Here is a 72,089-nt window from a genome sequence, read left to right as displayed (position 1 = left end):
TCGTATCCTAACTGTGAAATCTCGTGTGAGGAATCTACGACTGCTGCCCCAGCGACTCTCCGACTATCATTAACACAATAACACTTAGTCAAGAACTGATAATCCTCCTTATGGTAAATTGACCATCTTACCCTTGGTCAAAGTTAACATTTTAGTCAAGGTTAACATTCCGGGTTGACTAAACTCGTCGAGTTCTATAAATCAGAACCTTGAAATTGTGAACCAACTCGTCGAGTCACCCATCGACTCGCCGAGTTCCCTAGCTACTCATAATCGCGATTTATCAAATCAACTCATCGAGTCATCCTCAGACTCGTCGAGTTCTACCATAATCAGAATCGGGACATAACGACTCAACTCATCGAGTCCCTCTTTGGACTAGCCAAGGTCCTCAGTCTGTTTGGGTCATCTCAAAGGATTAAGCCACTACTCTTCAGATCTAAGCTCAATAGTTCGTCTAAATACTGGAAATGCCCTTTTAGGGGTAAAGTTTCCAACTTTACCTGCTGATAGTCCTTCTTGATGGGTTTACCTAAAACCCTAGTTCTCTAGGACATATATATTGGTCCAAAAGCCATAATACTTCAAATTAAAGCATACTAACATAGATCTAGGTCTTAAACATCAATTGAACACATAAAGCTCCTAACTTTCCTTCCAAGCATGGTTTTTTGGGCTAATAAGGAAAAATAACTCCTTAGAGCTTGCATGGGGGTTCTAATGGCATAACATTTTCATCTTTATGCCTTAACAACCCTTAATGATTCCAGATCTGAAGGGATCCTTATTTGGGACGTCCATATCACAAGGGTCAAGCTTCTTGGACCTAAAACCCAATAAAGTGAAAATAAGACGATCTAAGAAACTACTAGACAAGTTAAAGGCTTGATTACTAGAAAATGATGAGGATGGAAAGAAGTCTCTGGATCTACTATCTTCTGCTTGAATCCTCTAGCTCCTTCTTCTTTCACAAGCTTCAAGAACACACAATAATCACTCAAAAATAGCTCACAAGCTCACACAAAGCTCTAGGGTTTCGTGGATTAGAGGTTTGGAACATGGAGGCTGGAAATGAGGCCAGAAAGTGGGGATTAAGATGCTTAAATAGGGTGGAAACCCCAGAAATTAGGGTTTCACTATGGCAGACCTACTCGTCGAGTTGAGGGCTGTCAACTCGTCGAGTAAATTGTTTAAAACCCCACGACCAATCTCGTTTCTACTTTACGAGTTTGGGGCTTCCAACTCATCGAATAGCTCTACAAAAATGAATAAATTATAATTAAATATGTAACATGAATCAGACGTTAAATATTAATTAAATAGTGATTAACTCTAAACTTTATTTTTTAATTAATAAATATGTTTTATTTATGAAATATTTTATCCTCTTATATTTTTTTTCTTTTGTTTTTAAGTATATACAATATTTCTAAAGTAAATAATATCTAACAATAAAATTAAATAAATTAAATATGTAACAATAATATGGAAAGTTTTAAAAAAAAATAAAAAAAAAAGTATTATGTTGTAAACAAAACCAAAAAAAATCTAAATGATGTAAATGTTTTATAATCATTACAACTTTTTAAAACTTTTTAATTATAAGTTTATAAAATTTTAAGTTTTTAATACAACGTTTTAAAGTAGTATTTAATAAAAATATTTTTTTAAAAACATTTGTATTAAAACTTATCAAAATATATAAATATGAGGAAAGCTTAAAACATTGTATTAATAAAACTCATAGGAAAAAATATCATAAAAACGTTGTAAATAAAAAATCTTAAAAATTTTATAAATAAGACCAAAATATAATTATCTCAACTAAAGAAACTTGAGTATATATCATATGAATTCATTTTACTTAAGTATATTCACGAATATATAATTCTATAATATAATATTTTTAATGCATCTTATCAAATATCCTAACGTGAAAATGGGGCAAATACTAGAGGTTCAAACCTTGTAATCAACGTTGACAATGTGCCGGCTATATCTTAATATCTCCGCTTGTAAGTTTTATTTAAGAGTAAGTTATACTTTTGGTCCTCATGGTATGTATTTTTCTATGGGTTTTGTCCTGATTTATTAATTTCAACACCTTTTCCTTATGTTTGACATATTCATCGTTTTGATCTTTATCCCCGTTAACATCAATGCCCTTCTATTAGATATGTATGAAATACCTAAAATGCCTGTCTTTTTATGATTTTATTATTTTATTTTTTTATTATAATTATTAGATGGGCCCCACACATCCACAAGATCCATGCAATATAGATTATTCTTCGAAGATGGTGATAAGGGAAAGAGAACAATAATTATTTTCATTTGCAGATGGTAAATAGAGTGAAGTAGGAGAGAGAATCGTTGTCGCATATGATGAAGAATGTTTCGCTACAGCTTGATATGGAAGAGACAATAACAAAAAAAAAAGAGTTAGCGACCATAAGATCAGGAATGAGGATGGATGTAATGAACAACTAACAATCATAATATAAAAAAATAACAAAATTGGGATTAATCTCGTCATTTTACATGGATTTGATGAAATGTGATCAACAATAACTACAATCGGAACCAAAATATACAAGACGTTCTATCTGACTACCAATACCCGCAATAGGAACCAAAATATACAAGATATACTAATTACGAGGATGAGTGGTGTCAAATTTCCAAAACTATATACCTATAAAAAAAAAATTGTATTGGAACCTAAAGCAGATTTGTTCTAAGCTTAAAAGATACAAATTATTAAATTTTCAACTACACAAGATCTAGAAAAATATTAAAACATAAACCAAATTTAAAATACATTCTGTCCATCATTTAAATGAGACTAGATTCTAGAAATGGTCATCCTGGTCGGTTGAATATTACATTTTTAGTCAAAGTCATTAGCTTGTATTAATCTTTTCCATGTAGTTTTCAATTTCTACCAAAATTTTCCAACACTTTAAGTCTAACGTACCATCAACAAGGCTTTTCTTTTAAATTTTCATTTTCAGAATAAAATATAATATCATATTGTATTCTCAAAAATAGTAAAAGATCATTTTTGTTTAAACATGATGAAACATAGCTTTTTCAAAACAGAGTAATAATGTAAAATCAGCGCAAGTCTAATTCATAAAAAAAACAACGATACACATGCAGTATAATCAAATTAGATCCTGTTGACAACAGAACAATCCTAAAATATTTAATCTATAACTATAAGAAAAAAACTTAGTAATTTCCTAAAACTATCACAAACATCATGCAACATCCGTTTCCAATGGTACATAAATTCTTTTAAATGTTTAAAATAATAATAATAATAATAATAATGATAATAATAATAATAATAATAATAATAATAATAATAATAATAATAATAATAATAATAATAATAATAATGATAATGATACCTAGAGGGTTATCCATGCTTCATATCAAGGTTGTCAAGATCGGGATCCTACCTAGGATCGATTTTGGATTTGCAAGATCGGGATCGTAAGATCGGGATCGAGATCTTAAGATCCCACAAAATAGAATATAATTTTAATTTATAATATTTAATCATGAAAACTATTTCAAACATTTAATTTTTCGTTCAAAAGTTATAAAAACTTCAAAATATTAGTCATAAATCACAATAAAAAATGATAAATGGTAGATTGGTAAAGGATAAAAGGCAAAAAGTGGTAAAAAAATTTCATTTGAAAAAAAAAAGGAAGGTAGGATCGGATCGGATCTCGATCCTACGATCCTACCTACGATCTTACGATCTTACCTGCGATCCTACCCCAAATACGATCCTTTTACGATCCGGATCGTTTTTCATACCTAGGATCGTAGGATCGTACGATCCTACGATCAGGATCGCGATTTTAACAACTATGCTTCATATGAGGTTGAGCTATTAACACTGTTGACAAAAAAACGAAATACAAAGAAACACAAGTCATTATGAATGCTTTTGCAATGCAACCTGAACATGAACTTACCTTCAAAAGTGCACAAATGGCTTATTATAAGTTGGAAATTGTGTTGCCATTGATAGCACATATATCTAGAAAAGAAAAATATAATAGGAAGAAAAGTTTTATACTAACCAAAATAGAGAGTGAAACAGTAGTTGCTTTGGTAAAATATATCCGTTTACTATCAAACTTGTAACATCTTAATTTTCAAATCCAAAATTTTCATTTTAGATATAACAATTCATAAAACAATTTATAGAAAAACATCACCAAGTTATTTTATTTCATAAAAACCCTAAATCACATGTCTCAGCCATATCATAAAATAGTAACAATGTCAAAGTATAATCCTAAGAATCTCATAATGCGGAAATCATATGTGTGTGATGCGTTGCTACCGTGTCAGCTCCTTCCATTTCGATGAAGAGGTACCGAAAAACAAAACTAAAAACTGTAAGCACAAAGCTTAATGAGTTCCCCCATCATACCACATACCATAATATAAACATATTACCAAACATATTTTAGTGTCCGACCTACCCTGTTGAGCATACCAGGGTGCTCAACCTACCCCTGCTAGGCATATCGGGGTGCCTAACCTACCCCTATCAGACATACCGGAGTGTCCGACCTACCCCTCCAGTATCTCAACTGGTTACAGGGACTATTTTCGTAACATACACGTTTAGTTATTGTGTTATGTAATTTTAAAAATGAATAATATTATGAAATATTATGTGATTTTGAGCGTCGAGTTCTAACATATAGTTTTTATTAGAAATGAAGTAAAACTATGTTTTAGAATCATTCGGAAAATATTAGAAGTCTTACGAGATTCCAATCTAATGTCAAATATTGAAATATAACGAAAATATAAAAATTGAAATAAGTAAAATTTTATTATTGAAAGTTGTAGATAATTTTGTTAGAAACATTTAGGCGAAAACCTTATTGAAATCTGAGTTATAACGAAGAAGTTATGACTATTTAAAGTTTCGCGATAGAATCGGCACGATGTCGTATGCCGTAAAAAGTGAGTTTTAGATAAATTACTTTTTAGCCCTTATGATCTAAATGAAAGTTGTAGTATTCGTGAAACTGAGAATTTTCATAAAAAGAACGTCCAAATATGACTGCGTATGAGGAAGTTCATGATTTTTCTAAATTTCAGAATAACAGTAGACAACTAAAAACTCGAAATAAAGATCGAGTGTTTTTTAGCTGACGCAACCTAAACGAGAATCGAATGTCTTATCAATAGTAGTACAACGGTAAAATGACAGACGAAAACGGACATCGGATGAAGAAGTTATGAATTTTTAACGGACGTTTCCTATCTCAGCCCGTTAAAAATATAATATAAAAAATGACTTCAAAATTAGTCGACAAAGTCTAAACGAACGTTGTAGAGTATAATCTCACCTACGCGTGGATATAAAGAACATAAAAAACGGAGCTCGTACGCAAAAGATATGAATTTTTAATGTTTTTAAATAAAAATAAATGAAAATTCGAGCCTTATCCGTGGAGGTACGCCTCGCGTAGAGGCTTACGCCCAACGTTCGCATGGCAGGACCTCAGTTTGACCACGTATCCGATCTTCACATGATAGCCACATAGCAGACACGTCCGAGCTATGTGCCCTCCCTTCCGAGAATCGGACACGTAGCCTCGTACGCCACGCGCACAGCAAGACTACGCCCCATGTAGTGAGCTTCTTCGGACCCTATAAAAGGGATGCGAGGCTGCCCATATTTTGGTTGCCATTTTTCAATCTCCTTCACTCTAAATACCCTCTCTAGCCACCTTTGACCCCCCAAAGCCCCGGGATCATCCGCGACACCCGAAGCAAGTCTCGACACTCCGATGTTCCCAAGAAAATCATATTTTCTAGCCGAAACTCTGCCCGAGTAAGGCCGATTTTCAACTAAAATTCCCAATATCATTACAGAAAGTTATATTTAGAGCCGAAGTGCTGCCCAAATTATCATTTAATCTTCGGTTATTTCACGGTGAGTTCAATATAAGGACAATTGTATGTTATGTGTTATATGTTCAATGTGCTTTCCTATGTTATTATGATAATGAGTTATACCTTAGACCACGAAGTGTATGACATAAGCATCACTTGGGTATAGGTATATAGCCTTTGGCCATGAAGTGTATGACATAAGCATCACTTTGGCATTAATAGAATGCTAAAATAGGGTTGAAAACCTATGTATTTTAGCAAAATGATATTTTGAAATTATATTTTCTGCGCCACTTGGGCTGAAATATTATTGATGTATATCAAGTATTGAAATTTTTATGTCTTATTGATTACAAATCTTTGAATCAGATTATTTATTGATATGGAAAGCCTGTCATATGATACTTATTTGTCTTTCTTGTTCTTTGTCCCTTTTTGCTTCTGTCATATTGATATGTATATGAGATAATGTTATATTGTAATTGTTATTGAATTCACTAAGCGTCACCTTCTTATCCCTCTCAATGTTTAAACTATTGCAGGTGATAATCATCCAGTATAGTAATGTATTTGTAGAAGATGTAGAATATATAATATTATAGCTTTTGTACTGTATTCCTAGTGAAGTATGTAAAATATATAAAACTTTGTAAAAATCTTAATAGTCGGTTTGTATCCAGTCTATGTAAATAAACTATCAATGCAAAATATTGTTTTATGAATATGCATGTAGCATGTTTTAGAGTAACTATGTCTTTAGTATGAAAGTTTTGGGTCTGTCAATATTTCACCCCTACTAATACCACATAAAAACATAACATAATCAGAATTCGAGGCATACCGGGATGCCTAACCCACCCATTGGCCCTATCGACCGGATATAGAGACTATTCCCCATACTACCACTATCACATAAAATCATATCATACTAGCACATAAACATAACAGGTAATGGTAAACCATAAAATAGTCTATGGTCATCATTTATACTCCGCTAGATGACTGGATCATCAATAACATCTATAACAGGGCCTCTCATTATTTTATTTGGCGACATAGCAAGTATTACATCTACCCATGTTTTACCCAACACGTTTTGTAGATATAAAATACATATACAGTTTAGATCATTTAAAACATGTATAAAATCGTTCATCCAGCATAGATAGCAAGTATACAGATAATATGCACACACAGCACGTAATTTTTATAATATATATATATATATATATATATATATGTGCGTGTGTGTGTGTGTGTATGTGTGTGTGTAAGATGAAAGTACCTATGCACTCACCTAATAAGGTGGTGATTCTGAATTCAGACAACACTTCGTTACTTCTTAAAACAATTTCCTTCGACAAAAACCTAGTATCATTACCACTAGGGTTTAGTTTAATATTCACCAAGACTAATTAATAGTCTAACTATTATTAATATTACATAAGTGTTAAACAATACTTATATAACCCATAATAATAGCACAAATACTTATTATAAGTTCCGAATAACGTTACTATATTAAAACATAAGCTATACTAAAGATAGGGTAGATATAGCTCACTTACAGCGGGTTTCCTTGGAAACCGGGATTTGCTAGAGCAGCGTTTCCGAGCCGAAAGGCTCTTCTTCTCGGGGCCGTCGGGCACTCCAGGGCTTCCGCCTCGTGCTTAGGGGGTTCCTTAGGCTTGTCGGGGGGTTTCGGGGCTTAGAGAGAGAGAGAGAGTATAGAGAGAGGAATGAAGGGTTAAGGTGTGAGGAATGAAGGAGAGGAGCGTATCTATTTATAGGAGGCTGAAGAGGCTCCCACATCGTGGCCATTTAATGCCTACGTCGTGGCCAGCTGGGTACAGCCAGGCACAGCCTAGTGCTGACACGTGGCATCCTACACAGGGTGGAAATCAGCTGATTTTCAAAAATTCATAACTTTCACATACGAACTCCGTTTTCAACGCTCTTTATATTCACACGTAGGTATAAACAAGATCTACAACTTTCATTCTGACTCCGTCGGCTAACTCTCGACCAATCTTAAATTTAATAGTAGGAGGAGTTTAGGCTGTTAAATGACCGCGAAGAATTTGTAACTCCTTCACACAGACTCCGTTTTCATCTAACTTTTTACGTTGAGTTCCTATTAATGAGATCTTCAACTCCCATTTAGTTTGCATAAGCTGAAAACTGCTCGAGCTAAAATTTGAGTTTCGGGTCGTGCACTTCTAGGCCAAATCTTAGAAAAATCATAAGTTATTCATACGAAGTCAGATTTGGGCGTTCCTTTTATGGACACTCTCATGTTAACATATTCTACGACTTTCATTTAGATCACTAAGGCTAAAAGTCTATCTATCATAAATTTACTATTTTCGTCTTCCCGGTGCCGTGCCGGTTCCATTGCGAAACTTCGACGGGTTATAACTTCTTCGTTATAACTCGGATTTCGGCGTTCTTTATATCCCCAAAATCCTTGTTTTGACCACTACAACTTTATGTAAAGTTATCGGGCTTATCTCACATTTTAATTTTGACTCTTATTTTTATTCTCTATTAATTATACATTTATAATTAAGTATAATACATATAAATTCACACAATTCACATAATACTCAAATATTTCATCTTTATTACTTCCAAAAGAGTTACAATAGTTGACCTATACTATTACAACGCCCAAAAATGCTTAGCCCTGAAACCCGAGCGTTACAATTCTCTCCCCCTTAGGATGATTCCGTCCCGAAATAATGCATCAGCAAACAGATATGGATAGCGACTCATCATGTCACTCTTTGTTTCCCAAGTGAGATTCGACCCATTCGAATGTTTCCATCGGACTAGCACTATGTCGACCATCTTGCGTCGTAACTTCTTAGTCTTACAGTCAACATTTTCCTCAGGCTCTTCGATTAGCCTCTTATTCTCATCCATTCTTAACTCTGAGTTTGGAATTATGTCGGGAACTTCTCCCGTGAACTTCCTCAAATAACACACATGGAAGTTGTGACGAATGCCATCTAGTTCTTCGGGCAATTCCAGCTTGTAAGCTTGGTTCCCAATCTTCTGAAGAACTTTAAACGGTCCAATAAACCTTGGACTCAAATTTCCTCATTTCCCGAATCGTATAAGTCCCTTCCATGGTGAGACTTTAAGAAAAACCGAATCTCCAACTTTGAAGGTCATCAGTCGTCTTTTCTTGTCAGCATAGCTCTTCCGACGATTTTGAGCTGCTAACATTATTTCCCTAATCACCTTTAACTTTTTAGCAGTCTCATGGACTATCTCGGGGCCCATAAACTGCTTTTGTCCAGTCTCAAGCCAACAAGATGGCGTACGACACGTCTGTCCATACAAGGCTTGATAAGGTGCCATCTTGATGCTCGAGTGAAAACTGTTGTTGTAGGAAAACTCTACCAAAGGTAACTGCTCATCCCAATTACCTTGGAACTCAAGGGTACATGCTCTCAGCATATCTTCCAATGTCTGGATCGTTCTTTTGCTCTGACCATCAGTCTGCGGATGGTAAGCAGTAATCAAAAATAACTTTGTACCCAACTCCTCTTGTAGACTCCTCCAAAACCTCGATGTGAAACGACTATCACGACTTGATACAATCCTTAGAGTAACATCATGAAGTCTTACTACTTCCTTCACGTAAGCATTTGCGAGTTTATCCATAGACCACCGCTCGTTGGTTGCTATGAAGTGTGCACTCTTAGTGAACCGATCTACGACCACCCAAATCATGTCGTGACCGCTCTTCGTCTTGGGCAGTTTTGTTAAAAAATCCATGGTGATGTCCTCCCATTTACCCATGGGTACAGGTAAAGGTTCCAAACTCCCATACGGTTTCTGATGTTGTACCTTAACTCTTGCACAAGTCACACACTCGGACACATACTTTGCAACATTGAACTTCATCATCGGCCACCAGTAGTAGGGTTTTAGGTCCCTATACATTTTTGTACTACTGGGATGAATCGAGTACATGGTATTGAGAGCTTTTTCTATCAGAACATCTCTTATTCCTCCTGTTTTAGGTACCCAAATTCGATCTTGGAATACCTTTAGTCCTTGACTGTTTGTACCGAACACATACATTTTTCCCAAACGTTCCTCCTTTCGGTCATTCTTCTCTGTAGCTTCTTCTTGAGCTTTCTTGAGGCTTTACACAATTGTCGAGACAACTTCAATTCTCACCGCTCTTGGCCTCTTCCTTTCATGGTTGACTTTCCGAATGAGAGCATCAACAACAATATTTGCTTTACAGGGGTGGTAAAGTATCTCACAGTCGTAGTCTTTAAGCAATTCCAGCCAACATCATTGCCTCATATTCAACTCCTTATGATTAAAGAGATATTGGAGACTCTTATGATCAGTGAAGAGTTTGCACTTGGTGCCATAGAGGTAATGCCTCCATATCTTTAGAGCGAAAACCACCGCTGCCAACTCCAAATCGTGAGTGGGGTAGTTCTTTTCGTGCTCCTTCAATTGTCGAGATGCATATGCTATCACCTTTTCTCTTTGGGTTAGAACACAACCCAACCCGACTCCAGATGCATCACTATAGACCACGAAGTCTTTAGCTCCATCGGTTAGAGAAAGTATTGGTACTTCACATAAATTCTTCTTTAATTTCTCGAACGCTTTCTCATGCTTCTCATTCAAAGTGTATGTAGCTCCTTTATGGGTTAAAGCTATCAATGGAGAGGCTATAGAAGAAAATCCTGGGATAAATCATCGGTAATATCCAACTAAATCCAGAAAGCTCCGAATCTCCGTGGTACTTTTTGGACGTTCCCACTTCATCACAACATCGATCTTTGTTGGGTCAACCATTATCCCTTCTTGGTTAACCACACAACCCAAGAATTGGGCTTCTTGGATCCAAAAATCACACTTGGAGAACTTTTCGTAAAGTTTCTCCTTCTTCAGCACTTCCAAAACTTCTCATAGATGCTGGCCATGCTCCTCCTAGATTTTCGAGTAGATGAGAATGTCATTTATGAATACTATCACGGATTTGTCAAGTAATGGTTTACAAACCTTGTTCATCAAATCCATGAACACTGCTAGAGCATTGGTTAGTCCAAATGACATAACCAAGAACTCGTAGTGTCCATATCTAGTTCTGAATGCAGTCTTCTCAATATCCCGCTCTCTCACCTTCAGCTGATGATATCATGGCCTAAGATCGATCCTAGAGAAATAGCTTGAACCTTGTGACTGATCGAATAGGTCATCAATCCTTGGCAATGGATACTTGTTCTTCACTATTGCCTTGTTCAACTCTCTGTAGTCTGTGCACAACCTCATGCTTCCGTCTTTCTTCTTCACGAATAACACCGGAGCTCCCTAGAGTAATGAACTTGGTCTAATGAAACCGTTGTCCAATAATTCCTGAAGTTGCTTCATAAGCTCCTTCATCTCTATGACAACCTGATATTTCGACTCTATGTAATGACCTAAAAAGTCAAGTATTGTAACCACTTTTGAATTAATGAAATTAACTTCGAAAATAAAATGTACAAAAGTCTCTATTGGGTTACCTACTATGCTAGATATTGTCTGAAGGTTTACAAAAATACTAAGACCACAAAAATCCGAGTTATAACGAAGAAGTTATGACCATTCTAAGATTTCCGACAAAACCAGCAACACCGATTAACGAAAAACACGAAGTTTCAATACAATAGTTTTTAGCTTTAAGTATCTAAATGAAAGTTGTAGATATCATTAAACCGTGAGCATAAAAAGAACATCCAAATCTGACTTCGTATGAAGAACTTATGATTTTTCCAAGATCCGGATATAGCAGTAGACAGCTAAAAACTCGAAATAGAGATCGGGAGACTTTTGACCGAAAAAACCTAAATGGGAATCGAAGGTCAAAGTAGCACAATGGTAAAAAATCTGACGAATATGGTCATCGGATGAAGGAGTTATGGAATTTAAACAGACTTTTCCAGGTCCGGCCTGTTAAAATTAAATAATTAAAAATAAAATCAAAATTAGCCGACGAAGTCTAAACGAGAGTTGTAGAGTATATTCTCGCCTAGGCGTGCATATAAAGAACGTCGAAAACGGAGCTCGTACACGAAAGTTACGGATTTTACAAGTTCGAGACCCGAAATCTGAGGCTGCTAGGCTTGCCACGACGTGGCACATTTGGTTGCGACATGGCAACATGAGTGATGGTGTCTTGTCAAATGGAAGAGTATAAGATTGCTCCCCACGATGTGGCCACCCTTTTCCACGATGTGGCACCCAAAATCTACCCCTATAAATAGAACTCTTGGGGTGTCGGGTTTAGGTGCTCCATTCTTCTATCTCTCGATCTGAAACTCTACGGTTCAGCTCCCGAAGCCCCGGTTTTAATACTCAAGTTCCGCAGGAAGGTTCTACACTCCCAAGACTCCCAAGATTCCCGAGAATCGCGAGAAAATCAACTCTTCCAAGTTGAAGTTATGCTCGATTATCATCTCGCTTTCTCCCATCAATCAAGTGAGTTCATACCCCTATAAACTACATTTTCAAATGGTTTATCAAGGCTTTTTATACACTTTTAAGAGGGGGGGGGGGGGGGGGGGAATACAAGTAAAAACACGATTATTATCGTGTCTAACATAAAGTTTCACTATATACTATTTTCATCAAGTAAATCATATGTGATTCATAACTACTACATGGGAACTTTCATATGCAATATATATTCTCGATATCATCTTGTCTTTTGGAAATAAAACATGTTTATATACATATACACAAATCAAAATGAATATCTTCAAAGACCCCTCCAAAGGATCCTCCTTCAGCTTCATTATCAGATAAAGGTTGCGAAGGTTGAGGATTTTCTGGTGATTGTGATGGAAAAAGTGTTGTAAATGGATTTTGAAGAGGATGATCAAAAATGGATGAGGTAGTGGATAGAATTGTGGATGGAATTGAAACGATTGGTAAGGAAATGGGTAAAGTGATTGGAATTGTGGTCTCAACACTCAAGATAGGTGCCCCCGTATCAGATACGTTGACAACCATATCAGAAATAGGTACCTCCTCAGAAACTGATTTGGTAGTGACTATTTCGAGTGATTCGGTGAGTGGTATTGAGGTAGAAATTTGCGAAGTTGGGATAATAGGTAAGGAAACATTTACCAGAGACGGAACTGGTGGAGTTTCTGGGACTATCTATTCATCAGATGATTCATTTCGAATCACCAATTTCCTTCTTTTTGTGAGAGTATGTTGCATGTTTCTCGCAACATATTCAGCTCTTTGCCTTTTCTTTCCTGGTGAAACCGGAGCTGGAATACCGCGAATAGTAACTCCTTTACTGCTCACCTCAGCCTTGCGAATTTTCTTCAATACCCCAGATTTGGAAGGTATTATTTCTTGCTTTGATTTAGATTAGGTTTCTTCAATCTGAACATCTTCATTTTGAGCTTGTTGTGAAGATGAACCTTTCGCAATCTTCTTTGTGAACTTCTTCTTCTTTAACGGAGTAGCAACTTCTAGTAATACTCCAGTCTGCACAGATTGATTAACTATTCGTAAATATCTCACCAAGACCTTGTGAGTTTGAGATACTTTGCGAAGCATCGCATCTGGAATGCGATCCACATGAGTAAAAATAGCCTCATCATCTTCTACAACCTTTGGAAACTAATATAAAGAAAATTCAGCAACTTCAACATCCTCCAGTACTTGAATCCCTTCTTTTTCATAGACTTTCTCCAGAATTAAGCTCCAATATCTTGCACACGAAATCCCTTTTTCAGAATTTGTGTTTTTGAGACTCTGAACAAATTCCTTCCATAACTGGGTTGCATAATCAACATTGATGTCATAGTATAAACCCATAACCATGGCATATACTTCCATTCATCCTCTATCCAGTCCAAGTGTTCATCATGTTAGACATCTGAGAAAAATACCAAATAAGAAATTCCACATGCACGGCAACCCAGACTTTCGAAAGTCACTGATCTTCTCAAGCTGTGGTTGATGACCCATCTCATTGAACATGTGAATGACTTGAGAGTTAACAGGTTTGAAAATGGAGGATTGTTTGGAATCTGCAAGAATTCAACAAACATCTTCTTGGAAAGTTTTACCTGTTTGTTGTTGATCAAGTTGGATGTTATCACATCAGTTGTATTGTTGTGTGATGCCGTTGAAACTGCCAACGATAACCATGTCATCGGAACGGAGAAGGAGCTGAACATGGCAGTGGACAAAGGTGATCGTTTCAGAGCAACGATAAGCATCTTCAAGTCTTCAGGATAAGAAGATACTTTTGGATCAACTTGATAATTCGTGCTTTGGATTTTCATCAGAGATTGAGAAAGAACTTCATCAGTGTCGGATTGAGTGGTTGCCATTGTTAGGGTTTGAAAGAGAGAGGGTTTGATCAAGATTGAAACTTTGGAGGTTTGTGAGAGTTCTGTTTGTGTAACCGTATATAGTGTTCTTGATCCCCCTTTTATAGGTTACCCAAATTTATTTGACATTAAAGCGGGATGCATTTAATGTTATCCGACGTGGCACCTTGAAAATCGGATCATGATGACAAAAGATAACCACGCTTCAAAAAGTAACTGTCACTTCTCCTTAAAAACCGGATAGAATACCAACCATCTTGAGTACACAGCCTGTCAAGTTTCCCGTCATAGATTTCGAACCGTTAAAACCCTTCACATGGAGGTAGGGCTCTTTCACTTTTGGGATATAAAGTGAAGTCATATGCCATATTTGCGAAATCATCAGTCTGAGTTGGTTTTACTCAGAACCTCAAGGATTTCGTGTGTGCATTGTGTCAACAGAATAAGATGAGAAAGTAAAATAAAAAATTTGGAATTCTATGATGTCAAAAATTAAATTTGACATAAATGCAGTTAAACCCCAGGCAAAGGTTGCTTCGTTAATCATCAAGGGAGATAATCAACAGCTTGTGTAGTTTCCCGTGAATTACAATCGAATACTTATAGAGAAGTATTGAAGGGTTTCTTTTAAAAAACATTTGGGATTGGTTTCAAATTTCATTACATATCAGCCTTAACATAAGGTGAGAAATTGTAAATGAAATTACTTGTTTGACCAGTGTAGTCAGTGACAAGTTGGCTTTTGAAAATATTTATCATGACTAGGATTTGCGAATAAAGCTCACACTGAAATCATACTAAAAAAAAAATTTGTTCTGGATCATGTTGGGTAACAAATATTGTTGGTTGCCAATATTTGATGAAGACCACACAAGTCCACCTGTCTCTCCGAAGGTATCCCAGGCAACTCCTCTGGAAATATGTCTGAGTACTCTTGCACCACTAGTACGTCACTCACAGTCGCCTTATCCGCCTCCTGGGTATCCATAACGTAGGTGACATACCCTACACAACCCTTCTGAAGGTAACGCCTACCTCTCGTTTCTGAACACATAGCTGGTCTATGTTGCGATCTCTCGCCCTAAATCACCAGCTCTTCTCCACTTGGGGTCCTGACACGTACCAACTGTTGTGCATAGTTAATAACTGCCCCATTAGGGCTCAACCAGTCCATGCCTATGATAACCTTGTTTCCGCGCAACGGAATGGGAACCAAATCCGCTAGGTAGCGCTCCTCATACAGCCTCAAAACACAATCCATGAAAACCTCTGATACTCGTACTGATCAGTCGTCAACAATCTCGACCTCTAAAGGGAAATCCAACATGCCCGAAGACTCGGGAAACCTCTTGCTAAGTGCAAGAGAGACAAATGATCGGGTGGCCCCCAAATCGAGTAACACCTAGGTTGGGATACCATTCACATGGAAAGATCCTAAACAATACATAAAGCATATACATAAATTTCATAACTGACATGTAATAAAAGTTAGGGAGAAGAAAACATACCCGTCACCACATCCAGTGTGGCACGCGCCTCCTCAGCGGTCAGATGGAGGGCTCGGCTCCTTACCACTAGAGCATCTGCCTTTCCCTGTTGGCCATCTGTGATCCACATAGTCGTCGGAGCTGGCGCTGCCAGTAGCACTGCTCATACCAGTTTCAGGAAGTCTGCCTTTTATGGACCTTTTGATTGCAATGGAAGTAAATCAGGTTTGATATGTGAAAGGTGGGGGTAGGGGTAGTACAATCCTTTCCAAAGTTCCCAGTCTTTCTGCACTTATAGCAGCCCGATGACCCTAGTCTACAAACCCCCTCATATGGCTTGCTGCACTTCCCACAACAGCTACGACCCTGATGGCCCTTCAACCTTGAGTCGAATCCCTTGGTTTCCTTTCCTGAAACCCCATTAACCTGTCCAGTCTTTTCCTTCCTCTTCCTGAGGTGCTCTATATCAATCTCCCCCTCCCTTTCCCTTGCAATCATGCCATCCAATGTCAGCCATGCCGAGTAGCTGACATGTTTCTGAATGTCATCCCTCAACACGTTGTAGTAGCGGGTCTTCCGCATCTCCTCATTCCCTGTGTATTGAGGCACCAATAAGGCCATATCCCAGAACTTGGCGGTAATCTATGCCACCAAATCAGTTGTCTTCCTCATATCCAAAAACTCCCTGGCCAACTGATGAAGCTCTACAGCCGTCGCAAACTCAGCCCTGAACCTGGCCACAAAATCCGACCAAGTCATGGTCTCAATGGTTGGGGATCCCAGTGAAACACCAACTGACTCCCACCAATCTCTAGCTCGATCTCTCTAACAAACTGCAACATACCAGACCTTCGACCCCTTAGGACAGAAGCTCGTCAACTTAGAAGACTCCATGTCTGCAATCCACCTCCTGCAACAAGGGGGTCCTTCACCTCGTGGATGTCTAGCACACTACATCCCCTGAAGTCCTTGAAGGAGAGTGTGTGTCCCTACCTGGCCAGATGCCATGTCGCTCCTGAACGCCCTTAGGCGATCCTCTGACATCTCAATAATCCCTTCCCTTATAGACCCGAAAATCACCGAGGTCACCTCAAGGATGTCTCTCAAGATCTCAGACGCGATGAACTCGTGTAGTCCGTCATCAACTGGCTCGGAACCTGCCTCCAACCTAAACTTGATCCCGTTCTAGAACCTGAACCTCCTGCTCTGTGTCCTGTCACCACCATTCTAAAACAAAGCATATAATTGTTAGGTTCATACATACCTCGAGAGGTCTCACACACTCTACAAGTTCGCTGTTTCTATCTTGACCCTCATTGACTCGGGTATGGATCCTCTGATTTTAGTAGTACGGGACCATACTACGTTTCACATCTATCCATACTTTCCTTAAGGATTTCTTCGACTTCACCAAGTCCCTTCTACTACTGCTACACTCAGTACTAATCTGATCTTAGGCTGACCCTAGGGTAACTCTCCAACCCACTCTCTGCCATCAGCTGCATAAGAAGTCCCTGTCATCTCTCCCTAACTAGCTCACGAATACCATTACATATTACTAAGACTAGATAATTCTTCGAATGAGAGGTCTCTCCCTACAACGGTTAGACTCAAATGAGAGCTGCAAAATAGGGTTATACCTAACCCTCTGAAATTATTTAGTCCCCATAATATGTAACTTAGCATATTCATTTACTAGTTAGTTAAAGATAACTAGAACTCCTAATAGCACAAATCAAGCAGCATTTGGGCATCGAGTAACCCAAACCAAGCATATCCTATCCAGGCTATCATATCACTAACTACTCAGTAACATCATGCAGCTCAATAAGCACATACAACAAGCATATTAGGAATCTTCCTAAATCCTTAGCCCTATTCTAGCATGCAATTCTCATACAAATATAGTAGGCATAAAAGGCATCCATCCTAGCTCCTTATCCCTATTCTAGCATGCAATCCTCATAATCATATCATAACATAACATAAATGTATGGGTATCTTGGGGAAAACATACTTGAGCTCAGCCGATTGCACGTATCACACACCTTCTTCTTTTGAAAGTTCTTCTCTAATTTTTCAAATTCTTTTTATATAAATGATTTTATTTTGAAAATTTTCATACCAAGTCCTCAGTTTAAGTCCAGTCGCACCGAGAGTGTGCCCGAATCCCTCAAACCAAGGCTTTGATACCAACTTGTAACATCCCAATTTTCATGACCAAAAATTTCATTTTAGATATAACAATTCATAAAAAATTTATAGAAAAACATCACCAAGTTATTTCATTTCATAAAAACCCTACATCACATGTCTCAACCATATCATAAAATAGTAACAATGTTAGAGTACAATCCCAAGAATCTCATAATGCAGAAATCATGTGTGTGTGTGATGAGCTGCTACCGTGCTGGCTCCTTCCCCTTCGATGAAGAGGTACCTGAAAAAAAAAACTAAAAACTGTAACCACAAAGCTTAGTAAGTTCCCCCATCATAACACATGCCATAATATAAACATATTGACAGGCATATCTGGGTGTCCGACCTATCCTGCTGCACATACCGGGGTTCTCAACCTACCCCTGCTAGGCCTACCAGGGTGCCTAACCTACAAAGACAATCATCCACAATCACTCCCACTAGTGCCCACTTCTACTGGTAGGTAACTTACCTCAATATCGTGTAGTAGCTGAACTATCCTTGGTGCTGGGATCAACTCCTCTCAAATTCCTACACATCAAAATTTTCCTTAATTACCCTTTCATACTTATAACACTTTCAAGGGTCAACTCATGTCAAAGTCAGACTTAAGGTCAACACCCTGGTCAAAGTCAACTTTTGGTCAAAGTCAACCTCTGGTTGAGTCAACTCGCCGAGTTGGTCAACCAACTCGTCGAGTTCCATAATCCACACAAATCTGGAACTTCGATCCTTCTCATCGAGTCTTTCAAGAACTCGTCAAGTTCCCTCCTACATACAGAATTGGGACCTCTTGCTCATGACTTGCCGAGTCCATCTATGAACTCGCCGAGTCCTGCTTTATATTAGTTGGGACGTTTAGCCCTTGACTTGACAAGTTCATCCTTGAACTCATTGAGTTCTTTAATCTTCAAGTCCATAATCACGTCCATCTTGCTGAGTCCTCTTCTAGACTCAACCAGATTACTCAGAAACAAAAAAGGTTGGGGAACTATGACTCGACTCGCCAAGTCATATGAACGACTCGTCGAGTCCCCTAATTTCCAAGTCTATTCAATCGATTTCAGTCGGGCCTTTTGCATCTAAAGCATAGATCTGACCTCCTAGGGTCAATATAACACGTAAAGTTACAAACTTTACGTGCATGCATGGACGTTATGAGGCTAAAACACCAAAACTAAGCCACAAAGGAGTTCTAATGCATGGGATAGGGCCATAGCTCAATAAAGGTGGCAACTTTAAGCTTCCTGAGCTCAAAAGTTCCCAGATGTGAAGTCATTACTCTAATATGCACTCAAATCCTGAGAGTGACTTAAAAATGGCTAAAAAATGACAACATGTAAGCCCTAAAGAAAATCTAAGTGATGGAAAGCCATGTTATAAGCTTTATACCTCAAATAAGCTGGAAATGTAACCCAAGCTCTGGATCTACTGCCCTCCCCTTGAATCTCCAAGCCTTTCCTTCCATCTCCAAGCTTCAAATCACTAAAATGGCACAAAATAGCTCAAGAACACTCACAAGCTTATTAGGGTTTTGTGAATAAGGTCTGAGGGTGATGGAGGCTGGAGTAGAGGCCATACAATGTGTTTAAATAGGGTGCAAACCCTCAAATTTAGGGTTTCATTCAGACAACTTTACTCATCGATTCGGCGCTTCTGACTCGTCGAGTAGACTCGTCCACCCGCTTCCACGATCCGTTCCTACTCGACGATTTTGGGGCCTCCAACTCATTGAGTCCTAGTATAAAATGCATACTTCTAATTTAAAATATGTACCAGGAACCGGGCGTTACAGAACTCGTTAATTTTTTCCATCCACTTTTTAATCTGAAATCATATAATATCAACTGTCAAATACAATAAATAGCAACATAATTTCATTCATTTTTTTATTATAGCAGTCTATTCTTGTTTGAGTTATATAAGAACAAAAACAAAAACTATGACTTAAAACACACATTATTTATACTTTATAACCATGACATCCTAAAGTGTAGTCCTTCTCTTTATATTTTTTTGTACACTATAATTAGATTATAAAACTAAAGTATAGCCAAACCATTCCTCAAACCAATCAAATGGAATTGATACATCCTTTTACTTCTATTTTTTGAGCAATAAACATTTTTAGAATCGCTTATATTTTGTACAAATATTCTCCTTTGAGAAATATATTCTTTTTAGAACTTATTAGACTATAAAACTGTATTATAATCAAACCATTCCTCAAACCAATCCAATGAAACTGATACATCCTTTTACTTCCACTTGTGGAGCAATAAACGTTTTGAGAATCGCTTATACTTTGTACAAATATTCTTATTTGAGAATTATATTATTATTGACATCAAAATTACCTAGCATTCAAAAGTAAATTTGTAAGGTCTCATATTTCACACAAAATGCCTTCAAGTAAATAATAATTGAAATGGTTATAACAAAGTGAGTCTTAATCCGATCAACATTGATAAAATTGTCCAGTAAGTAAAATTATGTTAAAACTACCACATATGACATTTTTGTGTATAACTTCTTATTCTATATAATTCAATTTGTATGCAATATGAACACATACAGATACAACACAAGAAACATTTTTATATGTTAAAACTATTTCAATTTTTATTGTCTTTGGTCGAAGAATCTAATTACTCTTTAATCAAGAAGTGGAATATAAAGTTTATTCACATGGGATGAAGATAGATTATTCTAATATAATGAAATGAAATAAGAGCAGTTTAGCTAGATTCAGACTTACAACAGGACATTTTCACAAATAGATGATGGAAATACCATAAACAGGTAGAAATCATAACAACCAATAAATGACCAAGAGTATAATATGCTACATGTTTTTCATTTTCATTTTGCACCTTTCTTGTATACAAATCATAAGCACCAAAAAGCTCGCAACATACCACTAATTTGATAAAACACCAGGTATGATATGAAAAACCCGTAAGACGTCATTCATCCATTTCCAATTCAAACACCTAATGTCATGAAACTAATGTTAGTAACCTAGTATATGCTAACAAATCCATGTAAATACATAATAAAAAGTAATAACTAAATAAAGCAGTGAAGATATATAGAAACATCCAATTTTTGATATGTCATAAAAAACATTAATCCTTTTGAAAAACAAATAGAAACATCCAATTTTTGATACGTCATAAAAAACATTAATCCTTTTGAAAAACAAATTGGGAAGATATTCTTAGTCTTTTCCACATTTAGCTATTTGTCTTCACCTATGCATACTCTTTTATTTCCTGTACCACAACAACTCCACCACCTTAAATGGATGCTGCCATTTTTCAAGATGATGTATCAGCCGCAGTGGCAGCCGCCGTGGCGCAAATCAGCACGAATAATGCAAGTGGGACGGGAGGTGGTATAGGTAATACTAACCAGGGAAGTAGCCAGGGGCAACCAAGGGAATGCTCATACAAATACTTCACCAATTGTAAACCAAAATCCTTCGATGACACTAGAGGTGTCATTGAGTTAACAAGGTGGTTCGAGAAAATGGAGTTGGTGCTTGAAGTTTCTGCATGCCCAAAGGGAAGCAAAGTCAAATTTGCAGCCTACACTTTCGCTGACAGAGTTTTATCCTGGTGGAACGGCTATGTTAAATCGTTGACTCTCCCAGTGGCCAACGCCATGAGCTGGGAATAGTTGAAAGTTCTAATGTTAGCAGAATATTACCCAAGGGGCGAGGTACAAAATTTAGAGAAAGAGTTCTGGAACCTTACAACGAAGGACTTTGACATTGCAGCCTACACTGCAAGATTTAGGGACCAGGCTGTATTATGTCCCAGGATGGTCACCTGGGAAAGTAAGAAAGTAGAACAATACATCTGGGGATTGTCTCCTCAAATTCAAGGGAATGTGATAGCTACAAACCCATCTAGTTTTGACCGTGCCAAGCGCCTAGCACGAACACTAGTGGATCATTGAGTTCGCCAGGGCTTTATGACAACTACTCCCGAGCCAAAAAAAGGATGTGACAATAAAAGGAAGTTGTGGAACAAAAAGAGGGGCCAGCCGACACAAGATCCCACAAAGAAATAATAAACTGCGGCTATTTACGCTACTATTATCCCTAACACTCCAACACCCACCAAACCATGTGCTGGAACTCTCCCAAAGTCTAACAAGTGCAAGTTCAATCACACTTGAGTCTGATGAGAAATATACTACAACAATTTCAAAAAGAAGGGGCATACAGTCGGATTTTGTAGGACACCGACACAACAAAACACCCAATCCCCTAATGCCGGAGTAAGCCAGGCTTGCTATGGATGTGGTGAAACTGGGCATTTCAATAGAGACCACCCAAAAGCGAGGAATGTCGGAAGTGTGGGAAGAGTTTTAACGATGGGGCATGAGGAGGCGGTGAATGATCCTACTATGGTTATCGGTATGCTCCTCTTCAATAACTCATGCGCATATATACTTTTCAATAGTGGTGCAGAGAAAAGTTTTGTGAGCCACAAGTTTAAACACTTACTTAAACAAAATCCACAATCATTAAAAGACACATTCACCGTAGAAATGGCATATGGTAATGCAGAGAACACTAACGATATATACATAGGATGTACCCTCACTCTAACAACTATTCTTTCCAAATCGACCTGATGTCGGTCACAATAAAAAGTTTCGACATCATTATTGGCATGCACTGGTTAATTCTTCACCATGCTGATATCCTATGCTATGAAAAAGCCATTCACCTTAATCTACCAAGTAGCGAAACCCTCATCACTTATGGCGACAAACCCGTTACAAACCTCCAAATCATTTCTTACATCAAGGCTCAAAAGTATTTTCGCAAAGAATACTACGCCTTCATAGCTTACGTGTTGGATAAGAAACAAGAAGTGAAGGACATCAAGGATATTCTTAAATTCTGTAACTTTCCTGACATATTTCCCGAAGATCTTCCCAGAGTACCACCCAAACGCTAAGTTGAGTTCAGAGTCGACTTAATTCCTAGAGATACCCTCGTAGCCAAATTCCCAAACCATTTAGTACCAGCAGAAATGTGGGAATTATCCAGCCAACTAAACGAACTACTTAGCAAAGGATTCATCACACCAAGCTTCTCAACTTGGGGTGCACCGGTCTTGTTTATAAAGAAGAATGATGGATCATTCCGCATGTGCATAGACTATCGGGAACTAAAAAAAATTACTATAAAAAACTAATACCCTTAACACCGAATCGATGACCTCTTTAACCAACTACTAGGAGAAAGTTATTTTTCAAAGATCGACCTAAGATCCAGCTAACATCAACTACGAGTCCAGGAGGAGGAAATTCCAAAGACTTCATTTAGAACACGCTACAGTTATTATGAGTTGGTAGTGATTCCTTTCGGATTGACTAACGCGCCCACGGTATTCATGGATCTATTAAATCATGTGTGTCGAACTTACTTAGACAAGTTCATGGTATTATTCATCGATGACATACTAGTCTACTCACGAAGTAAGGAAGAACACAGTCAACACCTGCGACAAGTACTGGAAACATTAAGGGTGGAGAAGTTGTATGCGAAGTTCTCGAAATGTGAATTCTAGATTTGGAAGGTCGACTTCCTAGGTTACATGGTTAGCGAGGAAGGAATTCATGTGGATCCATAGAAAATCAAGGCAATCGAAAACTGGATGACCCCAAGAACACCAACATAAATCCATCAATTTCTAGGACTCGTTAGATATTCAGAAGGTTAACCACTCACCACCCTAAATCAGAAGGGTGTAACTTTCAACTGGGAGGAGAAACAAGAAACTTCTTTCTAAACACTAAAGCAAGCTCTATGCAGCACACCGATCTTGTCCTTCCTAGAAGGGATGGAAGATTTGGTAGTTTTCTGTGATGTGTCCAAGCAAGGGCTAGGATGTGTTCTTATGCAATGAGGAAAAAATATTTCATATGCCTCGAGACAAATTAAGAACCACGAGGTCAACTATACCACCCACGACCTCGAACTGGGAGCAGTAGTGTAACGACCCAAAAATTAAGGTTAAAATTTTCATTTTTCAATACCGTCAAAACATGTATATCTTTGAATCCAAACATTCCAAAAACATGATTAATTAAAAACAATCATTAGTGTTCGTCCCAAAGTCATTCGTTGCAAAATTCATAGGTGTGTGCACTACGATCAATCCAAGCCCTTCCTTTCCAAAAAGATGATACCTGAAACCATAAACAAACCTGTAAGCACGAAGCTTAGTGCATTTCCCAGAGCATACCACACACACCATACACATATCACATATTCTATTAGCTATCAAAAGCTACATATAACACATAATCCATGCATACATAAACCTGTAAGGATGCCGTGGGCTCCCCCAGGGTCTTACACCTTTGTGTTAGGGGCTACCCCACATGGTCTTACATCCAATGCCATGGGCTCCCCTAGGGGTCTTCCCTGCCAATATCATATATAATCAAATAGCATATCATGTATCACAGAAGTATCTACATATAACATGTACATAAAACTGTAAGGATGTCGTCGGCTCCCCCAAGGTCTTATACCAGTGTACCATGGGCTACCCCATATGGTCTTTGTAACGACCCGTCCCTGGTATGTGGTATTTAGTATTTATTTTTGAAGTTCGTGGAGGAACTCGGCGAGTCTATGTCCCGACTCGTCGAGTAGGGTCGCGTTGTTGATCAACGTATAGATCGGCGACTCGGCGAGTCCATATTCGGGACTCGACGAGTCGGCCTGCCAGGTTGAAACCCTAAATCTCCGGGTTGCTCACTATTTAATCCACCTTGTAGCCCCCATTCTCGCCTCCTTCACCCTCAGAACGCTGTGAGAAAACCCTAATCCATCCTTGAGTGATCTAAGTGTTCTTGTGTTGATTTGTGAAGGCTTGAAGAAAGAGAAGAAGAAAGGAGCAAGGAGAAGAGGAGTAGTGCAAAGATCCAAGGGCAAATCAGAGTTATTTGAGGTATTCTTCGGATTCCCTCTTGTTTTATGCTTTAAACCTCCATTAGAACTCTTCTAGATCTAGTTGATGCTTTTCCCAAGCCTTATGATTGTATGGATGCCCTAATAAGTCGAGATATCCTTAGATCTATTCATTGAGAAGTTTCAGAGCCCAGATCTATTGCCTTTATGAAGATACTTTGCATGGAAACCCTAGATCTAGCCTTTATTATGCTTTTTGAGCCATTTTATCTTCATGAATGCATATGGGCACGTAAAGATAGAATCTTTACATGCTAATCGAGTTAAGGGAGTCCAGATTTATAAGTTTTATGCACTGGATTCAAGCAGAATCAAGTTTTGAGTTGCTGCATGCAAGCGACTCGACGAGTCGGAAGAACGAATCGGCGAGTCGAGCCGCGAGTCCCTGATTTTTCCCTTTTTGAGTGATGCCGAGTGAGACCAGTGAGTGATGGAGTGGACTCAGTGAGTTGTGGTTAGACTCAGTAATGGAGGGACTCGGCGAGTTGTTCATACAACTCGGCGAGTCCAAGGCAATCTTCTTAGCTCGAAGAACAACTCGTCGAGTTGTTTATACGGCTCGGCGAGTCTGATGCAGATTGCCTGAGGTTTTAGATTCGAAAGGGAACTCGTCGAGTTGATGCCATACTCAACGAGTAGCAGCGACTAGGGTGAGAAATGAGAGTAGGGACTCGGCGAGTTGGCGGCCCAACTCGGCGAGTCAGGTCAATTGTAAAGTTGACTTTGACCAGGAGAGTTGACTTTAGCCAGGGGTAAAGGAGTCATTTACCCCAATACAGTTATTAATAATTTGATTGAGTGTGATTGTGGATTTGTAGCCGGGGAGATACCGGAGCAGCAGCAGATAGTTCCCGGAGCCACACACTCAGCAGCCAGATCACGAGGTGAGTTTCCTTTCAGTAGGAACGGGTCTAAGGCCACAATGCCGGCCCGTTTAGCTAGCAGTAGTATCCGGACTTCGGTTCGATGCAGATTTTAGTATGTTTGATGCCTTCGTGGCTCAGATAGTATTTGGTGTTATGTGTTCTGGGGTACATCCCGATGTAGTATGCTATGTATGTACTCATGTTAGTTGATATGCTTATGTGATGCTATGTTCAGTATGTTCCGGACTTCCATCCGATGCAGTCAGTTTCGGAATTCGGTCCGATGCAGTAGTTCCGGACTTTGGTCCGATGCAGGTGGCAAGGCCTCAGTAGTTCCGGATCCCGATCTGATGCAGAGGGCAAGGCCCTGGTTAGTTCCGGACTTTGGTTCGATGCAGTTTCCGGACTTCGGTCCGATGTAGTGAGCAAGGCCCAGTATGTGATTATATGTATTATATGGTATGTGGTAGTTTGGGGGAGCTCACTAAGCTTCGTGCTTACAGTTTCAGTTTTGGTTTCAGGTACTTCCGTAAGCAAAGGGAAGAGCTCAAGTTGATGGCATCGCACACACACACCACAACATCATTTGTCCTGGGAGTTGTTTTGTTTCTCATAGATGTGACTAATACATTCTTGATTCAGTTTACTTATAACACTTTACTATTGTTGTGAGATATTGACGTACGAGTTTACCTTATGATTTTATTATGGTGTTTTTAGTAATTATTCAACAAAAATTTTTGGGTCATTTTTTTGGGATGTTACAGTCTTCCATGCAAGTATCATAAAGACAACTAGCATACCACATATCGTTTATTCACTAGCATACCACTTAGCATAAAGCTAACTATCATACTACATATCCCTACTACAGATAGTGTGCCACAACACATAAAATGGGACGGCCCTGGTGCCTTATACCCATTGGTATGTTGAGAAGACTCACCTCGTACTGCTGAAGTCCCGCGGATAACTCTAGCTGCTGGACTAACAAGGTAAGAGCCAATAAGTCCCGACACACTACTCTGACTCAACTGCCTATAATCATCATGTGATTAACCTGTCATAATCCTGAAACATTATAAACATCCTCCGGGTCAACCCTGGTTAAAGTCAATGTAACATCCAAAGTCCAGGTATACTTCGAAAACGTTGATCTGTTGAACTATTGTCAAATTTAGCACTTATATTAAAAAGAGTAAAAAATGAGTTCGTGGGGAATACCTGAGGTGTACGCTTAGCCTACTTGTCAGCGTGTTTGTGACACGAAGACCATCTAGTATGATGGGCATACACGTGAGTACGTTGGGCGTAACCGTGAGTACGCTGGTCGTACTAGGACCGGAGTGCAACCTTAATTTGTGGTGAGTACCCTATATAAGGGATATGATGGCCTTACGTTTGGCCACCATTCCCAGAGAGAAAACCCTAAGAGGGCCCTAACCTTCATTCTAAAGATTGTGTGTGTGTGTGTGATTGAGCCTTGAGAGTGTTTGTGTGATTTTGAATAAAAAAGAATGTCTTGAAGAAGAAGGAGTTTGCCTTTCCTTTGTCAAGAGCATGTTGTTTGATTATGTTAGGGTTTTGTCCCAAAAGATTGAGACTTTAAGAGATAATGAACTCCAGAGACCTTGATCTGCCCCTTTTTAGTGTATTGTGTGTAGTAGAGTCATAAATATACAATGTTGGGTGTTAGGATTGAGCCATGCATGAGTTATGAGCTACATAAACAAAGGGAATGGGTGTTTTGAGTGTTTGTGACCTAATCAGCCATGTAAAGGCTTAAAGTCACTTACTTTATGGAGTAAGAGACATTATTGAGTCCAGATCGGACATTAAGCCTATGTCTTAATTGGTTAAGACCAAAAATGAGAAGAGTGTGAAACTGGGGTGTACGTTGGGCGTAATCCCAGTACATGCGGTGTAGGGGTCGAGTATCCCCGATGTCTGCATGGCAGCCGAGTATGCGCAACATAGAGACCGAGAATGCACAACGTACTCCCTGCCGTTAACTTTTGTTGACTTTTAGGGTTTGGTCAAATTGTGGACTATTAAGCTTATGGAGTGGTAAAATGTTCTTTTCACCCTTTTGTGAGTGTAGAAAGGTTAGTCTAGTTCTTGGGAGCCGATATTAATTAGAGATAATTATTATGTGTTAGGAGAAGGCTAGACCGGTGGGTAGAGTTCGAGATTTCCGAGTTCGAGGTTTCATTTGCTAGCTTAGGAGGTGAGTCTTCTCACTATACTTACCTTGTGTGGTAACTTTATGTGTGACCATAGGGTCTTATGTGAATGAGTTGTGTTTTGAGATATCCTGCTATTTGTTTTGTGACATGCTTACTGTGTATTATATTGAGCTGCTGAGTTGAGGGACCGGGGGGTCCATCTGAGACACATTGATTGTAGGGTCTTATTGAGTTATAGCCTCGAGTGGTTGATGTGCCATGTGTGGTATTTTGTGGAACTCACTAAGCTTTATGCTTAGCGTGTTATGTGTTATCTGTTTCAGGTAGTTCTGAGGATCGCGTCAAGGCACCAACATGATTGTACACACTTGCGGGGGATTGTTTTTATGATTCTAGGATTGTGTTTTATTTGATGGCATTGGAGACATATGTGATTTTGAGAATTATGAAACGAGTTTTATTGTGTTTGAAAATGAAAATTTTGTTTGAAAATTTACGTAGTTACAAGTTGGTATCAGAGACTTGGTTTGAGGGATTCAGATGCACCCTTGGGTGTGTTTGGACTCAAACTAAGGATTTGAGAAAGATTTTCAAATGTAATTACCTCAGATGTAACATCCCAAGTACAGAAGCAAGAAGTTGAAGGGTGCTATATGAAAATAAAGGAAGGGAATCGGCGAGTAGGTCTCTTGAATCGCCGAGTCAAAGCGAGTATCGGGCATGTGATTAAGTGGCCTGACTCGCCGAGTCGGCGGCTGGACTCAACGAGTCAGTGCTGGATGAAGAAAAGCCCTAATCTTTGGGTTTTCACCCTATTTAAAGGACTTAATGTCCTCCCCTCATCCCCTTAGCCCCCTTTGAGATCCACAAACCCTAACTTGTTTGTGAGAAGCCTTGGAAGCAAATTTGACTGATTTTTGAAGAGATATTGAAGATCAAGAAGCTTGGATCAAGGAGACTTGAGGAGATCCGGATTATTCTTCAGTGGGAGCATATATTGGAGGTGATAATCTATTGCTTGGGCTCTTTTGTATCTAGATCTATTATCAGTTGAGATTTGGGGCATTATTGGTATGATTGAGAACTATTTTGAGTTAGAGGCTTAAATATGAGGTTACTACTTCAGATCTAGGCTTCTGATTGTCCAAAATGTCATAAAGCTTCTGTCTAAGAGTTATTGGTGAAGCCCCTTTGTCTTAAACCCAAGCCCTAGTATGTTTTGGGCCTATATCTCCTTGGTTTCACATAAAGTTTGCAACTTTATGTGAGGGTTAGACTGTAGAAGAGTGGATCTATGGATTGGAGCCCATACCTCACTCGAAAAGCCATTGTATGGGTTAAAAACTAGAGACACTTGGCGAGTCACATGGGTGTACTCGATGAGTTGTATGAACATAAGCATGGACTCGACGAGTTGGAAGAACAACTCGGCAAGTCAGTTCAAGATTGCCTTGGACTCGGCGAATCTGTTCTTGGACTCGATGAGTCTGGTCGCAGAACCCAACCTCTTTTGGTTAAAGCTTTGGATTAGTGATTCAGTTGGCGACTCAGTGAGTTGAACATGATTTAATTCCGAGATCTTTGGACTCGATGAGTCTTCGGGAGACTCGGCGAGTTGAGTCGTGTTATGGGAGTTTTTGAGTATAGGGACTCGACGAGTCGATAGGTTGACTCGGCGAGTAGAATCAATCAGGAAGGTTGACTTTGACCAAGAGTTGACTAGTTTGACTTCCAAGGGTATTTTGGTAATTGTGGTATTTATGGAATTGTTTCTTTGGTAGTGCTCTATGGTGAAGTTCGAGTTGGTGGTCGGAGCAACTGGGTCTTATCTCTTCAATCGACAATTGCAGGTGAGCTATCCTCACTATATCAATAGGGTCTAAGGCACCAAGGCCGGACCTTTTAGTTATTATCATGGTTACAATATGCTACATGTGGTTATGATATGTTAAATCGATATCCGGATACATAGTATGTTGTCATGCTCTTATGATTCGTTAGGATTGGTATGTTAGTGACCTGGTTAGGTCAGTGTTTTGGTTATGAGAGATTACTATGATCGAGGATCTGTGATAGTTATATCTGATATCTGTACATGTACTGTTTGATGTGGTTATTGATCTGTTTAGATTGGCGTCCTGATAATTAGGAAAATATTATTTTAGTGACCTGGTTTAGGTTGGTATCCTGGTGTATAGGATGATCCTATGTTAGTGACCGGTTAGGTCGGTATCCTGGTTAGGATGTTGCTATGCTTTATGATCTGCTAAATCGATTTGTTTGTCAATCGGCTGTTATGTGATTACCTGTAATATGTGAACATGGTTATTTGCTTGATGTTTGGGTTGAGGCGGTCTTGCTTTGTGGTGAAGGCCAAAATAACCTACGAGTGGTCCGGATGGATTGTAGGCCCGTATGGCGGTCCAGCCATACCGAAGGCTCAGGATAGATCCGGATAGACTGAGGGCCCGGTGCTAGAAGTCCAGTCATACTGTAGACTTAGAGAGTGGACCATGTGGATTGAAGGCCTATTGAGGGCGGACTAGTCACACTGCTGATTTGAGAGGCATGGTTGTTCTGTATTGTGATATGATATGATATGATTATGGTTGTATATGGTTGGTATTTTGGGGTAAACTCACTAAGATTTTGTGCTTACAGTTTCAGTTTATTGTTTCAGGTACATCAGGAGATCGTGGCAAGGCAAAGATGTGATTGTACCGCTCCTCATATTTCATGATTTTGTGATTTGGTTTTGGGGATACTCTGATGTTTAAACTATTTTCAAAACAAGTTGTATAATTTAACGGTTTTTGAATGGGTTAAAATGTTTTAAATTGGCTTGAATTTTATGGGTGTTACAGGTTGGTATCAGAGCCCAGGTTTAGGTGAATTGGAGGAACATTCGCGTGACTCCAGTCTCAAATCAAGGGAAGGTTTCAAGATGAATTATAAAATGGTTTTCAAAATAAGTAAAAGAGGATGTGAAGTATATGATCAGCTGGAGTCAGTAAGTAGACCCCAAAATAGCATACTGTTATTTGATATTGTGGTATGTTAGAACAACATTGTAGTACTAGGCTACGGATCTTCAAGAATTACATGATAGAATTGCCTGATTTCATGATGCCTATTAGCCTAGGGTTTTCCCTATATGAGATTGACATCCTTACTGTAGTTGTTTAGTGTATGCATCACGACTGTGCATAATCAAGATCTTGTAGCTTGAGAATGTTTGATTCGATCTTAGGGTAGAATTGGATATTCGAAAGTCTATCGGGTCCAACGTTATGTGTAGCTAGTATACACTAACGTTGCAGGGTTGGTGGAAGTTTCATGGATTGGGTGGGTAACGAGAGGCCGGGAGGCCAGTTATGAGATGTTTTGCATTCCTCTAGGAGTGAGGATTTAAGTGCTCGCTATATTTATGTATATTGTTAGGGCGTTGTGATGATACTTGAGATAAATATGCGTATGTGTGGAAGGTAGTATGGGCCCATACTACTGAAAGCACAAGACCCATATGCGTAGCAAGGAAGTCACAACCCCTAGGGTTGGGTTTTGGAGTTGTTTCCATGTATTTATATAGGTTATTAGAGATATTTTGGTGTATTGCCAGAATGGTGGTCACGATATGTCTTGTGACCAGATCCAGGTTAAGATCGGGAGCGGGCAGCTAGGATAAGCCAACATTGTCAGAGGATAGTGACAGGGAGAGCCACCGGGAGGAGACAATCGAGATTGTTTGGGGATAAATTCCAAAGATGATTGGGTCTTTCAAGACCACTATGGTTGAGTATCTTGTCGAGCATCATGCAGACATTGTTGAGATGGTTGCCACGGCAGCTTTGGCAGCTGCAACAACGGCAGGGAGAAGAGCTGGATGAGCTTTCTTGGACTGGGACTTGTTATTGGTGCATAATCTAATGAGCAGAAGGATACAGTTATCTGGGAGCAGGAAGATAACATGTACTCGTTATATTTCCACGGGTTGAGCAGGAGAGTCTAGCTTGTGGGTTTATAGATTTGAGGCTCGGGGGTTTGCTCGAGGTCGGGTTATGGGTCGTGGGAACTCCGGAAAGGAGTAATGATTATGTTCAGCTGGGGTTTTGTAGCTGGAAGTGAAATGGTTGATTGATGAATTGGACCGTCGTTTTGTAAGGAAAGGATTTCACCCTCTCAGTTTCTGAGCTCGAAGGAGTGAGCAGGCTTGTGACACCAGGATCAGGTGTATTCCAGCTCGTGGTCAGTTGGTTATAGGAATAGGCAACATTATTTCAGCACCAGTGAGCTCAGGATGGTCGGCGTGGCATAAGTGTTTGTGAGGTCCGGTTTCCTTGGGTCTCTAGTATTAGATGGAAAGGATTGATTGTGCTATCTATTGCACTTTTGGGACTGTAGACTATGTCTTTGGAGAGGTTTGTATCCCGGTTTAAGGCAGAGCTTGGTTCAGCTGCTGCCGTTCAGCTGTGGGCGTTTGAGTTGGTGAGTAAGTCAGGGTGTGAACCCTGAAGAGAATGGTTTCTAAAGCCCGAAAGCGGGAAGCTTGTTTGGAACATCTTTGGAAAAGGGGTTTTATGTGGGAGGATTCTGGATGGAGTCCCACAAAAGGGTTATTCATCATTGTGAAGATTCAGTTGTTAGCAACCATTAGTGTTTGACGGACTAAAAGCCCCAAGAGAAATAACTCGTTGCCGAGGTATTAGTTGGAGCATCTATATGGTGGTTTTCAGGAAGTGAGTGTGGATTCATTCACGCATTAGTGGCTATCGGTTTCACTAGGATTCAGGAAGTGATCATCTGGTTCTTAGAAGTGTATGATGAGTCTGGTCTAGCTAGCAATGGAAAACTAGTGGGAAAGACTTGGTTGTCATCGAGTAAATCATTGGGAAGTGAGGAGGATTGAGAATCCTCCAATTTTCATGTATTATGAAGGCTTAGTTGAATCTAAGTGGGGGAGTGTTATCCCGAGATGCTGAAGTGGAAAGCTTTTGAAATAGGGATAAGTTTCACAACCCGAAAGGGAGAACAGAGGCCCTATTGGCTGCTTAGTTTGAGGGTTGTGTTGTTTGGGGGTTCGACAAAACTCACCAGCATAAGAACACGTCTTCTGGATGCTTGTTAGCAGAAGTTGGGGAACCAAGTTGGGGTCCTAGTCAAGAATCGAGTTCAGTTCGAGTTTTCGGTTGAGGGTGTACTCGACTCTGAAGGTTTTATATTGATAGATTGAGGGTTTTGTTAGATGTCAGGGCTCAACAGTGCATTTAGCACGGAAGTGCAGGTTATTTAGCGTGTATGGTAGACACGCGAGCCAGGGAACAGACCTCGGATTTTCAAGAAGGTGGACAATCGACTGAAGGCCTGGTAGGGCGGTCCAGTCATGCTGAAGACTCTGTTTATGTTTGTAGATCTATGTTTGGGTATTGAGTAGGCTACTACGCTTTAGAACTCAATAGGTATGTACCACGTATTGAGCATGCTGCTAGAGTAGGCTGAGGACTCTGGTGTATCTTGGTTGATCAGATGTTGTTATTAGTGGTCGGACAGAGTTCAAAGGATCTTGGTGATCCATTAGTTCGTAGTGTCTCTAAGGTTTCATCTTCTTGGATAAGGTAATACTCCAGTTGGGGAGAGTGAGTGGATCCGAATGGGTGTTTTATTTAAAATGTTGGATCCAGCAGTGTTTTAGCCGAGAATGTGGTAATAGACACGTGGGGCAGGGAACAGAACATGATTTTCAGAGAAAGTGATTGATTGATGTGAGGTCTAGGGTTAGGCTGGAATCTGAGTATATGGAATGGAGCTGGAGTTTGGAACCCCAAGAGGGCAAGAACAGTATGCATGTGAGAGATTCCTAGAAAGAATTGTTCAAAGTGATGTACAAAAATTTTGAGCGGTTCGGATAGATTGAAGGCCGGTGGGCGTACCAGTCGGGTCGAAGGCTCGAAGAACGGTCCAGACAGGCTGAAGGCCCAAAACGGCGGTCTAGACATGCTGAAGGTTCTGAGGGTGGCCCTAATAGGTTGAAGGCCTAGTAAGGCGGTCCAGTCATGCTGAAGACCCTGTATGTGTTAGTCGATCGGTATGTGGAGAATGAGTGAGTATGTTGCCATGCGATAGCAATCGATAAGGTCTGGCCCCAAGTATTGATTAGGATGATGAAGTTAGCTAAAGGTCGTGTGTGGGCCTTGTTAGTTGTGATCAGATTCAAAGCATATGGGAGTTAGAGAGTAGCAGTTTCTCTACATGGGTAGTGTAGAGTGGAGTTTTAGCGTTGTGGCACTTGTTGTTGTAATAAGGGTTGTCGAGTAGACTTCCTTAAAGAATGGAGGAGAAAGGTATGTAGCTCCAGGAAGGAGTGTTGGTCATCTGAAAGGAAAGCAGTAGTGTAAATGGATGAGCGAAAGTATTTCAGTTATTGATAGTGAGCACTGAGATTGTACCAGTTATGTGGAAGCACATCTGGGTGGGATGTTCGTGGAGGTTGTGGAATGGTTAGCGTTGATGTTGAATCAGAAGAGCTCGGAAGTGATGTAAGGGTAAATCCTTGGGTTCCAATTTATGGTTGTGGTCATGAGTTATGTATGTGGTGGTGTTCCATCCTATGGATGGTTCAACCGGTCATTGGCGTGCCTGGTTTCCAGCCCGAGGCTGATTGGGCCAGGTACAATGTGTATACGCGTTATAGATGGGTATTCATGAGAGTTTCTCAGAAGCTATGGAATGTCTATCATGTCAGCGCGGTAAGTGATTTGATCCAGAGAGGAAATAGGATGAGTTATCATCAGTACATTTTGATAGAAGTAGCGCCTGTTGGGCAAGGGATAGCAAGTTAACACTGGGTCAGGACCCGGTGGTTTATAATGGTATCCAGTTTTCGCAAGCGGCGAATGAATGCGTAAGACGGGAATATGGTAGTGTAATCTGGTGGCACTTAGTTGATAAGTGTTATCATTAGAGAAAAGAAGTCGGTGGCGGGCTATAAGCAGTTTTCAGGACCCTGCAAGGGAAGTAATGGATTATATAGGGATTCGATAGTAGAGTTTGAAGGAATCTAGGCCAGTGTGAGATCAATGTATGCATTGTAGGAGTGTCATCTGGAATTGTGTGCTGCATCAGGCTTCCAGGACGAAGCCTAATTTAAGTGGGGGACAATTGTAACATCCAAGGTACAGAAGCAAGAAGTTGAAGGGTGCTATATGAAAATAAAGGAAGGAACTCAGCGAGTAGGTCTCCTGACTCGCCGAGTCAAAGCGAGTATCGGGCATGTGATTAAGTGGCCTGACTCGCCGAGTCGGTAGCTGGACTCGATGACTCAGTGCTGGATGAGGAAAATCCCTAATTTTCAGGTTTGCACCCTATTTAAAGGACTTAATGTCCTCCCCTCAGCCCCCATAGCCCCCTTTGAGATACAGAAACCCTAACTCATTTGTGAGAAGCCTTGGAAGCAAATTGGAGTGATTTGTGAAGAGATCTTGAAGATCAAGAAGCTTGGATCAAGGAGACTTGAGGATATCTGGATTATTCTTCAGTGGGAACATATATTGGAGGTAATAATATGTTGCTTGGGGTATTTTGTATCTAGATCTATTATCATTTGAGATTTGGGGCATTTTTGGTATGATTGAGAACTATTTTAAGTTAGAGGCTTAGATCTGAGGTTGCTACTTCAGATCTAGGCTTGTGATGGTCCAAAATGTCATAAAGCTTCTGTCTAACAGTTATTGGTGAAGCCCCTTTGTCTTAAACCCAAGCCCTAGTGTGTTTTGGGCCTATATCTCATTGGTTTCATGTAAAGTTTGCAACTTTATGTGAGGGTTAGACTGTAGAAGAGTGGATCCCCTGCATGGCTTGAAAAGCCACTGTATGAATTAAGAACTGGAGAAACTCGGAGAGTCACATGGGTGTATTCGATGAGTTGTATGAACATAAGCGTGGACTCGGCGAGTTGGAAGAACAACTCGGCGAGTCAGTTGAAGATTGCCTTGGACTCGGTGAGTCTGGTCGCAGAACCCAACCTCTTGGTTAAAGCTTTGGATTACTGAGTCAGTTGGTGACTCAGTGAGTTGAACAGGATGGAATTCCGAGATCGTTGGACTCGACTAGTCTTGGTGCGACTCAGCGAGTTGAGTTGTGTTATGGGAGTTTCTGAGTATAGGGTCTCGATGAGTTGACGGGTTCACTCGGCGAGTAGAATCAACCTGGAAGGTTGACTTTGACTGAGGACCTTCACTTTGACTAAGAGTTGACCAGTTTGACTTCCAAGAGTATTTTGGTATTTATGGAATTGGTTCTTTGGTAGTGTTCTGTGGTGAAGTTCGTATCGGTGGTCGGAGCAGCTCGGTCTTATCTCTTCACTTGGCAATTGCAGGTGAGTTATTCTCACTATATCAATAGGGTCTAAGGCACCAAGGCTGACCCTTTTAGTTGTTATCATGGTTACAATATGCTACATGTAGTTATGATATGTTAGATCGGTATCCGGATAGACAATATGTTGTCATGCTCTTATGATCAGTTAGGATTGGTATATTAGTGACCTGGTTAGGTCGGTGGTTTTGTTATGAGAGATTACTATGATCGAGTATCGGTGAGATAGTTATATCCAATATTTGTACGTGTACTGTTTGATGTGCTTATTGATCTGTTTAGATCGGCGTCCTGATAATTAGGAAAATATTATGTTAGTGACCTGGTTTAGGTTGGTATCCTGGTATATAGGATGATCCTATGTTAGTGACCGGTTAGGTCGGTATCCTGGTTAGGATGTTGCTATGCTTTATGATCTGCTAAATCAATTTGTTTGTCAATCGACTGTTATGTGATTACCTGTTATATGTGAACATGGTTATTTGCTTGATGTTTGGGTTGAGGCGGTCTTGCTTTGTGCTGAAGGCCAACATACCCTACGAGCGGTCCGGATAGATTGTAGGCCCGTATGGCGGTCCACCCATACCGAAGGCTCGGGATAGATTCAAATCGACTGAGGGTCCGGTGCGGGCGGTCCAGTCATACTGTAGACTCGGAGAGTGGACCAGGTGGACAGAAGGCATGTTGAGGGTGGACCAGTCACACTGCAGATTTGAGAGGCATGGTTGTTCTGTATTGTGATATGATATGATATGATTATGGGTGTATGTGATTGGTATTTTGGGGGAAACTCACTAAGCTTTCATCCTTACAGTTTCAGTTTATTGTTTCAGGTATATCAGGAGATCGTGGCAAGGCAAAGACGTGATCTTATTGCTCCTAATATTTCATGATTTTGTGATTTGGTTCTGGGGATACTCTGATGTTTAAACTATTTTGAAAACAAGTTGTATAATTTAATGGTTTTTGAATGGGTTAAAATGTTTTAAATTGGCTTAAATTTTATGGGTGTTATATCCGACGTCTTTCATCGTCGTGTTATTAGTCGATAGTATGGTGCAACCATTTCACATTACACCTTAATTAACGGTCGGATTAAGGTAGATAGTGCAGCAGTAGTTACTATAATACAACACTACATTACTTTATTCTTTCCCCAATGCATTTCACATTGTGATCTTCTCACATAAAGGGTAATGTAAAAACTATATTTTTGGTTAATGATAGTCACTTTTAGGAAAATACACTCTCACAAGCATCAATTATACATAACATTTGATGCCATGGTAGAAGGCTACATTTAGTAGAAAATATAGGATTTTCTAGGAGATACAGACATTTAGAAACTTCTAGATCAAACATTTACTACAAACATTTACAAACTTATACATCAGACACTTACAAACATTTTCATACAAACAATGACACTAAAATGCTTATGAACTCACCAGCTTTAAAGCTGATCAACTCTTTCAAAAAAACTTGTATTCTCAGTCATCAGTAGACAGGTACCGATGCCAGGTTTTGAAAAAAATGGTGCTCGTTCAAGACTCATCTCTTATTTTGATTTACATTTTTAGTGTCTTATAAACTTCACAGAACACACTTGTATTAAATTATATTATTAATGTAATGGATGATGGTGTTTCTTGTTTACTACTATGCTTTGTTGTGATAATATACATGACGTCCTCCGCCCCAGAACGTTTTCCGCTCTTCCGGTTTTGGGGTGTGACAATAGAGGTGTGAAAAAAACCACGCGTAAAAACGACGTTTGGTGCCTGAAAAATGAAAAATAAGAAAAATTTGTAGCTAATTAGCTACATATTAGCTATAGAATTCTAACAGAATGCATATTCCGTAGCTAGTCCATAGGTAACTACCTATAGATTAGCTATGGAGTATGCATTCCATTAGAATTCTCGCAAATCCGTAGCTAATTAGCTACACAATTTTCTTATTTTCGATTTTTCGGATACCAAATGTCGGTTTTGGGCTTCGTTTGTTTACACTTCTATTGTACATGATTATCTATATTTTCACCAACTTATTGCTATTAATATAGTTCATAAAGTCATGTGCACCTTTTCTATCAAATACTCCTTTCACCAAATACATACACACATACATACACATACACACATTGTGGTGGTGGTGGTGGTGATAATAGTAGTAATAATAATAATAATAATAATAATTGGAAGTGGTCAAAAGTAATTGTAGACAAATTTGGCATTCCCGGCCAATTGGTAATGTTGTCGATTATATCTGGAGTTGTAGTGATTTCGAGTCCTACCACCTTTTTTTTCATTTTTCTTGGCCGACTCCATTTTAGTGTTTCACATTTTTTTTTTGTCCGCCTCCACTTTTGTGGGCTCGAAAATTTTTAATCTCTCTTTCCCCTCTTTTCTCATTTCCTTTATTCGCTTTCCCTGTTCTCTTTCACTCGTACCTCCTAGTCACACCCTCTCCTTTGATCCTCTCTTCCTCATCTTATAGCCGATGAAGCTTACTCCGCTAGCTGATGAAGCTCTGATGAAGCAGCTTACTCCATCGATAGGGCCGGTGATGAGGATAGACAAGGTGGGCATGTGCCCAATTTCTTATACTGTATTCGATAATAATGCAAAGGATAGTCGAGAAACTCCTTTATTCAATCATTCCACACGAAAGAAGTCAGACGAGATCATTCAAGGCTTCAGGCAAGGGTAATTTGATCGTAATTCATATTTTCTCTTTCTCCTAAATTTCGAGTTTTGTTTCTTGTCACTGCCTCACCGCGTTATCGATAATGACCTAAATTAAAGGCCACTGTCTTATTTCACATGGTGCCATTGCTTATTTTTTTTTTTTAATACCTATTCTCGTTCTAATTTTTATACCTTAAAGACAGGATTTTTTTTTAGTTTTTAGTTTCTAAATGCCTATGATATGGTAGGTTTTTTTTTTTTTTTTTTTTTTTTTTTTTTTCCTTCTGTTTTTAACATTAGAATAATGATATAAGTGAGGTTTATTTTAAAAATGTTGAAGTTCAATTTTTGCTCAAAGTCTATATAGGCTAACCTATTTAATTGTTTTTTTTTCTTAAGTTGTGGGTAATTGATCGTTGCCCAGGGCTTTTATAGCTCATTAATTTTAGGACAATGGAATTTTCCAAAGTTTTTTTTTATAGCTTATTGATGTTAGAACACATGAATTTTCCAAAGTACATGCTACTGGACAAACATATATTAGTACAAGTGTTGTTTTTGTAGCATTCTTTCCTATGTATATCGTAATTTGATGACCATATACTTCCATGTTGGTGTTTTTTTAGCCTCACATGTTGTTGGTTGCTGCTGATTTAAAGCTCTAATGCTTACTTGACTCGGTTTTTCGCTGCTGGAAATGCTCATGCGATGCAAGTAAGATTTCATTTTAGTTTTCGTTTTAATTTATTTTGATAGTGTGATTATGTGATTAATGATTTTTGGTTTTCGTTTTGGTTTATTTTGATAATGTGATTATGTTTATGCAAGGGCTAAACAATTAATTGGTGCAATAGAATGAGGATTGGCTGTTTTGAGGGTTTAAGAGTTCAGGGTTTAAGAGTTCAAACATATGTTATAAACAGTGTAAGAGTTCTATTTCCAAACAAACAGCCAAAACCTAAATCATGAAAAGCAGTTTCACACATTTGTGAAATTTGTTGAAAAAGTTTATTGGATTTACTTCGATTTTGTTCACTAGGATGTAAAGTTAGCATAATCTCCTTGCTATTATGGTTTTTAAGTTATGGTTGTAAAGTTAAGTTGTTGTTTTATAGATTAAATTTAAATTAAATAAAAGTACATTGCAATTATGAATTTAAAGTTAAGTACATTGTATTACTATTATTGTTTATGTATTGAAATGTGTTACCATTTTTTAGGTTGATAGGTTGCGTGTGCAAGTTTCTACCATTGAACAACAACAACAAATGGAAATGGTTATGAGGATGATGAATATGTCTGGTAATCAACCACGTGATCCCTCCGATAATCTACCCAAGGACAATTTATAAGTATTTTGGAACAATTGAGTTTGTAATTGATATTGTTAGTTTGTTTTGTTAGTGCTTAGTTTATGTTTGTTATGTTCGTGCTTACTTTTGTATGGTATTTTGGATAATGGAATGAAATGTGTCAAACTTGGTATTAGTTATTTTTTTTGTGTGTATTGTATATGATATTTGAGACAAATGTGAATTTAATATAGTATTTGACAAAAAATTGAAAATTATTAAATTATTAAATTTTTATTTTGAAATAAAACGAAATTAGCGATGGAATAGCTACAAATTTCCGTCACTAAATAGATCTGCAGATATTTTGTAGCTATTTATTTCCGTAGCTACCCACTTCCGTAGCTATTTAGTTCCATAGCTATTCCGTAGCTATCCACTTTCGTAGCTATTCGGTAGGAAATCCGTTACTATTTATTTTCGTAGTTATTCCGTAACTATGGTAGGTACGGAAAATTCCGTAGTGAATTTGTAGCTAATCTGTAGCTATAATTTAGCCACGGGCCATTATGCTACATGTATTTTCCATAGCAATTCCGTAGCTATCCGCTTATAGCTACAGAATAGTTATGGATTTTGTTGTAGCTATTGCACTAATTTTCTAGTAGTGTAATAGCTTCTGTTAAGCGAGTAAAGGTGGGATCTGATTTCGCCATATGAGGTAACTTGGAGGAGAGAGCTTCACAAAAATCATGTGAAGAATAGTTGCCAAAGTAAGGAAGAATCAGATGAAGAAGATGTGATGTCGGCGACCATGATGAGAAGAGTTGAAAGAATTATCGTGACCTAGCTGATACCATTTAAGGAATATGAAAATAACCTTGTATATTCAGGTACTAATCAAGAGAATTTATAGTACATAGATAACTACAATAACTACAATAAAGGGATTTATAATTATTTATGATATTATAGAATATTATGAAGTTTTATTTATCAGTAAGAGTTTATAAATTTTTGAATTACAATTATTTTATGCATCCGGAGATGATCCCATATCCCTCTATATTATGATTTACAAAACTTTGATTTATTTTTCTACGATTGTTCTAGATTTATAGAAGCAAAACCCTAATCCACGGTCATTATCTGGATTTTTGATGCACTATTCTTACTTTAGATAATGACTTATAGATTTTTGAAATGTTCTGATGCATTATTCTAGGTTTGTTGGGATTTTCCTTTGGATTGGGGTGCTAATTTATAATCAAGTTTTTGCATTTAGATATGGATTTCTTGAACCATTTTTAATTTCGGGTTTCATTTGGATTGTCGATGTTGAGACAGATGGTGTCTGTCGGAGTTGTTAAAGAGGAAAAGGAAGATAGAAAGAAATGGCAGTGATAATAAATAAACTATAAATAAAGAAAGAAAGAAATAGAAAGGGCTTATGTTCGAGAGAGATGATGGATGTAAGTTTTAAACAAGCGAGGAACAGTCCGAGTTAATTTTTAATAATAGAGATTAAACATGCAATTTGAAAGTTGAATAAGGGACGAATCATGTAATTTACTCTTAAAAAGAAACTGTAAGGACAAGTGGCTATTTTTATATTAAACATTAAACAAAACTAAATAATATGGATTATCCGAGTTGAAACAATAAATTAAGGATCAAACGTATAAATTTCACCAAAACATAAGGTCTCTAAGGATACACCCTTGGTAGATATACCAAATTTTGGAGAAACGTTGACAGGAATGCAAGACAATAATATATTCCTAGGCTTGAGCAACGCATCTCCCATATTCTTCTTGTTGGAAAATGTTAATAATTCGGTCTCCATCTTACCTTTTTTATAACAAATTCCATGAGATGCGTTTGTCAAGAACCTGGAACTTATCTCCAACAATCTGAAGAATCTCATTTTTGTCATGAAATAAACTGCAAAAAACAATGAAAAGTATTTGAATATATATGGTATATATATGCACTTGTCATTAACTAAAACAACACCAAAACTGATACAAAAAAAATAAATAGCTAAAGTACATATAAAAGACAATCTTACTATATATAGTACATACACTATCCAATCCTTTCCTTAGTTATTATTTATTATCCGGTGCTCTTGAATCATGCTCATGTTACTCCTTGTGCTCATTCTACTTGTTCTCCCGAACCCAGGATCTTGTGATATCAATTTCTCCTTCGCTTCTTTTGATTCAAATAGTTGTGATCCAGATGGTGATTTTATCTGTATGGGTTCAGTTAGTTCAATAAACGGGAGTTTGGTTATTACTCAACCGAAAGACAATCAACATGCGAATGTAAACAAATCATCAGCTAATTTAATCGGACGGGTTTTGTACAAAACTCCTGTCATTGCGTGGCCTGCAAGCTTCTCCACTACTTTCACCATCAAGATTGTTGTTGATCCTGATTCTCCTTTGTATGGTGACGGAATGGCTTTTGTCATTGCTCAAGACGACCAACCTTCGCCTTCACAAAGCTACGGATCTTATCTTGGGATCCTTGCTCCTTCGACAAAACGTGAGTGTGATTCTATCGTTTTTGTTATTGTGTCCTAAATTAGCTGAACAAAAGTCCACCCTTTCCCATTAAGTGTTATTTTAAATTGTGGTACATATTATTAGTGACGTATAGTATAACTCTTTTCTAATTTTTATCGAGTTATCAATCATTCGATTAGTGACAACCAAGAGAAACAATGTTTCAGGTGGCGCACTTCGCCAACTTGCGGTAGAGTTAGACACGTATCAAAACGAGTATGTTAGTGATCCAGATGGGAATCACATAGCTATTGACACTGTCAGCATACAGGACCCAGTTGTCGTAAAAAGTCTTGAAAAAACCGGAATTGATCTAAAGAGTGGAAGAGACATCACGGTTGAAATTAAATACGATGGTTGGGAGAAAATATTACAAATTCAAGTAGCATACACCGGAGAACCCTTTGTTGATTTTATTAACCAACGCATCATTATGAAAAGAACTGTTCCAAAGCAAGTGTATATCGGATTCACAGGGGCAACCGGTGGTGCACAAGAATCACATCGTGTCCTTAACTGGAATTTCACATCATCCGAACTACCTGAAAAATCACTAAAAACAGCTATGGGATTATGTAAAAGGGAGATCCTGTTGGTGATTGTTCTTCCTGTTCTATTTGGGCTTTTGATTTTGACAGCGGGTATGATTCCGTTTGCTGTCAGAGCTTTTAGGAAGAACAAAGAGAGGAAACAACGACACATGGAAATTGAAAATCTGTCACAAAATGCAGCAAATGCTCCCAATGTGTTCAAATATAGAACACTTTCAAAGGCAACAAAAAACTTCAGTAAAAGCAACTTATTAGGGATAGGTGGTTTTGGAAGCGTGTACAAAGGTCAGTTATCCGATCCTACTAAAACAATAGCCGTTAAGAAAGTTTCCGCGACATCAACTCAAGGTTTGTTTTGGCAACATAATATTATTTAACTTCATTACCATGTTGTCCTATTAGATTATACTTTAAAAAAACTAGGTAAATTAATTACTAAACATTACTTATGTAGTTTAATTGATTAAATAACCAAATACATGAATTATTAGGTGAGAAGGAGTATTTGGCCGAGATATGCACAATTGGGCGACTAAAGCATAAGAACTTGCTATCACTAGAAGGATGGTGTCACGATCATGGTGAACTCCTTCTTGTGTACACGTATATGCCCAATGGTAGCCTTGATAAGTACATTGGGAAAACATTCTTGGATTGGGAACAACGATACAAGATTTTGATGGGTCTTGCATCAGTACTAGTTTACCTTCATGAAGAATGTGGAAACCCTGTGGTTCATCGTGATGTAAAACCGAATAATGTGATGTTAGATTCCGAATTTAATGCTTATTTAGGGGATTTTGGGCTTGCTAGATTGGTTCGTAGCGACACATCGGTTATGACAATGGTTGCAGGGACAATTGGGTACCTTGCACCGGAGGTAACATACACCGGTAGGGCTACACCGGAGTCTGATGTCTATAGCTTTGGGATGGTTGTCATTGAAGTTGTGTGTGGGAAAAGATCACAATGGATGATGGATGAGAACAGTCTTGTTGATTATGTATGGGAATTGTATGAAAAGGGTGAGATTTTGAACTGTGTTGATCGGACACTTGCCGGAAAATTCAACTCCGATGAAGTGAGGAGGACTTTGATGGTCGGACTTGCTTGTTTGCATCCGGGGTCTAAGTTCCGGCCAACTATGAGGAAAGTTGTTCAAGTGTTTATGAACCCTGATGAGCCGTTAATGAACGTGCCACTTTCCAGGCCAATGGTTGTTAGCTTGTCTTTTAGTTCATCGACAACAAATTCTACCGGTGTTGCAGATAGTGGTGGATCAATGCAATCTTTTCCGGAAGAGATGACGATTACTAGAAATGCATCGTGTTCAGATGAATGAATTAAGTAAAACGTCATGTAAAGATTAACATTTGAATATTCATTATTAATGTGTAATTCTTTTAGATGTTACGAGTTTTTAAAATCATAATAATTTTATATATAAGACCAATATATATCATTAATCTAAAAAAGTAGTTTTGGCCCCTACCAAAATAATTGAGGGTTAGATATATAGTGTAATGAAAATGAACCCATAACAAAATAATTGAGGGTTTAAGTGCCATACAAATGTATATATTTGGAAGTCGGATTAACGAGGGAGTCCGGTGGATTTTGATGGCTATATGAGGAAAATTAAATTGGGCCCCTATTATTAGTATAAGTAAAAATTCGGTATTAAAATGATCAGTTGATAAACCTTTTAAAAACAATTAAGACAAATGAATAATAATAGATCTATTAGACATTTGAACTTTACATATGTTATAAGAAACTTATTTATATTTAAATTAAGTATAAGAGTTAATTAATATTAAAAAACATGTTTAATTTACATTTAAACTAGATGCATGTCACCTGTATCATTGTCGTGGGTTTGAAGGGTTAGGAGTTTAATGCAAAAAGTTTTTTTGATACATTGAATCGAAAGATAGTACATTGATGGAGGGAAAAAAATTTGCACGTTACAAATGAGTTTTATATGAATGTTGGTACTCAGTGTACAATTGAAAGAAAACTTTTTTTTTGGTTTGATGCGATATTTTAGAATTAAAATAGTTTTTTTTTTAAACTAAAATAAGTAGAACTTTGAATTTCAAACATTAGATATAAATTTGAGAGAAATATACATCAATAAAATGTATAAACCATCATATCATCTACAAAATAATAAATATTGGTTATAGAGTTATTGATTAATAAAGCTACAAGAGTGTCACTCTAGGAGCTACAGATACAAGGTTAAATTCGTAGAATCTACAAAATATAATATAAAATATATACTTTATTTGCTACATATTGCAAAAAATAAAAATAAGTATATGGTTGTTAAGGGTAAAAAACTGTAAGTATGTTGATGATGAGAGTGTTATTATAGCTAGGATTGGTTTGGGGCAGTTGTTGAGAAATGCACAACATAGTGAGAAGATATGTTTGTTGTTAAGAGACTAATAAATATTGTGAGAAAAGTAGTAATTTAATACCTCCTCCACACCACCATATTACTCTTTTAGTGCCCGTTTAAATATTCTTTCCTAACCGTCTCATCATCAAACTTGAACCATTGATCTAATAAGATTGATAGGGTTGGCCTGATGAATGCATAATGGTGTCAACCATAGACCCCAACACTATGAACCAATACATTGTAAACGGGAAAGACATGTAAGGAAAGAAGTAAAAACATACTAACAACACATACAAAGTAATGTGATTCCTGTGAAGGGTACAAAGGTTGAGAAGACTTCTATCTGAATCAAGATATATATACTTGCCACCCTCCCTATCAAGATCGAACTCTAACAGGAATTGATAACGAAATACAAAAAATAGTAATATACATTTGTACTTTAAGTCTACTCTACATTTTTCTCATTAAAGCATTATACTTTAAAAGTACAATGCTATAACTAGGTATGTTTTGAAATCAACCAAGAATTGCAACCTTGTGCTTTCAATGCTATGCTTTTATTAGATAAAAATAAAATACATTTATATAAATAGAAAAGAAAGTAAGAATAAAAAAATTACCGATAAAATTATAGTATTGTACATTTAAAATACAATGATTTAAAAATATATAATCACATCATATTTTACACTGGACGGATGGTGTTGTAGTGGATGGTGTTAACATTAGAGTACTAGAAGTTCTTTTTATGATCTATTCAATTATGAACGAAATTGTATATAAGAGTTGGTAGTTGGTTATATTATACTGAAATTTCTTGGTTGTAGTTGTTTCATTGTCTAAATCTCTACAAATATGTAGGCATTATATTAGACCGATGTAACACCCGTAGATCTGGACTAGTCAATTTAGAGACGTTAAGTGTTAAAAATGACTTTTTGATAGAAGATTATTTAGAATGAATAATCTTAACTAAGTTGTAGTATATGTTACAAGGATTCCGTACATATAAAGAACGCCGAAATCTGAGTTATAACGAAGAAGTTATGACATGTCGAAGTTTCGCGACAGAACCAGCACGACACAATACGACATAAATACTGAATTTACGTTAGAGCAATATTTGGCCTTAGCGATCTAAATGAAATTCGTAGAATACGTTAAACTGAAAGCGTGCATAAAAAGAACGTCTAAATCTAACTTCGTATGAGGAAGTTATGATTTTCTGAAGTTTCAGCATCAGTAGTATGCAGCCCGAAATCCGAATATTAGATCGAGCGGTTTTTAGCCAACAAAACCTAAACAAAAATCAAAGATCTCATTAATAGTAACGTAACGACTAAAAGACAGACGAAAACGGAATTCAGATGAATGAGTTATGAATTTTGAACGGAGTTTTCCTGTCCCGGCCTACTAAAAATAATATATTAATAATATATTAAAATTAAAGTCAAATTAGCCGACGAAGTCTAAATGAAAGTTGTAGATCTTGTTTTTACCTACGATTGGATATAAAGAATGTCGAAAACGGAGTTCGTATGCAAAAGCTATGAATATCTGAATTTCGGGGCACGAAACCCCAAAACTGTCAGAACTCACGAGGTGAACATATGTAGTTCACGAGGTGAGCCCAGCTAACGAGGTGAGCATTAGTGACTCACGAGGTGAATAGATGATGGACATCTTCTAGGGAAAGTGGCCATGACGAACGCAATGAGGTATCGAGCTCACGAGGTGAATATTAGAAACTCACGAGGTGAGCCAGTTCACGAGGTGAATATTAGAAACTCATGAGGTGAACCTAAAAAATTCCCCCTATAAATAGAAATCGAGGGTCAGCCGATTTTGGTTACTCCTACTCATCTCTCCCACTCCAGATACTCCCTCTAAGACCTATTTTAACCCCCCACCCCCCACCCCCTGAATCCCCGGTAACGAAGCAAGTCCTGAAGTTCCGAAGATCCCGAGAAGAAAAGAGTTTCCGAGCCGAAGCTCTGCCCGCGAGAGGCCCAGTGTGTGAAGATCTTCCAGATCTTCTGAAGAATAGTACTTTTACAAGTCGTAGTGATGTCCGATCATCTTCTGATCAAGTGAGTGTATAGTCCCTTTCATAACACAATTTTAATACAAGTATTATTTGAATGTATTAAGTATATGTTTTGTGTGAGTGTGTAGTTACTTTCTTCTACCACATAGATATGAAGTATTTGCTATGAAATATGTGCTATATTTTTATACATTGTTTGCTTATTTGAGATGAGTGTGGAATGGACGTTTTATATAGTTTTTAAATGAGTTAAAATGTATATGTATTTTATACCTACAAATATGTTGGGTAGAACATGGGTAGATGAGATAGTTGGTATGTGATAAAATGATGAGGTGTGAAAGATGATTAACAATGATATTGGTAGATGCACCAATTAGAGAATGTCACAATAGTAGCAGACGCACTTAAGAATAATATCGGTAGATGCATCAAGTAGTGAATGTTGTAATCGTGGCAGATGCTCTTATAGGATAATGTCGACAGATGCGCCAAATAGAGAATGTCAGAATACTAGCAGATACACTTATAGGATAATCCTAAAAGCTATTGTCTTAGTGCCAAATAAAGAACCCTGACAGCTATTGTCTTAGTGCCAAATAAAGAACCACCAAATAAAGAACCCTGGCAGCTATTGTCTTAGTACCAAATAAAGAACCCTGGAAGCTATTGTCTTAGTGCCAAATAAAGAATCCTGGCAACTATTGTCTTAGTGCGAAATAAAGTACCTTGGCAGCTATTGTCTTAGTGCCAAATAAAGAATCTCGGTAGCTATTATTTTAGTGCCAAATAAAGAACCCTGACAGCTATTGTCTTAGTACCTAATACGGAGTGAACGAATAGATGATTCTTAGGGTAGACCCTTAAGAGTAAGGAAGATAATGGGGTGGGTAATTGGGTTGATTGTTTGATTATTAAACATAATAGTTATATTATTGTGGGTTGAAAACCCTATATGCTCTCCAGGCTCCCAAGCCTGACCCACTCAGTTTTCTTTGCATTACAGGTAATGTCATAAGAGTATAAGTTGGTGGACTTGACGAGAGGTTTTGGATTATAGATCAGTTGTTATAAATAACTATTGTAAGGTCTATTTGATATTGTTTATGCCTTTGGTCTTTATCGGAACATGACATCCTGAGATTTTGTTATATAATGAAAATACATTTCTTTAAAGAAATGCTTTGATAAATTCTTGTCATATTTTGTTTTGGGAACAAATTCCGCAACCGTTTTCTTTAAACAAATACTCCGATTTATAAAAGAAAGCATAAACAAACTAGTCTTTTCTGGCCGTGAAAATGGAGATGCCACAGTTGGTATCAGAGCATTAGTTTAAGCGAACTAGGAATTTGTAGGATTTCTAGACATAAACTTAGAATGCTAAGCAATGATTGTGAGATGAGTGTCTACCATATTTTAGGCACGAGTACTAGCTTATTTAGGAAAATACCTAACATTCTTTTATGTGTGATGTGCACAGAAGTACCCACTAATTTTAATATTTATAACCTAACAAACTTAGACTAACTATGCACTTATAGGCAGTGTACCTAGTCAGATTACAGTATCGCTTAGGTAAGTCGGGTGTCGATCACAAGGAACGGTGTTATCAATTACTTTATTTACTACTAAATTAATCTAATTATTAACAAGGTAAAAGGGTTTTTATCTAATTTTGCAAGTTTAGATGAACTTAATTCTTTAACAAAAACTTAATCAATAAACAAAACACTTCTGTTAGTTCGAATCCACTTTCACTCAATGGTTATACATTAGCTATAACTATTACTCTTGGTGACCAATTAAGAAAGTATTTGTAATTTAGTTCTAAATTTACTACTTAATAATCAATTCATGTAATTCTATTTATGTTCATACAATAGTTAACACATAATCAATTAATAAATTAAATTGGAGCCATGAAGATTGATTAGTAAAAACACAATTAGAGTCATAATATGAGTTCTCTAACACAACTTAGTTTAATTATTCAATTACTAATCTAAGATTGATTTGATCTTAGCTCCAACAACTAGTGTTCACTATATTATTAGGTATTCAAGTTCATACAGAATTGTGTTCACTAACTACACGGGACAAGAATTCAAAGCAATCAAATAACTAATACAACCATGCTAGGTAAAATCAATCAACACAAGCATATCACCAACAATTAACGTTAAATCTAATGCATTAAAACCATGAGTTCCAGCTTCATCTAGCTAACAGAAGCAGCTAGATTTAGCTGGACATATTAACAGCTAAACAAACGAACACTATAATCCAAAACATGTTAAAGTGTACCAAACTATGAATCAATTTATGTACTTCTACTTCCTTGGTATTGAAAACAACTTCCAGATCTTCTTCTCCTATGGATTTTGTCTCCAGGAACCCTTCTCAGCCACCAAAAATCTCCTCAACTCGTAGGGTTCAAGGATATATATAGTTTTTAATTTCTCTTAACTCACCACGTGAATTCTCAAAATTCACCTCGTGAGCCCATAGTATACGTATTCAACACGGATTCCTGATCCACGATGTTTATCTCCAAAAGCCATACTCACCTCGTGAGTTTTATAATATTCACCTCATGAACATGCTTTTTCTTGATTTTCTTGTCCTTCAAGTCTTCAACCTCCAAAATTCCATTCTTTAACGCTTTTAGTCCCTTTTCTTCAAAATGTCTTCTTTTTGGATGCAAAATATAATTTAACCTTATAAGTACCATTATTATGTGAAAATAACCAAAAAATATATATAAATGTATTTAAATATTGCCTAAAAATATGTATAAATATGGCAATATCAATGTGCAAATGGTTTGTGATATGTGTTATCTGATTGGATCTATGGTTTGTTGCCGAACGGATCAGGAAATCTTATGTGTTTAGGATTCTAAGCATACGAGTATGGTATTAGAACTAGCATGTAAACGTTTTGGAGTGATAAGGAGATTTATACGTCTATTGTAAATAAAGCTTTCTTATCTTAAATTCTCACCCTGTACACCGAACGTCTGCTTGGATGTACAAAGTGTTATGGTGAAGACTCGTAGTGAATTGAGTAAACGGAGGAAATGAAAGGCTTATGATAGTGTATGACACCTATCGGAAGATATCGTAAGAGTGATATCTTGCCTTTAGAATATGGCTGATAAAATAACGGAACGTTTAGAGGAGTACGGTACGTTTGGGGTACACCTTCGATTGGCGGGATGATAGAACGATTGGTGTAATTCTTGAAGTTATCCCATCGTCTGGAATGTCCATCACCAACCGAGTTTAAGTAGAATTGATGAGTGAAGATGCGCATGGAAGAAGTCCTAGTAGAGTCTAGGAAAATTTGTATGATTAATTGGACACATTAGTATGTGTTAAATTGTATTGTGATTTTAGGACTTGGGGACTGTAAGACAATACTTGGGATGAGTATGAGTAGGTGTGAATAGTAGTAGAGATCTATACTACTGGAAGCACATGACTCACGCTTGGATCGGGGAAAGTCACAAGGTTACCAAGATGCTTGTAATTGAGTTCATTTTCATTCAAGTATGTCGTTACCATTGTTTCGGTAATGACTAAAAAAAGATGACTGATATTCTGACACTAGCGGTCATTTCAAATTGAGTCTGACTACAATGAGTTTGTTACGTGGTTCATAGAACCAAGTTCGAGGTAGCATCTGACTCAAGTCAGAAGATTGAAATCAACGCGATCGATAGCATCGCGCTCGTTGTTAAGGAAACTTGTAGCTAGAAATGCTACATGTAAAAATGTGATTATATCACATTAGAATATGAAGGAAGGTATATTCCATTCTGGAATTTGAATCTAAGAGACTTGAGTCTAAGCGTTGCATCATACGATAAGAGGTCGTTAGGACGCGACCCATCGATTTGTTATAATAGATAAAGGAAAGTACTTATTCTAAGAAGAAGAAGGAGTCCTCAGTAAGGATTTATTTTGTAACTCGAAGGTTACGATTGACAGTCCAACATAGTACGAAGAGTAGATGCAGGATTGAGCACTACCTTCTATCGAGAAGTCCAAGAGTTAGATACTCTTTTGAGGTAACTTAGAACTTACAGTTATTACTTAGGATGAAGAGATAACGTAGGGAATCATTATACAAGTCCTATTTCGTTGATGATTCCGGGATGTAATCATCCCAAGGGGGAGATAATTGTAACACCCGTAGATCCGGGCTAGTCAATTTAGAGACATTAAGCGTTAAAAATGACTTTTTGATGGAATATTATTTAGAATGAATAATCTTAACTAAGTTGTAGTATATGTTACAAGGATTCCGTACATGTAAAGAACGCCAAAATCCGAGTTATAACGAAGAACTTATGACATGTCGAAGTTTTGCGACAGATGCGGCACGACATAGCGCGACATAAATAGTGAATTTACGTTAGAGCATTATTTGGCCTTAGCGGTCTAAATGAAATTCATAGAATACGTTAAACCAAGAGCATTCATAAAAAGAGCGTCTAAATCTGACTTCGTATGAGGAAGTTATGATTTTTCGAAGTTTCAGCATCAGTAGTATGCAGCCCAGAATACGAAAATTAGATCGAGCAGTTTTTAGCCAACAAAACCTAAACGAGAATCGAAGATCTTGTTAATAGTAGCGTAACGACTAAAAGACAGATGAAAACAGAATTCAGATGAAGGAGTTATGAATTTTGAATGGAGTTTTCCTATCCCGACCTACTAAAAATAATATATTAAAATTAATGTCAAATTAGCTGATGAAGTCTAAATGAAAGTTGTAGATCTTTTTTTTTTACCTACGATTGGATATAAATAACATCGAAAATGAAGTTCGTATGCGAAAGTTATGAATTTCTGAAGTTCGGGGCGCGAAACCCCAAAATTGTCAGAGCTCACGAGGTGAACATATGTAGTTCACGAGGTGAGCATTAGTGACTCACGAGGTGAACAGATGATGGATGTCTTCTAGGGAAAGTGACCATGACGAATGCAACGAAATATCGAGCTCATGAGGTGAATATTAGAAACTCAGGAGGTGAGCCAGTTCACGAGGTGAATATTAGAAACTTACGAGGTGAACCTAGAAAATACACCCTATAAATAGAAATCGAGGGTCAGCTGATTTTGGTTGCTCCTTCTCATCTCTCCCACTCCCGATACTCTCTTTAAGCCCTATTTTAACCCACCGAATCCCCGATATCATCCCGAGACACGAAGCAAGTCCTGAAGTTCCGAAGATCCCGAGAAGAAAAGAGTTTCCGAGCCGAAGCTCTGCTCGCGAGAGGCCCAGTGTGTGAAGATCTTCCAGATATACCAAAGAATACCACTTTTACAAGCCGTAGTGCTATCCGATCATCTTCTGATCAAGTGAGTGTATAGTCCCTTTCATAACACGATTTTAATACAAGTATTATTTGAATGTATTAGGTATATGTTTTGTGTGAATGTGTAGTTACTTTCTTCTAGCACATAGATATGAAGTATTTTCTATGAAATACATGCTATGTATTTATACATTGTTTGCTTATTTGAGATGAGTGTGGGATGGACATTTTATATAGTTTTTAAATGAGTTAAACTATATATGTATTTTATATCTACAAATATGTTGGGTAGAACATGGGTAGATGAGATAGTTGGTATGTGATAAAATGAGGAGGTATGAAAGATGATTAAGAATGATATTGACAGATGCACCAATTAAAGAATGTCATAATACTAGCAGATGCGCTTAAGAATAATATCGTTAGATGCATCAAGTAGTGAATGTCGTAATCTTGGCAGATGCTCTTATAGGATAATGTCGGCAGATGCGCCAAATAGAAAATGTCATAATACTAGCAGATGCGCTAATAGGCTAATCCTAGTAGCTATTGTCTTAGTGCAAAATAAAGAACACTGGCAGCTATTGTCTTAGTGCCAAATAAAGAACCCTGATAGCTATTGACTTAGTGCTAAATAAAGAACCCTGAGAGCTATTATCTTAGTGGTAAATAAAGAATCCTGACAGCTATTGTCTTAGTGCCATATAAAGAACCCTGGCAGCTATTGTCTTAGTACCAAATAAAGAATCCTCGCAGTTATTGTTTTAGTGCCAAATAAAGAACCCTGACAGGTATTGTCTTAGTACCTAATACATAGTGAACGAATAGATGATTCTTAGGGTAGACCCTTAAGAGTAAGGAAGATAATGTTGGGTTTTGAGCAATCTAACACTCCTAAGTGTACATGCAACCCTAAATACCTTGGATCTATGTTTTCTCTATTATACATGCAAATATCAACTTTCTAAGGTATTGTACTATTCTAGCATACAAAACTTTGAATAACACAAGTTAGAATAACATACCTTTTGTTGGTGCTTGTCTTCATGAAGCTTGAGTGCCTAGTGCCCCAAGTGTGACACCTCAAATGGTTCACACAACACCATAAGCACTTGGAATAACTTAGAGAGAATTTAGAACACTTCATGAAATCATTTTGCCTTGCCCTTACACATTGTGTCGATTTCTTGAGCCACGGGTTTCTTTTTTATGGTGGCTATTAGGGTTACACCATGTAACTCATGACTTTACCCATTCCTTATGCTCCATGGATTTTAACCTCCATGGAGTATCCATGGGTCACCCCATGGACTTAGTCCAACATAAGGAATCTTGGATCACAAGCCCACATATATAAGTATGAATGATTTACACAATCAACCCATATATTTAATTAGTCTCCTTTTGATCACTTAATTAATTCCAAATTAATTCTTGATCAATACTAATTAAATAACCTTATTACTATATTAGAACTTATAATATATTAATTAACCTTAAGTGTTATTTCTCTCATTTTAGTCTATCCAAGTGCATGATGCCATGCAACCCAAATGGACCATGCCGGGTCGGGTCAAGTCTTACCAATTATAGCTATGGACTTAGATATTAATCCAACAGTCCCCCACTTGGATAAGTCTAAAACTATTATTGTAAGTATGACTTCAAAACCCGACTAGCAATCGTAGCTCTCAAAAGCTTCTGTCGAACTCTGACCTTGTAGATGAACTTTGACCTTTGTCAATGACTTGTCCATTAGATAAGGGATCATATATTCCTCCATTCTAGATATCATATGGACTGAGACATGGATTATAATCATTCTCTCCGTCCATTTGTTGTTTCCTGATTTCTGATTTATGATGACTGACTAATTGAACAAATCAAATCAGTCCTGGTCCGGCCGAGCACTTCTATTTGTCATCATCAAATCATCGAGGGGCCCACAGATATCGCTTTTATCCCGAAGGTAAAAGGAATGGATAAACTTCGACTCATATGCTTGTACTAACTATTTGTTGAATCATACATAAAGGCACGTTTTATAACATCAAGTTACCGATGCGTTTACGTGCAATCAATGTATAACCAACTCATAGTCAACAACTCATATCTCTAGGTTTGAAGAATATAAGATATTATCGTCTCATGATTCACTCGTGATAAAATCCATGAAGTGAATCCAAATGAGCGTGGGTTGAATCCAATACTCAGCCCTTATGAGTACTCATGAATGTTGTAGCAACTATTGCATTGTCTAAAGCACTTTAGACAAATCATACAAGCCAAATTCACGATAGTCTTGATTCATATCTACTTCCAACATATGACCGACTGTGGATGGTTTGAATAACTTGGTCATTCAGGAGAATGACCTAGCTATTCTGGAAACATGCGAAGTGAAACACAAAATAATACTAGTCCTATATGGCCTCAACACTTTGAGCGTAATAAAACACCTTTTATCTAAGCACCATATTGATCACTCATTATTCATGTTTCGATTAATCAACTTAATACTTGAATTGAAACAGTAGTGATGCCATGCTCCAAGCATGCATACTATGTTTCTCTAAACAATAGCTATGCCATACTCCAAGTATGCACACTACGCTTTCATATGGTCATCTCTTTGTGAAATGTATATCAATTGAACATGACTTCAATGATTCTCATTTCACAATCCCAATCCTTATTGTAAATGTGAGAATACCAAGTTCTTGTCATTTACCGTAATCTATGCAATGATATTCACACAAGTCACAAAGACTTGGCAACAAACATTACAAAGTCTTCCAATGGAAAGCAATTCCATAGAGATGAAGTCTCAAATTCAAAGTACATTCCTTTGAACATCCTTCTTTGCATTTACACAAATTCAAAGAATAACTTCCACCTATGGAAACAATTCCATATTCCCATCTTGACCATCACTTTTGAACAAGAGTTGCCTCTTTCCAAAATATGTCAATAAGATCCTTACTCTATACTTCCAATTGTCCATGAGTAACCAAACTTTGGAAAACCACAAATTGTTCTCGATAATTGCTTAATCATCTTAGTCATATCCAGTCTTAATCCATTTTCCCTTCTTAACTCCCTGAGCATTAGGAAAATTTAGAATGGATGAATATTGTAACACATGCAATCGATCCTATATCCGAAGCATATGGGATACGATTCATGCTATAATATTTTTATTTGCCATGTTCTCATAATTCGAACTATGAAGAGGGATGCCGTAATCATAATCGAATTTTGAGAAAGCAACATATATAGAAATTCCTTATGTTGAACCATTCCAACATAGCATTTATATATGTTCTTGACTAAAGTTGATTAAAATCCCAATCTATGCTTGTAGAATTAGAATGAAGTATAAATTTCTCTCCCTTAATTATAGTAAAACAACTTTTTCAAAGCGAGTTGAAACTTTTGTTTTCTATAATTAACATTGCTAACTTGCAACATAATCATCATGCTCCCACTAGCATAATGATTATTATCTAACTAGCATAACACTTTATGCTCCCACTAGCTTTGACATGTACCTAGAAATCAGTCAGATTTCTGATACTAGATTGCCTTGATAAGACTTTATCCAATCATACACCAGGAGTCTAAACCTTTCCTTAGATAGCTCACATGTGAGTCTAAACCTTTGCCATTCTCATTAGTTAGTGTGTCGGTTAACCACGCACACTCCACTAACGACATGAGAATGCAAACTTTACACTTGCTATCCACTTAAATCTACTTAGTGAAAGAGTTTCCTCACTATCATTTTCATGAATCGGAGAGAAACCTTATGACACTTAGATTTAATGGTGTATGTGTTCTTATCCATGTGAATTGTCAAAACCATAGTCACAAGACAAGGATAATGACAAATCCAAACTCATATGGACTGAACTCAATCTAATTTCTTGCCACCTGGCAGCTCAAGGGCCTGCCATTGCTTCCAAGTTGTTATGCAACTAGATGAGAACTCTTAGAACTCCAATGCAAAAGCAACTTTAACTGGAATGGGCACAGAATATGTCAACACGATAGGTTACAAACCTCAAGTTGTGGTCTAGTGATTAAAAAAACTCTTGATTAGTTCTTGAATCTATCTTAAGACCCTTTTAAGGCTCCCACTGACCTCTTGACATATAAGATTCTCTTTGTCAAGATCCATTCCTTGAAAAAAATGAATATTCAAGAGTTAGTGTAGATTTTTATCAAGTTAAACACTTCTCACAATTGGTCTTAGTTGGTCTTTGTTATATCCAAAACATCACAACTTACCAATTTCAAATGTACAAGAGTAAGAACACATTTTACTCTACATTTAACAAGTTTTATAAACCTTCCTTAAGATTATGTCACTCAAGGCTTAATCTTGGAGTATGACTCTAAGATTTAATTTTGGAACGAAGTATAATTTATCTTTTGATCTAACCATTTGAACAATTCACGATTCCTCTCCTTAGTCAAACAAAATGAACTAAGGTGTCCTTAGAGGATCAATTGTGACATGGTTTCATAATCACTAAGATAATCATAACACAAAATACACAAGTACTCTCCCATCTCTTCAAATTGGAGAAACTTTTGTCTTTCTGCCTTATTTGATTCTTCTTTTTCATTATGCCATACATTGAAACTTTTCCAATGTTTCAGAATTACACTTAAACTTGTAAGCATAATCATATTTACTAAACTTTAGTAAATCTTATCAACCTTTGTGGTGGACCTGACCAGCACACAACCAAGTGTACCTAATCCTTTAGTCCTTCACTTGACTCACATGAGAATGTGAACAAGGAAATAGTCTTAATTTACCAAAGATGAAAATTCTCATTCATCACACAATACAACTTGCATGATTCCAAGTTTCTATCCAATTGAAACTTGGGTGATGAGAATCTTTCCTTATTTAGTAAACTATGACACTACCACAAATGAAAGAATCAAATCCATTTCATATATTGCTTATCAATGGAAACATACAATCAACAATTTTTCACAAATGCCATTGTAAGGATACTTAAAATAAATAAAATCAAAACCATATTTCTTTTATTTTATAACTTTGCGGAAAAATTAATCCTTACAATCCATATGGAAAACTTGTTGTTATCTATTCCTAAGCAATATATCATAACTCTTAAGTAATAGCTCAAAATTCTGATCACCGAACCATGCGATCGAAATCCATCTTCGCGATCAGAATCAGCATATACTTCCTTTAAGTTTCTTCACTTTTTCTTTGATTCTTAAAACATCAACATGTGACCTCGTCACATTATGAAATAAGAATCTCAGAATAGAAACTTAATAGAGTTAGACAATGGACTTTACCTGAAGTAGAGTCAAACCTATTGACTTTACCATCCTTAAGATGTTTCAGGTAAATTTAGTAGCTTCGCAACCAAAATCTTTCCTTTGGCAACAGAATCATATGGACTCTTTGGAAACGGTACATGGAACTATCACAGACTTAACCTTTCTCTTTACCATTTGGTCAACCGAGTTGACTATGGCCGATCCCTTTCCATTGGGAAGAGAAAGTTTTTCCTGGACCTCCAATGTCACCATTTTCAATGTCCAAATAGGTTTGGAAAGTAGATCTTCCAATCCAATTTGCTTTACTAATGCTCCAAATCATTGCTGATTTAGCATCATCGAGCAAATAGGTAAGATCATTAAGGGTCTTGTCGCGACCAGTCATCAGGGAGTGACTGAAGAACCAAGTCAGCAGCCAGCTACCTCGAGACTTCGACACCCGACTCTCCCGACTTGTCAATATGTGGCTTAATCCCCAAGATCTCAGCACATATAAACTTTGCTTGCCAATAGGGATTGAGTGACTTAGAACTTATCAAGTCTTAAAACTTGTGGGATAGGGAGATTTATTGGAGGAGGTGGATTAAGTGAAGTATGATTTATGGTCCCACAAATGCCCAACAAAGGGATTGATCTTTCACCTTCATTGCCATTTGGGATATCATCTTCATTAGGAAGCTTGTTCCTAAAGATTTGGGAAGACCATAGCTGTCTAAACTAGACATCTATAATGGGAGAAATTCAAGTTAGTTGATTTAAAGTCCTTAATACAACACCCACTATGAAGTATTAAGGCTAGGACCCAATAACCTATTTATAACTGGAAGAGGGATGTTGTAATCCAAGTTATAAAATAGTTAAAGGTAGGCAAATGACGATTTACCAATTTCCACCATGAAAACGAAATATTTTATTATTATGTTTTATTGGTTTTGAAACTCCTAGATCTTTTGAGATACATTGAACTTTTCAATGGAATGTTTGAATCTCGATTGTGCCCTTTCAAATTTGTGACTGGGATGCCGAGTATCACAAACAAGGTGTGAATAACCATACAAATTGACTTTGTACCCTTAACAGTATTACCTAATCGATGTGCCGGTTAACCACACACACTCTACCGATCTATAATAAAGTCAAGTTACCCTTTGCCACTCTTACTAGTCCATATTAGTGTGTCGATTAACCACACACGCTCCACTAACGACTTGGTAAGGTACAAAGTGTAATTTTATGGGCTAGCACCTTTTCACATTTTCCTAAGTAACTAAGATTGGAAATTTATAAGTGTTTAGTTACTTAGTATTTTTCATTATACTTTTAATGAATATTTAAAGTCGTATCCTACCCGTTCGGCTAACGACCCTCCACCAGTCAAGGAAGCGGTGGGTGAGAGTGGACATCCATTAAACTGCCATTTTATAGGCAGTAACCTTATACCCCCTTATAGACCGGCTTCGTGAATGAGGCCTACTAACAGTAAGATTGACTTCCTCTTATACATATCTATATAATTAAAATTATAATAATAGTATAAGGGTTGAATTTTAAACTTTTTAAAAAATTCAATGTTCAATTTGGAATTAAAGTATACATGAGGGGTAACTTTTCAAATTTCAAAACTTGAGGGTAAGTTTTGAAACTATTTCAAGACTCTTTAAATCATAACTTATGAGTTTAATGGTTCATTAAAATGAAGACTCTTCATTTTAATGTAACCCCTTATTCTTTAAAAACACTTTAAAGAAGTGTCTCTTCAACATCCATAACTTTAGGACAAGTTATGGAGTCATTAAACTATTTAATGGAAAAAAACTCTTACATTTTATGTAACCTACAAAACTTTTATGAGTTTTTAATATTCATAAATATGACTTTTCACATAACTTGAAGACAAGTTACAAAAACATATTTTATGAACTTCTTTTAGACTAATATGGATTGAAAACAACTAAAACATAATTTTTCATTGTCAATCTAAACTAACTCATAAATCAAGGAAACATAAAATTCTTGAAAATTCATAACTTGAGGACAAGTTATGAACTCCATACAATTTTCAACAAGATCATGAATTATATCAACAAACAATTTGCACACAATTCCTACGATCTAGCAAAACTCATAAGCATGATTATTCATAATCAACAATTTTCAAGAATAACATGAACACATATAAACTTGAAACTTCTATTATGGCATTGAAATTGGTTTAACATAATCATTACCACATTCAAAACATGTTTTATTAGCCCAAAACAGTCAAAGGTAATGATTCTAGACCAATTCCAGCACCAAAAGTCGAAAATATGTTGTCTGGGGTTCCAACTCGTCGAGTGCATGAACAAACTCAGCGAGTTGGATGCATTTTTCCTTGGACTCGGCGAGTCTGCTGGGCAGACAGCACCAAAAGTCGATTTTTAAGCAGTTCAAGAAAGTACAACAAGAAAACAAGCCTTGGCTCTGATACCACTGTTGGGTTTTGAGCAATCTAACACTCCTAAGTGTACATGCAACCCTAAATACCTTGGATCTATGTTTTCTCTATTATACATGCAAATATCAACTTTCCAAGGTATTGTACTATTCTAGCATACAAAACTTTGAATAACACAAGTTAGAATAACATACCTTTTCTTGGTGCTTGTCTTCATGAAGCTGGAGTGCCTAGTGCCCCAAGTGTGACACCTCAAATGGTTCACACAGCACCATAAGCACTTGGAATAACTTAGAGAGAATTTAGAACACTTCATGAAATCGTTTTGCCTTGCCCTTACACATTGTGTCGATTTCTTGAGCCATGGGTTTCTTTTATATGGTGGCTATTAGGGTTACACCATGTAACTCATGACTTTACCCATTCCTTATGCTACATAAATTTTAACCTCCATGGAGTATCCATGGGTCACCCCATGGACTTAGTCCAACATAAGGAATCTTGGATCACAAGCCCACATATATAAGTATGAATGATTTACACAATCAACCCATATATTTAATTAGTCTCCTTTTGATCACTTAATTAATTCCAAATTAATTCTTGATCAATAATAATTAAATAACCTTATTAATATATTTGAACTTATAATATATTAATAAACCTTAAGTGTTATTTCTCTCATTTTAGTCTATCCAAGTGCATGATGCCATGCAACCCAAATGGACCATGCCGGGTCGGGTCAAGTCTTACCAATTATAGTTATGGACTTAGACATTAATCCAACAGATAATTGGGGTGGGTAATTGGGTTGAATGTTTGATGATTAAACATAATAATTATATTAGTTTGGGTTGAAAACCCTATATGCTCACCAGGCTCCCAAGCCTGACCCACTCAGTTTTCTTTGCATTACAGGTAATCGCACAAGAGTATAAGTTTGGTGGACTTGACGAGAGGTTTTGGATTATAGATCAGTAGTTATAAATAATTGTTTTAAGGTCTATTTTATATTGTTTATGCTTTTGGTCTGTATTTGGAACATGACATCCCGATATTTTGTTATATAATGAAAATACATTTCTTTAAAGAAATGCTTTGATAAATTCTTATCATATTTTGTTTTGGGAAGAAATTCCGCAACCGTTTTCTTTAAACGAATACTCTGATTTATAAAACAAAGCATAAACAAATCTATTTTTTCTGGTCGTGAAAATGGAGATGTCACAACTGATATGGATGTCATTTGGACATTCACTACAATTTTTGACCGGCCAAACAAAGTGATGAGAACAAAGTTTTATTTATTTATTTATTTATTTATTTATTTTTTTGCAAAAGACGAAAATGACTTTATCATAAAAAAATCTCCCTACAAAGCTAACCTTAGCAAACTAGAGCAAACGCAAGCTGACCTTGCAGTCTTCATCTTTCTCCAATAATAGTGTCATAGTATTTCAGACATTAACAGATGAAGATCATGTGAAACAAAACAAACGAGCAAGGAGTTAAAAGACAATAATAATAATAATAATAATAATAATAATAATAATAATAATAATTAATCGTCGATTTGAACAAATCAAATATGCGACTTGATGAAGGAAAAAATTAGACAACCAAATTAATGAAAATCATGATGAGTCGACCAAATAAATCGTAACCTCCCATAGTAATGATTATAACGATCCAAAGAATAAACCACAATTAACTAGAAAAGGCAAATTGTGGGAAATACCAATATCGACAATGTAGTTTTTCATATCACCCATAATAGCAACATACTTGTACTACGTTCGATAGGTGTCACACCCCCAAACCAGAATGATGGAAACATTCGGGGTGAATGACGTCACGTAGTACCATAACAATTGAATATCGTAAAGAAAGTAACACAACCATCGTATATATAATAAAAACGTACATTGTTGCATTATACATGTTTCCAAAAGAATATTACAATAAGATGGTTTAAAATGTTTGATAATAAATGCCATAGCGTTCCCTCTTCAAAAGCTGGTAGTTACCTGTATTACCGATTCCCTGAGAAATACAAGTGGTTTCGTAAAAGTGTCAACAATAAAGTTGGTGAGTTCATAACTGTTTTTGTATTAGACAAATATGTCATTTTGGAAGAAACTAGATGAACGTAGTTTCCAGAAAATCCAATATTTTCCACATATGGTTTGAAAAGTTCCCAAAGTTGGAGGGCGTTAGTATCTTTTGTACGTAAATGATAAAGATGAATTTTGTGCTCAAAATAAAGTAAATATTGAATGCATTTATGAGTCTCATGAATCAAGATTGCTTTTATACTTTTGTGTGAGTCTTATAACCATACTATTGACACAGACTGCTTGTAACAACATTCTTCAGGTGTTGTAGTGTTATGACCTTTGTCACCCAGACCTGCCAGTCTAATTGTAGCTAACAGTTTAGGTGCAGGGTTGTCAATCCCATATAGATCCATACACAAGTATCACGCTCTCCCTCCAAGATATTATGGTTTATAATACAGGACTTGAAATGCATACTAGAAAGTACGTTGAAGTTGAATATCTCACATCATTTAGTATAAACAGATTCACGATAAGAAAGTCTTTGTTTTACTTTAGGTGAAAGTATTTCGTTTTTCAATATGTATACGTAAGAATGTATGAATAACTCGCAAAATATACCCATTATAGTTTTTCAGAAAGTATGTTCCATTTGGTGAAAATAACTTAGTAAAATACTAAACTTTATACGTAAAGCAGGATAGATGTTGTATTTATAACGATACGTTTTCTTGTATTGTAATTGTATTCCCCCCTCCCCCCCCCCTAAAACATGAAAAGACTTGAAAAGTAGGGGTATGAACTCACTTGTTTGGTTTGGAGAGAGTGGGACTAGAGTCGAGCAGAACTTCAACCGCGGAAAGTTGCGTCTTCGAACTTCTCGGAGATCTCGGTAGCGTAGAACCTTCGTCGGGGGCTCGGGTGTGGAACCGGGGTTGTCGGGATGGCCTCTGGTGCTTACAAGTGTGTGAGAGTGAGTGGGAGTTTGAGAAAAAGTGTCCAAAATCCGGAGCTCATGCTTTCTATTTATAGGGCTAAAGGCGTGAGTACGCCGGCCGTACCACCGGAGTACATTGGGCGTACACGTTACGCTGGGCGTACTTCGATTACGCTGGGTGTAACTTTGCGTCATGGCTTACGACTCGGGTCTAGCTAGGCGTAGAGCTTGCAGCCGATGGGACTCGACCCTGCACCTTAGTACACTGGGCGTACTCTTGAAGTACGCTGGGCGTAATCCCGACTTCAATCTTCTAAATTCCGTAACTTTTACGTTCTTTATATCCACGCGTAGGTGATACTATGCTCTACAACTTTAATTTAGACTCCGTCGGCTAGTTTTGACTTTGTTTTTTAATACTATGTTTTAATAGGTCGGGACTGCTAAAGTCCATTAAAAATTCATAGTTTCTTTATACGGCGTCTGTTTTCGTTTGTCTTTTTATCATGTTACTCCTGATGTGGAGACCTTCAACTCTCGTTTAGGTTGCGTTAGCTAAATATCGTTCGATCTTTAATTCGAGTTTTTAGCTCTCTACTACTGTTACGAAACTTTGAAAATTCGTAACTTCTTCATACGAGGTCAAATTTTGGCGATCTTTTTATGCACGTTCACCGTTTAACATAATCTACGACTTTTGTTTAGATACTTAAGGCTAAAATGCATTTTATTGAAATTTCTCATTTTTATGTTTAATAATGCCTTACCGGGTGTGTCGTGAATATTTGAGTAGTCGAAATCTTTTCATTATAACTCGGTTTTGAATGTTCTTTATGTTTTTGGAAACCTTGGCACGATATCTATCATTTGATGCATCCCAACTTCAGATTTTGAACATTTTATTTTTGAGGTTAATTCCATTGATTCCAAATAGTTTCGTTGGTTTAGACTTTTGAGTGTTACATTGCTTTGGAGAAATATAGCGTTGTCACATCATCCCATCGTGAGAGGGAATTTCATCCCGAAATTTAATCAAATATACAGTTCACGTGTTAGGAAAAAGATGCAGGAACTTTTGTTTCATCTGATCCTCGCGTTCCCAGGTGTATTCAAGTCCCCGCTTGGCGTTCCAGCGGTCCTTCACAATAGGTATGCAGCTTTGTTTGGTTCTTTTAATTTCCCGATCTATGATCTCGACTGGTTCTTCTATGAATTTGAGATTCTCATTTATTGCAATTTCGTCTATAGGGACGACGAGGGTCTCATAGGACAAGCACTTCTTTAGCTTTGACACGTGGAAGGTAGGGTGTACGTTGTGGAGTTCCTGAGGTAATCGAAGTTTGTAAGCCACCGGACCGATCCTGGAAAGGATCTAGAACGCTCCTATGTACCTTGGGTTCAGTTTCCCACGCTTTCCAAAACTTATTAATCCTTTCCAGGGCAAGACTTTTAGTAGGACACAGTGAGAGTATTGTCTGTTGCTTGTCCTCTTGCTAGCTGAGTGTTACCCACTTCAACCCAGCACAGAGGTGATCCGCACTTACGGACGTAGAGGGATTCGAACAGGGCAACCTTGATGCTAGTGTGGAAGCTATTATTGTACGAAAACTCGACTAAAGGTAAATGGGTGTCCCAGGCCTTGCTAAAATCGATTACGCAAGCTCTTAGCATATCTTCTATGGTTTGTATGGTTCTCTCGCTCTGGCCGTCGGTTTGTGGGTGATACGTTGTACTCATGTCAAGTCTCGTGCCTAGAGATCTTTGCAGTGACTGCCAGAACCTTGAGGTGAATCTACTGTCTCGGTCCGAGATAATGGATATTGGCACACAATGCAATCGTACAATCTCCCTGAGGTATGTTCTAGTTAGCTTCTCCAATTTATCCGTTTCTTTGATCGGTAGGAAGTGCGCGGATTTAGTTAACCTGTCGACGATCACCCAGATGGTGTCGAGTCCGCTTGCCGTTTTGGGTAATTTGGTTATGAAATCCATGGCTATCCGCTCCCACTTCCAATCGGGTATTTCTGGTTGTTGTAACAATCCCAAGGGCTTTTGGTGTTCCACCTTGACTTTGGCACACGTAAAACATTTGCTCACGTAGGTAGCAATTTCGGCATTCGTGTTCGGCCACCAGTACAATTTCTTGAGGTCCAAATACATCTTATCGGAGCCGGGATGTATGGAGTATCGCGTCTTATAGCCTTCGTTCATGACGATTTCTCTGAATCCACCAAACTTCAGTGTCCATATTCGATCCATGAAGTAAAGAACTCCATCGCTCTTGACTTCGAGATTCTTATCCATTCCCCTTAGGGCTTCTCTTGTCACATTTTCGGATTTCAAGGCTTCTATTTGGGCTTCCTTGATTTGCGTAGACAGGTGTGAGTGGATTGTCAAAGTTAGAGACTTCACTCGGCAGCCTGAGTATTCCTTTCGGCTGAGTGCATCAGCCACTACATTAGCCTTTTCAGGATGATATTGAATTTCACATTCGTAATCACTTAGTAGTTCTACCCATCGTATCTGTCTCATGTTAAGTTCTTTCTAGTTGAGGATATGCTGGAGGCTTTTACGATCGGTAAAGATTGTACATTTCATGCCGTAGAGATAGTGCCTCCATATCTTTAGAGAGAAAACGACTGCTCCTAGCTCAAGATCGTGCGTCGTGTATTTTACTTCGTGCGTCTTTAGTTTTCTTGAGGTGTAGGCGATGACCTTCCCTCGTTGCATCAGGACACACCCAAGTCCTTGGTTTGACGCATCACAATAGACCACAAAGTCCTCTGTTCCTTCTGGCAAGGTTAGGATGGGCGCACTACATAAGGCTCGCTTTAGTGTCTGAAACGCGATGTTTTGTTTTTCTCCCCAGTCGAAGGTCACACTCATCTGAGTTAGGGTGGTAAATGGCTTGGCAATCTTCGAAAATTTTTGTATGAACCTTCGGTAATATCCGGCGAGTCCCAAAAATTGCCGGATTTCTGTTGGGGTTCTTGGAGTCGTCTAACTCTCGATTTCCTTGATCTTGGAAGGATCCACGTGTATCTCCTCTTTGCTTACTACGTGTCCTAGGAAATCCACCTCCCGAATCCAAAATTCGCACTTTGAAAATTTTGCGTATAGCTTCTCTGCCCTCAGTGTTTCCAAAACTTGGTGGAGGTGTTGGTTGTGTTCTTTCTGGCTTCTAGAATAGATGAGTATATCATCTATGAACACGATCACGAATTTGTACAGGAAGGGACGACATACTCGGTACATCAAGTCCATGAACATTGCTGGAGCATTTGTCAATCCGAAGGGCATTACTACAAACTCGTAGTGACCATAGCATGTTCGGAATACCGTTTTGGGGATGTCTCCTTCCAGTACTCGCAATTGGTGATAACCAGATCTTAGGTCGATCTTTGAGAAGTAGCTTGCTTCTTGTAGTTGATCGAACAAATCGTCTATGCGCGGTAGGCGATATCAATTCTTGATCGTGAGTTTGTTCAGTTCTCGGTAATCGATGCACATGCGAAAGGATCCATCCTTTTTCTTCACGAATAGGACCAGTGCTCCCCAAGGTGAGAAGCTTGGTCTGACGAAGCCTTCGCTCAGCAGCTCATTTAGTTGGCTGGACAGTTCCTGCATCTCGGTCGGGGCTAGACAGTATAACGATTTTGCTACTGGAGTAGCTTCGGGAATTAAGTCGATTCTGAACTCGATTTGGCATTCTGGTGGGATCCCTGGAAGATCTTCTGGAAAGATGTCAGGGAAGTTGCAGACTTCCGGAATGTCTTTAATTTTGTTCGATTCTTGTTTCTTTTCTACTACGTGGGCTAGAAAGGCATGATATTCTTTGCGAAGATATTTTTGTGCTTTAACACAGGAGATGATTTGTAAATTCGTATTAGGTTTGTTACCATAAATGAAAAGAGTTTTGCTGTTTGGCAGATTAAGGCGAACGACCCTTTCATGACACAGTATATCGGCATGGTGAAGGCTTAACTAGTCCATACCGATGATGACATCGAAACTTCTTATTGAAATGGGCATAAGATTGATTTGAAAGAAGTTCTCATTTAAATTTAATGTGCATCCTACGTACATATCGCTTGCGCTTTCCGTTTTTCCATTTGCCATTTCTACAGTGAATATTTTATTGAGTGGTTGGGGTTTTTGATTAAGTGGGTGTTTGAATTTATGACACACAAAACTTCTCTCCGCACCGCAGTCAAAGAGTATGCATGCATAAATGTTATCGAGGAGAAACGTACCTGTAACCACCGTGGGGTCCGCTATTGCATTATTTTGTCCAATTGCCAGCACTCTTCCAACACCGCCAACATTACTTGCCTTGGGGCAATCCCTCTTGAAGTGCCCAGTTTCTCCACACCCATAACATGCTGGGCTTACTCCAGTACTAGGAACTTGAGTGATTGGTCGCGCCGGTGCCTTACAGAAACGGGCAGTGTGCCCTTTCCTGTCGCAGTTTTTACAGTGCATTTCGTGGCAGTTACCGTTGTGATGGGAATTGCATTTGTTGCACTTTGGCAGGTTCCCAGCATATTACTTCACTGGCGCAGGGGTAGCTGGGGTTGTAGTGGGGGTAATAGCGGCATGGACCGCCACCATTTGTTTCTTTGAAGGTTCTTGTGAAGTTTGACCTTTCCTCTTGTTCTGGAACTTCTTCTTCTTCTTCTTGTTGACATTGTTGTCATTGTTGTTGCTTCCTTTGGTTGGTTCGGCGACGACGGTCGTGACACTTTGATAGACACCATGATCGACGAGAGATTGCGTCAGTTCCTTGGCGCTGTCGAACGTCGTGGGTTTGGAGGCTAACACGCTCCCTTGAAGTTGGGGTGATAGTCCCCAGATATACCTTTCCACCTTTTGGCTTTCTAGGATCATCATTCCTGGGCAAAGTATTATCAAATCACTGAATCTGTTGGTATAGCCTGCGATGTCCGAGCCTACCATCGTAAGGCCCCACAGTTCTTGTTCGAGCTTCTGAATCTCGCCTCTGGGGCAGTACTCTCGTAGGAGCATTCCTTTCAGGTTTTCCCAACCCATGGAGTTCACCACTAGTAGGGTTAGTGCCTTGACGTGGCCTTTCCACCATGTTAGGGCTCGTGTGGAGAAAGTATACGCGGCGATTTTCACTTTGCTTTCTTCGAGGCATGCGCAAATCTCGAACACGGCTTTCATTTTCTCTATCCATTAGGATAGAGCCATCACCCCCTTAGTTCCACTAAAGGGAATAGGTTTGCTGTTGGTGAAGTCTTTGTAAGTACATTCCCCGGAACGGACCAGGTTTTGGCCATTTGTAGAGCTGTTTACTCCTCCTCCTGACCCGTTGTTACTGATTTGTGCCATCGCTGCGGTTACAACGGCTGTTATAGCAGCTTGGAACATTGTTGCATCCATAGTTGGAGGGGGTGGTGGAGCTGAGTTTCTGCGTGATGATCTACTAGGAGGCATGTTTTGGTAGAGAAATAATAATAAAGACTATAAGTTTCTAATGAATTGACAATCGTGCACTAGAGGGTTAGTCATATCTTGTAATTTGTTTTGACATTAGTTAATGGTTTCAAAGTTGATATAGCAATTTAAATAATTCGATGAGTTTCGAGGGGTATATAAAGACATACTTCATATATATATATATATATATATATATATATATATATATATATATATATATATATATATATATATATATATATATATATATGTCACACATACAGTGCGTTACATTATGCTTCATGTTTAGGAAAAATATTGACCTATCTAGAGGTCACCGATTACAAGTTCAAAGAAAATAAGAAAAACTTTATCCGAGGTCCTATTCTATATCAAAATTGTTGGAGTTGGGCAAGTCCTACTTGCGGCGTGTTGTGCATTTTGAGCTAGATTCTGCATCCAATTATTTGACTCCCATTAAACGCCCCTCAAGAACCGCTTGTTGTTCCTTCATCTCTCTTATTTCTGCAAGTGCTACCTCCATTTGGATTTGAAGCGTCCCTGTGTGGAGTTGGGTATCTTCGTGTAGTTCGTCCAGATGAGGGATGTCTGCGGCATTACCCTGTGCAACAGCATTGACCTCACGAATTCTGTCCGCTTACATGTCCGACTAGTAGGTCTGGGTGGCTATTTGGCCCACAAGGACGGGAAGCGCTCGATCGGCTGAGCCTCCACCCACTGACATTGTAAAACTCCCGACACATGCCGAAGGGAGGGCGTACACCTTGTTGATGGCTCCAATAGTAGAAATGGCTTCTCCAAATGGGAATGAGAGGTTGGTAACCCATTCTAACTTCAGGAGAATGAGGAGCGGGAGGGTTGATCACTTCCGGCTCAGAGTCTGTTCCTTCCGTAACTTCCTCTTACTCCTCTATAGGCTCTTCTTCCTCTTCGACTTCCTCATCGACTTCATATTCCTCTCCGACTTCGACTTCGAATTCCTCTCCGACTTCTTCTTCGATTTCCTCTGGGTCTTCTTCTATCCATCCATCGTTACCTTTGTTTGGGTAGTAGGGATCTCCCGGAATATGGAATCCGGTCATTTTATCTGTACTAGGATAGAGGTATAAGAATTTTATAAGAAAAGAAATTTCTATTTAACGACATCCTAAGTTTAGCTATATATTGTGGTGTGCAAGTTTTCAGTGTCCTTATATTTTATAATAATACTCCTATAGGATTTCGAATTTGTAAGTTTAGAAATTTTTATTTTGGTAAGTTTTTGACTTGTTGTCCACTACGACCATTTCTCGGCGTATGTTGTTCAAATACAAGATAAATATAGTTGATCAAGCTATATTTATTCTTGATTTGATTACATACCTCGAGGCCCAATCATAGCGTCGCAACTCGCCTTAATACTTTTTAGAAAACTTTGTTATGATACGATACCGATGCATGCGTGTAAAAATGTATATTTTAAAAGAAAATATGTCGTTTATGAAAATGTGTTGTCAGAGGGTTTTGAGTCCACTTTTGCATCTATAGTTTGTATATCTTATGTGATTTGATATACTTAGTTCAGTATAAACAATGTTCTGATACCAATCTGTCACACCCCCAAACCATAATGGCGGAAACATTCGGTGGTGGATGACTTCACATAGTACCATAACAATTGAATACCGTAAAGAATGTAACACAACCATCATATATATAATACAAACGTACATTGTTGCGTTATACATGTTTTCAAAAGAATATTACAATAAGATGGTTTAAAATGTTTGATAATAAATGCCATAGCGTTCCTTCTTCAAAAGCTGGTAGTTACCTATATTACCGATTCCATGAGAAATACAAGTGGTTTCAAAAAAGTTTCAACAATAAAGTTGGTGACTTCATAAGTTTTTTTGTATTTGAAAAGTATGTCATTTTGGATGAAAGTAGATGAACGTAGTTTCCAGAAAATCCAATATTTTCTACATATAGTTTGAAAAGTTCCCAAAGTTGGAGGGCGTTAGTATCTTTCGTACTTAAATGATAAAGATGAATTTTGTGCTCAAAATAAAGTAAATACTGAATGCATTTATGAGTCTCGTGAATCAAGCTTGCTTTTGTACTTTTGTGTGAGTCTTATAACCATACTATTGACACAGACTGCCTGTAACAACATTCTTCAGGTGTTGTAGTGTTATGACCTTTGTCACCCAGACCTGCCGGTCTAACTATAGCTAACAGTTTAGGTGCGGGGTTGTCAATCCCGTATAGATCCATACACAAGTATCATGCTCTCCCTCCAAAAGATTATGGTTTATGATACAGGGCTTGAAATGCATACTAGAAAGTACGTTGAAGTTGAATATCTCACATCACTTAGTATAAACAGATTCACGATAAGAAAGTCTTTGTTTTACTTTAGGTGAAAGTATTTCGTTTTTCAATATGTATACGTAATAATGTATGAATAACTCGCAAACTATACCTATTATAGTTTTTTAGAAAGTATGTTCCATTTGGTGAAAATAACTTAGTAAAATACTAAACTTTATACGTAAAGCAGG

At 37.8% G+C, this 72,089-nt stretch overlaps 1 protein-coding gene and 1 long non-coding RNA gene across 2 annotated transcripts; both read left to right on the top strand.

The window, feature by feature from the left end:
• The first annotated feature begins 38,759 nt into the window (after positions 1-38,759).
• Positions 38,760-40,611, top strand: LOC144997567 (uncharacterized). Its single transcript, XR_013659852.1, has 4 exons — positions 38,760-39,137; positions 39,746-39,833; positions 39,948-40,043; positions 40,340-40,611. It is a non-coding gene; the product is annotated as an uncharacterized LOC144997567 (long non-coding RNA).
• Positions 40,612-42,549: 1,938 nt separating this feature from the next.
• LOC145045289 (putative L-type lectin-domain containing receptor kinase S.5) lies at positions 42,550-44,877 on the top strand. The gene is made up of 3 exons (XM_078993625.1): positions 42,550-42,964; positions 43,152-43,883; positions 44,027-44,877. Exons 1-3 carry the CDS (start codon positions 42,550-42,552, stop codon positions 44,875-44,877), a joined length of 1,998 nt encoding a protein of 665 aa, XP_078849751.1.
• Positions 44,878-72,089: the final 27,212 nt, after the last annotated feature.

This window comes from Lactuca saligna, chromosome 5, assembly GCF_052625555.1.
Source record: "Lactuca saligna cultivar CGN05327 chromosome 5, ASM5262555v1, whole genome shotgun sequence".
Lineage (NCBI taxonomy): Eukaryota > Viridiplantae > Streptophyta > Magnoliopsida > Asterales > Asteraceae > Lactuca > Lactuca saligna.
This window is presented reverse-complemented; position numbering and strand designations above follow the sequence as displayed.

Excerpts from the sequence above, each read along its gene's own strand:
- LOC145045289 (XM_078993625.1), top strand. The coding sequence starts at position 42,550 with ATGCTCATGTTACTCCTTGTGCTCATTCTACTTGTTCTCCCGAACCCA. Across the intron at positions 42,965-43,151 it reads CCTTGCTCCTTCGACAAAAC|GTGGCGCACTTCGCCAACTT; the intron begins GTGAGTGTGATT and ends ACAATGTTTCAG. Across the intron at positions 43,884-44,026 it reads TTCCGCGACATCAACTCAAG|GTGAGAAGGAGTATTTGGCC; the intron begins GTTTGTTTTGGC and ends ATGAATTATTAG.